Consider the following 55,099-nt stretch of genomic DNA (forward strand, 5'->3'; position numbering starts at 1 on the left):
TACCGACCGATTTTTAGGCCGAACCGATCACCGTTTGACTCGGTTCGGCCGAAAAACCGAACAACCCTAATTCGGCCTGGTTTGGCCTCGACTTCAGTTTCTAGAAACCGCCCAAACCGAACCGACCGAACCTAAGGAAAAATGAAATAATAATTTTTTAAAGTTAGAAAGTGCTAAACTAAAAAGTAAAAAAATTAGAAAACCCCTAATCGAATCTTCCATACTACTATCCGTCCTCCTCCCTAGTTGTTGTTGTCGGCTTCATCAACCACCTATTCAACTTGATTGAAAAGTTTTGAAGGTAAGTCTTCACTGATTTTACCACAACTTATTCTTAGTTAATAACTTACAATTATAGATTTTCTATTCGTACTTCTATTTATTTATTTATTTTTGTAATCGTGGAAAAGTACGATGAATTTTTAATTTTTATTTTCAGCATATGTAATGGTGGAAAAGTATGATAAGTTCTTAATTTTTATTTTCGGTGTATGCAATGAAATGAATGACATTAGTTTACAATTTTCTCTAAATTGTGATCGGTTAAACCGATCAATCGAACTCAACCGAGCCGAACCAAACCGAGTCGAACCATGTCGACCGGCCGAATGTTCGGCTCGACTTCGGCCGACGATTTAGTCAAACCGTCACTTATTGGTTCGGCTTCGGCTCGAGCCAAAACCGAAAAAAACCGACCGTTGCTCACCCCTAGTTCTGAGTTTTTCTTCTCATGCTCTCTTGTAACAATTAGATCCAATTCTGTTTTAACGCAGCGGAAAATTTTGAAAAGAATTAGTTCTTCGTCTAAAACTAAAATAACACAGAAAAAACCTTAAAATCTTTCTCATAAGACTTGTAGAACTAAAATTAACAAAATTAAATTAAAATACTCACTTTTTATTGATCAAATTTCCTCAATTAAACACCTACTAAACCTCTTTTATATAGCATTAGGAGTTTTCTAAACCTAAACAGATTCTAGTTAACAATTTCTAATAAATAAAATACTAGTTTCCTAAACTTAATCAAAGTCTAATAAAAACTTCTAAATAAATAAAATACTATAATCTAAAATCTAGAAGGTTTCCCAAAAATATAAAACTGTCAAAACTAACAATTCTCTGTTAGAAAATTAAATTCTAATTAAATGCGGAAGTTACATACCTTCAGCCATTGTTGATTAAGTGATAAACTGGAAACCCAAAGATAATTACAGAATACTGAAGTTCTTCTAACCCCAATCCTCTCCGTAAGTTTGTTGTTGTGTTTTGATGGAGAGACACAAGCATTAATATAGGAGGGGTTAGGGACCTTCAGTTATGAAACTACTCCCACTTCTTTTCCATCGAAGAAGGGGGTAGTGGGTTGGTTATTGTAACCAACTTTATCTCTCAAATATTCCTAATACCCACGTAAGCAAGCATTTACTGAATTCAAATCAGTAAATTGGTCAAAGCCAAGATAGAGGGAAATTAGGAATGTGAGCCACCCTTAGTCTCTAACAAGAGACATGTCCAACATTCTCCCACTTGGCCCACATGTTATATTTCATAAGTACATGGGTGATGGACTGTATGGCCAAACAAACACTTAGATTGGGACATCACTCATTCTTAATTAAAGAACATATCACACGAATCATAGCGGTCACATTCTAATAAGTGAATGCTTCCTTCCATGTATTACAATGCATTATGCTCTCTAACTAAGCACTTGATGAGCATAACTTCCGAATGAGTAATTTCTGACAAAATTACTCAGGTCCTCCTTTAATATCACAATGGATATAAGATGGTTATTCTTTATGTGCACGAATAAAACTATTTATTCAAAATAACCGAACACCTTAAGTAGTCAAAGAAAGTACATGTCAAGCATTACATAAGTTAACAAAGACCCATACGCTCCACATGATCTAAGAACACTTGTGCCGGCAACGCCTTAGTCATGGGATCCGCAATCATTAACTTAGTACTGATATGCTCAATGGCCACCACATGTTCCTTAACTTTATCTCTGACAAGAAGGTACTTTATGTCGATATGCTTACTTCTGCTTCCACTCTTATTGTTTTTAGAGAAGAAAACCGCAGCAGAATTATCACAAAGGATCTTTAATGGTCTCTCTATAGTATCGACAATTTTGAAACCTGAAACAAAGTTTCTCAACCATATTGCTTGTGTCGTTGCTTCATAGCATGCAATGAACTCTGCCTCCATAGTAGATGTTGCGAGGATGGTCTGTTTGGTACTTCTCCAAGATATAGCTCCTCCAGCAAGAAGAAAGATATATCCCGAGGTAGATTTTCTTGAATCCACGCATCCCGCAAAATCTGAATCCGAATATCCAACCAGCTCCAGATGGTCAGTATATCCGTAGGTCAGTCTGTAGTCCTTAGTTCCTTGCAGATATCTCATAACTCTTTTCACAGCCTTCCAATGTTCTTTCCCGGGATTGCTTTGGTATCTTCCTAGCAGTCCCACCACGAAAGCAAGATCAGGTCTTGTGCAGACCTGTGCATATAAAAGGCTGCCTACTGCTGATGCATATGGAATGTCTTTCATCTCCCCCTGTTCCAATGCATTCTGTGGACATTGACTTAAAGTCAATTTTTCCCCTTTAGCGATTGGCGCTACAAGTGATGCACAGTTATGCATCCTGAATCTTTCCAAAATTCTTTCGATGTAGGCTTTCTGAGATAATCCTAAGGATCTTTTAGATCTATCTCTGTGAATCTCTATGCCTATGACATAAGAGGCTTCACCTAAATCCTTCATCTCAAAATTCTGAGAAAGAAATTCCTTAGTCTCATGTAGCAATCCCAAATCACTAGTTGCAAGTAAAATATCATCTACATATAGGACTAAAAATATGTATTTGCTCCCACTGACCTTAAGGTATATACATTGATCGACAATGTTTTCTGTAAAACCAAAAGAGGTTATAACATTGTGAAACTTTAAATACCATTGGCGGGATGCCTGTTTTAGTCCATAAATAGATTTCCTGAGCTTGCAAACTAAATGGTGATCGTTTTCGTCACGAAAACCCTCGGGTTGAACCATGTATACCTCCTCTCCCAAATGACCATTAAGGAATGCTGTCTTAACGTCCATTTGGTGTAGCTCTAGATCGAAATGAGCTACTAAAGCCATAATAATCCGCAATGAATCCTTCTTAGAAACCGGAGAGAAGGTTTCATGGTAGTCTATGCCTTCCTTTTGAGTGTAACCTTTAGCTACAAGTCTAGCTTTATATCGTTCGACGTTTCCGGAAGAGTCTCTTTTGGTTTTATAAACCCATCTACAGCCAATGGCCTTAGACCCTTTCGGTAACTCAACGAGATCCCAGACTTGATTTTTAGCCATAGATTCCATCTCTTCCTTCATGGCATCATACCAAAGTGCAGATTTTTCTCCATTTATGGCTTCTGAAAATGAATTCGGGTCACGTTTAGGCCCAATGTCAAAATCAGACTCTTGGAGATATACCAGATAATCGCTAGAAATAGCTGGTTTTCTTGTTCTTGAGGATCTCCTTAGAACAACATCTTCATGCTCAATTTGTGGAACAGGTTCTTGTGGGATTTGTTCTTCATGAACCGGTTGCTCTAAAGTTGGTTGTTGTGCAATTATGTCAGGTTGACTTCTTTGCACAATGACCAAATCTCTAGTATCTACAGGCAACTCAGGTTCCTCTCGTGTTTCCTCAAATTCTATCAGTCGAGGAATATCACTCCCACTTGAATCAAAATCCTCAAAGAACTTAGCATTTCTAGCCTCAACTATTCTTTGGGAATGTGAAGGACAATAAAACCTAAATCCCTTAGAGTTAACTGCATAGCCAATGAAATACCCACTGGTTGTCCTTGGATCTAACTTCTTTATGTGAGGATTGTAAATTCTCACTTCTGCAGGACAACCCCATATGTGCAAATGACTTAAACTCGGTTTCCATCCGTTCCATAATTCAAATGGTGTCTTAGGAACGGCCTTAGATGGAACTCTGTTTAAGATGTACACTGCGGTTTTCAAGGCTTCACTCCATAAGGATAAAGGAAGATTAGTGTTACTAATCATGCTCCTCACCATGTCCATAAGAGTTCGGTTCCTCCTTTCGGCTACACCATTTTGTTGAGGTGTGCCAGGCATTGTATATTGAGCAACAATGCCCTCTTCCTCAAAGAACTTAGCAAATAGACCAGGCATCTGACCCTTTTCTGTGTACCTTCCATAGTACTCCCCGCCTCTATCAGACCTTACAATCTTTATTTTCATGTCCTTTTGTTTCTCTACTTCTGCTTTAAAGCTTTTGAAGGCATCAAAAGTTTCAGCCTTATCAAACAGAAGATAAAGATACATGAATCTTGTATGGTCGTCAATGAAGGAGATAAAATATCTCTGACCATTGAGGCATGGGGTAGGAAATAGTCCACATATGTCAGTGTGTATGATCTCTAAGATCTGAGAGCTCCTTTTGGCACCCTTAGAGGTCTTGTTTGTCTGCTTTCCCTTTATGCAGTCCACACAAGTACCAAAATCAGTAAAATCAAGAGATTTTAAAACTCCATCTTTCACTAATCTCTTTACACGCTCAATGGAGATATGACCTAATCTCCTGTGCCATAAAGTAGAGGAGTTCTCATCAATCCTATTACGTTTAATACCAATATCTGCATGCATATTTAAATAATTATGCTCGAAAGTGGGGTCTAGATCAATTTTGTACAAACCATCAATTAAAGTTCCACCACCAACAGAAAAATTATTTTTCAAAATACGAAAACATGGTTTCTTAAATAAAAATTCATAATCAACATCCGCAAGTTTTGAAACAGAAATCAAGTTTCTAGAAAAAGATGGAACATAGAAAACATTGTTTAAATCTAAAACAAAGCCAGTTTTCAAAATTAATCTAAAAGTCCCCACAGCTTCGACTTGAGACCGCATCCGGTTTCCGGAATAGATGCCAACCTCATTTCCTTTCGGCTTCCTTAGGTCCAGAAAGCCCTGCATGGTATTAACAATATGAATCGTAGAACCGGAGTCAATCCACCAAGTATTAGTTGGGGCATCAACAAAAAACGATTCATGACATACACAAGATATGAGATTACCTTTCTTTTCGAGCCAGTTCTTATACTTGAGGCAATCTTTCTTTTCATGTCCAGCCTTTCTGTAGAAGAAACATTTCACCCGTTTGCCATGATGCTTTAATGGCATAGTTTCTTTGTTCTGCACATTCTTGACACGTTTGCCCTTCTTGGTACTTCCTTTAGCATGAGAAACAAAATGGGCACTTTCAAGTTTCTCATGTTTCATCCTCTCTTCCTCTTGAACACACATGGTCAGAAGTTCATTGATTGACCAATTTTCCTTATGTGTGTTGTAGGAGATTTTGAAAGGCCCATATTCCTTAGGAAGAGAGTTAAGTACCAAATGAACAAAAAATGACTCAGGAATCTCAACTTTAAGGGGTTTTAGCTGAGCAGCAATGTCCCTCATCCCCATAATGTGCTCACGCACTCCTTTAGAATAGTCAAAGGTTTTGTCTGAAAGTCTCTTCATTAGGGTGCTGACTTGTGCCTTATCTGAGCGAACAAATTGTTCCTCAACCGCTTTGAGAAAGTCTTTTGCGTGAGGGCAATCAGGTATTGAACCCCGAATACTCTTATTCACGCGGGACTTAATGAGCATCAAACTTAGGCGATTAGATCGCTCCCACCGCTCATAGTCCAACTTTTCCTGAGGCGTACTTGATTCCGTGGGGACGGGTGGTGCATCCACACGAAGCGCCAAATCCAAGTCCATACACCCCAAAGTGAAGAGAACACTGTCTTTCCAATCCGAGAAATTATCACCACATAAAATAGGAATACGAGAAGTATCATTCATAAAAGCAGTAGAAATAGTTGCAAAAGAAACATTTAAGCTATGAAATATTTATCTTTATTCTAAATCAACCAATGTCAATTTAGTAGTAAATTCTAACCTTCCTGTGGGCAGAGGTTACAACCGCATAAGAATTTACTATATTTTATTAATAAGACTAGTACAAATAAAATATCAAACCGTAAAATTTTCATACCTGTGGGCATAGAAAATTCACTTTTAATATTTTATTGTACTATCCTATTCCAATATAATTTTACAAAATAATTATCTCGCTGTGGGGCAAAATAATTATTTATCAAAAATTACATTGCAATTGGAATGTCATTTTATACTTGATGCGATAAAACAAATAACATTTTATTATCGCACATCTACATATTTCTAGATGCTATGGCTACTCTAGAAAAAAATGCAATGTTCAAAATAAATGACTTCTTCCATATTCGGTTATATATGAACGATTCCTTTATGTTCATGTAATTTGACAAACATTATTTTATGCCTTCAGCCATTGTTGATTAAGTGATAAACTGGAAACCCAAAGATAATTACAGAATACTGAAGTTCTTCTAACCCCAATCCTCTCCGTAAGTTTGTTGTTGTGTTTTGATGGAGAGACACAAGCATTAATATAGGAGGGGTTAGGGACCTTCCGTTATGAAACTACTCCCACTTCTTTTCCATCGAAGAAGGGGGTAGTGGGTTGGTTATTGTAACCAACTTTATCTCCCAAATATTCATAATACCCACGTAAGCAAGTATTTACTGAATTCAAATCAGTAAATTGGTCAAAGCCAAGATAGAGGGAAATTAGGAATGTGGGCCACCCTTAGTCTCTAACAAGAGACATGTCCAACATTCTCTACTAAAAAATAGGAAACTACTAAAATAACTTGATTTGATGATATCTAAGATTTTCAAAAAATCTTCAAAGTCTCCTTCACTTCAAAGAAACTTGCCTCGAGTTTACTAATTGATTGGAATGTTATCTGAATGGTACACCCTTGAGGTATCTTTTTCGTCAATTGTGCATCACCAAACTTTCAGATTGGACTAGAGATTTTATTAGGTCACAGAAAATTTTCTGGCTATAATTGTGATGCGATTCAAACTTTCTTTTCACCCCAAAAATAAACTTGTGAAGGTCATGAATACGGAGATTGAAAATTACCAACTTTGATGAAGAGCTTCCGATAAAATCCCAAACCACTCCATGTGAAACAACTTGAGATTCACTAAGCACTGAAAACGGATCTTCATATGAAGGAACTTCAATTGGACTAATCTCTAACTTGCTAAGTTTCTCACCTGTTGATTCAACTTCCTTTGACTCAATTTTCTGAACCACTTCAATTTCTTGAACAACTTCTTTAGAAACAAATCCCTCATCATGTAAATTGATATTATGACACTTTTCCGTGAACACAATGACGTCGAATTTTGCTTCATGAATAATATTATATGGATTATCTATCGTCGCAATTAGTGGTGGTTCAACATTCTTTAAGGGAATTGTTTTTACCTTTTTATAGTCAAGCGAGGTTGTTCTTCCTTTCGAAATCCAAAGTTTTTAGGGCCAAGTTGTATGCAGCTTGAATAGTCCATATTGCCACAATCCCTACTTTTTCTCGCAGACTAAATATTAATCCGCTTAGAAATCGTTTTGCTGCAACATCTTCATATTCTGTAATGTTTCCCCTATTTTTTCTTTCAACCAATCTTGAAAACTCCTCGTAGTACTCACCCACCGAACGCAATCCTTGTCTACAGTTCTGGTAGGTCCTGAACAAATGTTGTTGATAATTAGGAGGTAAGAACCTCTCCTTCAGGCTTTCTTTCATTGACGGTCAATTCTGGATTGGAGCCCTTCCTTGCCCCACTCTTTGACGTTGTAACTGATCCCACTGAACAACAACACTTTCTTCGAGTCTACAAGCAATAATTTTTTATAATTTGTTCGCCAAGAACATTATATGACATATCCACTTGTCGCTCAACCTCATGTAGCCAATCAAGGAACTCTTCGATCGGCAAATAGCCATTGGAGAGTGGTATTTCTGCCTTGATTTTGTAGTCATCATAATCTCTACGCGGGTATACTCGGTTAGGATAATAGTTACCTTCGTTTTCTTGGTTGCCAACATTTTGTTGAAGTGGTTGTGTTCTGCCTTCGTTTCCATTAACAACTTGGTTGTGGGCAAATTCCTCAACACGTTCTCTGTTAATAGGTTGCCTAGGGTTTGTATTGACATTTAGGTTGTTAATCATCTCCATCACTTGGACTGATGGCTCAAACTGTCAATTTTTTGCCACATAGCATTGTTACCTCGCTCACCATCGAGGTTTGTGCTTTTAGTTACGTCTTTTGCCATTAAGCCAGAAAAAACCTTGCTCTGATACCAACTAACGCAGCGAAAAATTCTGAAAAGAATTAAATCTTCGTCTAAAACTTATAAAACCTAGAAAAAACCTTTAGATATCCGTCTTAAGACTTGTAGAACTAAAACTAACAAGATTAAACTAAAATACTCAATTTTTTATTAATCAAATCTCCTCAATTAAACAACTACTGAACCTCTTATATATAGCATTAGAAGTTTTCTAAACCTAAACAGACTCTAATTAACAATTTCTAATAAATAAAATAATAGTTTCCTAAACCTAATCAAACTCTAATAATAACTTCTAAATAAATAAAATACTGAAATCTAAAACCTTGAAGGTTTCCCAAAAATATAAAACTGCCCAAACTAAAAACTCTCTACTAGAAAAAAAATAGAAAACTACTAAAATAACTTGATTTGATGATATCTAAGATTTTCAAAAAATCTTCTGAAAATCTTCCTGCATCATTTTTCCTCTCGTTTCTCTTTCTACCATGAAACATTCATTTTTCATAAGACCCTCTCGAATACAGCTCTCAATCTTATAAATTCTGAGTGATACAAATGAATATGGAGTTTTTTTCTTAAAAGTCATCTCTAATGCAAAACTCAATTTGGATCTTTAAAATGATCTGGGGTAGTATAGAGCATCTCATTGCAAAACTCAAAAAAACTTTATTGGTATTATGCGTCAAGTTTATTTGAGATACTCACTCTTAGATGACAAAAATATAAAAATCCTCTATTCTTTTGTCTCTATAAAGCAAAACTCTAGAATTATTTTATTTACTTATATGTCATGGTTATGTTGTAAAAAAATAATTATTATTGTTAAAATATGTAAAGACATATTCATTTCTATTAGTTTAGCTATTAAACTTGATTAGTTGGACAATCAAATATATTTCAAGTAGGGGTGTTCGTTGGTTCGGTATCCGGTATTTTGGTGTCATCCATTACCAAATCGCTCATGGTTTGGTTAGTGATTTTTCAAACCGTTACCAAACCGCTCAGGGTTTGGTTCGGTTAATAACCAAACCATCATAAGCGGTTTAGATACCACTGGATACCAAACCATCCATAAAAACAACATGTTCTCCATGAAAATCGACAAATCGAGTTACTTTCTTCATACATTGACGTATAAAATCAAGACAACACTCCTTAAAAATCTGGAGAAACAATTAAATTAACATAATACCTCGAAAAACATTTAAAACATTAAAGACATGTGCAGACCACCGACCGAAATATTTTATAGCAGCTAGTAACATTAATGATACATGAATTGTTTTTAATCTAATACTAGCTAGTAACATTATATTGTAGTAGTGTTGTTGTTTTGTATGGGTAGTAGTTATTCTTGTTTCTAGCAAGAACTTGATGAAAGATATGTATTTGTATGAAATTATAGAGATATGGTAGATATATTCTAGAAAAAATTAAGTAAACATGTAATTATATATATATTAATTTAACTTGACTGGTTCGGTTTGGTTTTAATGGTTCCTAAAAATTACATCCGCTTACCGAACCAAGCCAGTTGGTTTTTGAAAATGTACAACCATACCAAACCACTCGTTGTTTGGTTTGGTTTGAAAACCGAATGGACCGGTTTGGATCGGTTTGGTTTGATTGGTTCGGTCTACTTTTGCACACCCCTAATTTCAAGAGGACACTATGGAAATAAATAGTATTTTTGAGACATTTCTATTTAACTACCGTCACATCAATTTAGAGATCTAAATAGAGAAACCACAATAGGAAATTTTAAAGTATTCCTAGGACTATTATAATGCTCCAGGCGTTAGTAGATATCATTATTGTCTTGTTTTTTAAATCAGACTACATACTTAAACAAGTTTTAGGTTGTAGCAAAGGCCACACAAGGCCATTCATAAGGTTTTTCAACAAAAAAAAAAGGCCATTCATAAGGTTTGTACAATTACTAAGTTTGAGCTCACGTATAGCCCAGACTCTTGACCCTCTGCCAAGGGATGTGAGACTGTTATAAATAATGTTATCCTTATTTTCAAGATCATATAATTGAATCTTTATCTAACGCGTACAAATGTTTAAGTGGTCCTTGTGATTTTAAGTTTGAATTTTGGGTATAATAATCCAAATTCATAGGCAAAATTCGTTCTCACACAAAAAGACTGACAAACATGTGGAAGAATAATTTAATGATGTTTGATGTAAAATTTCTAACTAGGATTCTTACAAAAAAAAAAAAATTTAAAAAGAATCAAAATTCCTTTATTTAATTTGGCAACAAAAAAATCCTCACACTCTTGAATTCTAAAAAATTCTAATTCTTACATTTACAGTGGACCAAAATCTCACCCTATATATACCTAATATTAGCTCCTATTATTGTACCCAAATTTCAAACTTAAAATCAATTGGAGAAAATAATTCTTTAAAATAAATTTTTTTTTTTTTGATGAAATAGCCTTTTGCATTTTATTCATTCAATAGAATTTGGCATCAGATGATTATCTTTTTGGATAACATCCTTAATACAATCAGGTGGGGTTAGTCACATCCATAATTTGCTTACATTGTTCTCAAAAGCATATTTTGCTAAAGAATGAGCTGCACTGTTGCCTTCTCTAGGTATAAATTTGAAGACGATGGATTCAAAAATTTTCTTCATATCATGGATATCGGCAATTAGTGCTCTGATTTTCCAAGGGGAGTGATCCAAGTGTGTCGAACAAGCTTGTAACGCCGTTTTTGCATCACCTTCAATTTCACAACATGTTAAGCTTAAATGAATTGCTAGCTCTATCCCAAGTATTATTGATCTATACTCTGATTCCATAGATGTGTTTGCTAGAAAAGTCTTTGTTTCACATGCTAATATTTCTCCTTGATGGTTTCTCGCTATACATGCTGTTGCTCCCTGATTTGCCGAGAAAGCGCCATCAACATTAATCTTCACTACATTCGCATTTGGTGTTTCCCATGTTTCTGAGATGAAAGGTTGTTCAATGGGATTTAATGACTCACCTTCCTTTTCCCGGTGTTCCTCATACTCAAGATACATTTTCGTTGTGGTTGTTAATATCCACGACTCGTCTAGTTTTGCTCCTTCAGAAACAATTTTGTTTCTGGATTTCCACATCTGCCATAACAAATACATGCCCAATTTAATCCCTTCAATGTTCCATTTTTTATTCAACCAATCTTTTATCATTTCTTGAACTGAAAGATATTCCTCTGTCCGTAGTCCCAACGGGGATTTAAACCAGATTTCTTTACTGAATTTACACCTTAAGAAGAGGTGGTCAATTGTTTCCTCATGCTCGAAACAAAATGCACAAAGCTTGGGTTCTGATGTGTTGAATTTCATTGCTATGGTCTTCACTGGAATTGCATTGTGTAAAACTCTCCATATGAAATACAGTACCCTTGGAACTAAGCTCTGGATTTCCCAAAATTTACACCATGGGAAGTCTACAATGATGCTTTGTTGGTTGGAAGACGATGCTTGCTCGACCGTGATTGTTCTATAGAGTGATTTTGATGAAAATTCTCCCTTCTCTGTTAAAGTCCAAATGACTTTATCTTTTTGTTGTATTCTAGATGTAGGGATCTTGAGTATTTCCCGCGCCGAAATATTATCAAACACCCTTCTAACTAAATTGTGGTTCCAACTATGACTGTCTTGATCAATAAGGTCTGAGACCCATAATACTTGTGGGGCTTCCTCATCAATTAAGTTCCTTCCTGGCTTGAAGTTTAAAATGGTGGGAACCCATGGGTCACTCCACACTTTTATATCTTTACCATCACCCACAGCAAAGCATCTTCCTTTCTCAATGTAGCTTCTCATACTCATCATGCTTTTCCATGTGTTAGTGGCTAATGATGGACTCTTATGCTCCCAAAAGTTGTCATGTTTTAGATACTTAGCCTTTTTTAATGTGTTTTCAAAAACTATTTTTCCCAAAACCACTTTTTTCAAATTTTATCTGCTTTTTTAATGTTCTTTTGTATCCCTTTTTTTTGAAAAAACGATTTTTTAACAAAATTGTCTTAAAAAGTTCAAATAATTATAAATCTTAAGATTCTTATAAGTTACCAAACAAACAAAGAGAAAATTATCTAGACTCGTGAATATGTGGAATCATGAGTCTTTGAATTCATGATTCGTTCGTCCAAACAAACCATAGGTTTCTCTCTTTTTACTGTCTAAAGAGCTCTTTATGATGTTAGTGCTCATCTTGGTAGGGAATATTGCGTGCAACTCTGAATCCCATCCAAGTCTCTCATGAAACTAACTGTTCTTGAAGCTAGCATACAACATCTTTCTCCTCACTTGAACTTGGATTATAACATTAATACGAACAACATACATACCTATACATTTTTCTTTTCTTAACTGAACAATGATTAAATATGGTCAAGATTCTAATTAAGTAGCACTTTCTGCCAAAGCTTCGAATTCCCCACAATCTTCGTTTCAAACCTCTAATTTAGCTAGAAACTTTATAAGTCTGGTTCATTGAGAGGGTTCTAGTCCACAGCCTTATCTCGTGGACTATGTAAAGTCAACGACGAAGTCTTCACTAGAATTGTCATGATAGAATATGTAAGTCAGTCAAGTCTTTAGTAGATCTCTTTCGTGTTTTTAAACTCGATGATCAAATGAATAAATGGAGCAAGCTAACTTACATATATGAAAACTAGTCTCCACTAGTCTTGTCATAACCAGTAACTACTAGCTCTCATCTATCTATATGTATATATACATATATGAACACTTCACTTATTGAATTATGGAATTTATTAGATTGATAATGGCTATTTCCTTTCTTGGAGTATTTGTGTCTTCATCAAACATGATCAAGTTTAATGTTGCTTGCAATCCAAGAGACAGAGAAGCTGTTATAAATTTCAAGCATAATCTGAAAGATCCTTCAGAAAAACTTCGGTCTTGGGTTGGTAACGATTGCTGCAAATGGAAAGGAGTAATATGCAAAAACAAAACTAAAGGTGATGTTGTTCAACTTAAACTTAGCCGTTTTTGGTTGAGTGGTGAACTGGATTCTTCTTCTCTGTTGGAGTTGAAATATTTGTATTACTTAGACTTAAGTTGGAACAAATTCTTCGGGATTCCGATACCAGCTTTCTTGAGTTCACTTCAGAATTTACGGTATCTTGATCTACATCGTAACGGTTTTACTGGCAATGTTCCTCCTCAGCTAGGTAACCTTTCAAGTCTTTATTATCTTGATTTGAGTTTGAATAAGTTGGAAGGGGAGATACCAAGAACCTTGGGAAATCTTTGCAACTTGGAGGTATTAGATTTGTCTTCTAACAATCTTCAAGGAGAGATATCATCAAGATTATTTGGAAATTCATCGAGATGTTCTGCGAACAAATTGAAATCGTTAAACTTGGAATATAATCTACTTTCGGGACGATTACCTGATGAATTCGGAACCCTTAAGAATCTGGAAAAACTGTCTCTTAGAGTTAACTCATTTTCAGGTTCAATTCCTATGTCAATAGGAAGATTGTCATTGTTGAGGATACTCGATCTTGGTGAGAATAGATTCACAGGTGTGATACCAACATGGATAGGAGAACGCCTTAAGGATAAACTCGTTGTTCTCCGACTACGTTCTAATAAGTTTCGTGGTGAAATTCCTCGAAAACTTTGTCACCTTATTAGGCTTCAAATATTGGATTTGGGGCATAACAATCTGTCTGGATCAATTCCAAAATGCTTTGGCAATTTTAGTACAATGGCTTCAAACCGGTACCCTAATTCTGGTGTATATTTCAATTATACTCGACTTAGTGACAAGAACATAGTAGATTTTGTGGCCAAAGGTAAGGAAATTGCATATGTAAAAAGTTTGATTGAACTTGTTGCTGGTATCGACCTTTCAAATAACAAATTATATGGCGAGATCCCCGAAGAACTAACGTACCTCTTCGGATTGCAAGCGTTGAACTTAGCGAATAATAGTTTTACTGGAAGAATTCCAAAGAGAATTGGTCATTTAAACTCACTTGAATCGCTTGATTTGTCAAACAACAAATTATCGGGTTCAATTCCTCGAAGCCTTACGAACTTAACTTTCATAAGTTACTTGAACTTGTCATATAACAACTTGTCAGGGAGAATTCCATCGAGAACTCTACTGCAAAGTTTTTCCGAGTTGAGTTATACAGGAAACCATGATCTCTGTGGGTTTTCACTCAAGAAATGCGGCCAAAATAAACAACTTCAAGAGGAACCAAATGGTGACAGTGAAGGATCAATGGAGGATGATGAAGATGAAGTGGAGGACGATGAAGATGAAGGCTGGAATGAGATACAATATTTTTATATGGGGCTACCATTTGGATTTGTGGTAGGTTTTTGGTGTTTGTGGGGTGTTTTATTGGTGAAAAGATCTTGGGGGTATGCTTATTTTAGGTTTTTGGATGATATAGCATACAAACTCTCTACTCGTCTGAGCCGAAGAAGAAATAGTAGTCTTTCACTTATGAGTATATCTTTAATGTAATAATAAACTTTGCTTTTCTGTAACTAAATAAGAAGAGTTAGTGTCTATTGTTATACTATTTTCTCATGAACTCTGTCATCTCAATTCACTTCAACTGTTAGACCTTTCTTATAACAATTTGTTCGGATCGATTCCGAGATGTTTCAGCAATTTTACAACAACTTATCTGGAGGACTCCATGAAGAACTTATCTCACAACCATTTTACAGGAAATATCCCCAACAAAATTGGCGAGATGAATTTACTATAATCTCTTGACTTATCAAGAAACAAACTTTCAGGCTTAATTCCTCAGAGCATGGTGAACTTAAGTTTTTTTGAGTCACTTGTCATATAATAATCTATCAGGGAGAATTCCATCAAGTACCCAACTACGATGTTTAAACGAGTAAAGTTACATGGGTAACCAACAAGGACTCTGTGGTCCTCCCTAAAAAACTGCACCAATGGAGAACGATGCAACGAAAGAGGAAGAAGAAGATGAGGAAGGATTTTCTTATGGGGGTTTTGTATTGTATTTATAGGGTATCATACATGGAGATTTGAAGCTTTGTGTGGGAAACCAGAGTTAGAAGTTTTGAAGTGTTGAAATCCCTACGAGTAATGTAATGCCCATGCGTCAGCAAATATCGATATTGTCCTACTTTTAACACCTAGACCTAGACCCAAACCCAATGGCTACCGTTTTTAGGTTTTAGCAAATGCTCCACTACCCCTTCCATAAGGTCTCCACAAGTACTAAGTTTGAGCTCGCACATATAACCTCGGCTCTTGACACTTTACCGAGCAATGTCAGACTATTACAAGTACTGCTATCCTTATTTTCAAGCAGAATTGAATCTTTAAACGTAAAAAAAAAACGCGAACGGATGTTTAGGTGGTCCCTTGTGTGTATGTAAAGTCAATAATCAAGTCTTTAGGAGACCCCCTTATGTCTCTATATATATAGAGTCAATTGTCGAAGTCTTTAGTAGGTCCCTTGCGTCTATGTGAGGCAAAAAATCAAATAGCTCTATGTGAAGTCTTATAACAAATCTCTATATAGCACTATCTAGAAATTTAATTTGGTTTTGGTCCAATTTGGTTTATGGTCAAATATGTCCCTCATTCACCCTCAAGACACTAGACAAATCTTTCTTTAAGTTCCTTTCACTTAATCATGGAGCTTAGATTAATGCGCATCAAATTTCGTGAGAGGCACCTCGGTTGGCTGAGTCTTAACAATCCAGTTTACTTCGATGGAGTTTTCTATTGCTTAGATACGGATGGATTTTTACATATTTTTCGTTTGAAGTAAGCTTTCGGATGGAAATGTTTTATCGATATTTATGGGATTTCCATGACAGGGGATTGAGCTGTTTAGGTTGTATTCCTCTTTGAAGAAGAAATGCGTTGAAGCTAAAAGTTCGGAAACACATATAGTGTTCATTAGTTCTTTTGCTAATCTTGCTCTGTTTTTTCTTTCCCTATGACTTGGTATGAGAATAATCCCATATGGGAGAAGGGGTAACTAGCAACCAAGAATATAATGTATAGGTACTCTCCACTCTTAGCCAACTGGTTTTGAGTTGGATGACCACAAATTTAACACTTGGGAACGATCCCTATAACCTGGGCAGCTACCCTCCTCTTAGCAGTATTGGTTGCAGGTTTTCATGCCATTCAATCTATGTAAGTTGAGATTTCTTCACCAGTTTTCTTTCAATTTATTTGTACAGGTTATGTGGAGTTAATATACTTTAATTTGTTTTAGAATTTGTGTTTTAGAGATAAAGCTTTGGATGATAGGTTTGGGAGTTCATATACCAAAGGATTTACAGTGTTCCATCATATAAAGATCTTGAGCCAAGTAGTTGGATTCCTGGAAGTGCAAAGTCACAACTCCAAATGAAAGTTTTTCTTTTCAACTCCTGTAAGTTTTTAGTCACTTCATGGCAAGACAGAAAAACTTATTGTGTAACTCTTTGCAGATTGTATCTTATTCATCGATGTATGTGGCGTGTTGCTACTACTTTTTTTTTTATGAGAAATGTTGCTACTAAATTTAACGTGTTTGTTGTCTGGGTCACGTGTCTTTCATGTTTTGGTTCGTGTTGTATTCATTTTCTTTTTGTAACACTAGAACACTAAAGGGTTTTGTAAGTCTATTGGATAGTGATATGGTGGGGTTTCGATATCAGCAACTTAGCCACTAAGTTTGTACTATTCCTTGGTCCATATTCAGTTAAAAATTCATGTATGTTTGATCTTTTATAAGTCAGGTCAACCTATATAAATGAGGTCATCTTAAAGTGGAAATCATCCCATTCAAACAGAATTAATGAGTGAAAAACCCAATATTCTAGACCCTAATAGAAAAAAAACCCACTCAAAAATAATAATGCCAAAAAAACCCACTCAAAAATAATAATGCCAAAAAAACCCATTTTTTAAACATTTTTCAAAATGTTGACAACATATGTAAATATGTTGTTAACAAGACAACAGATTTTTTTCATAATTCCATTTTTACCCTTATATGTTGACAACATATATCATTGTGTTGTTATAAAATGTTGACAATATCTATAATAATGTATCGACTTATTATAAAATGTTGGCGACATATATAATTATGTTCTTATCAACATATATAATGTATTAGTCAAAATATTATTTGTTCGTTAACGGATTTGTTAAATACAAAGGATAATATGCATAACATTTTAATTTTTGTAAAGGACAAATAAAAAATGCTTTAGTCTTAATATATATGTCGAAAGCAAAACAAAAAATGCGAAAACCATTTAGTTTTTCACAAGACAAATCGAAAAATGTTGTAACCAAAATGTTTGTGTCAGTTTGCCTATGTGAAATGCAAAAGAGAAAAATGCGAAATATTTTGGCAAAACAATGTTTAAGCAAAAAAGAATTTGTTTAGAAATTTACAAATTGTTGAGACAAACTAAGATTTGTTCAGAAATTTAAAAAATTGTTGAGAACAAACCAAGAATTGTTCAGAAATGTTCAAAATTGTTTTGACGTTGATTTGAGCGGAAAATTTCATTTTGGAGGGTAAAATTGTATTTTTACCTACTGGGTTTTTTCCTCATTATTATTTAGTATTGGGCCTGATTCTCTTTAACTTCCCTATATTGGGCATTGTGGGTACTTATATGTCTCGAAGTTTCTGATCCATGGGTGTTTTTGTTTTCGTGTGTGACTTGCTAATTTGGTGTCTAGAAAAACAAAAATTCGTGTTTATTTTAAATATATCTTTATTTATTACCTTGCATATTATATTGACAAACATCATTATATTTTGAGACTTTTATAATACTCTTTTTCATACACGATCTTTTATATTTTCTTTCTTGTTTAATTACATAGTGTGGACTCATGTCATAAAATCCTATATATTACATATAGTCATATAAGTATTTTGTTTTTTTCATCAAAAATAAAAATAAATAATTTGTTTTTGTAAGAAAAGAGAAATGTATTGATTGAATTGATATTCTTAGCTATTACATAAGTTCTTTATAAAGAATAGTACATGAGAGAAGTTTAAACATTTGGGCAATGTGGGACTATAACTATCTAATATTCCCCATCAAACGAATGACTTTTGCTAGTGAGAAATTCATGAGTTTGTTAAAAACAAATGGTAGATTTGACTTGTTATTGATATGGAGACATCATTGTGAGGTTGTTATATCGTTGTTGACGTTGTTGTTGTTGCCTTTTCTATATTTGAAGAAAATTGGCACCACATTGCCTAGGTATGTTGTTCTTTGTTGTTGTTGTTATTCTCTATTTGAAGAGAAGTTGGCACCATTGCCTAGGTATGTTCTCTATTTAAAGAGAATGGTTGTATACTTTATTGAAAGAGGAATTTGACAATTATAACCCATTGTCAAGGTTTTGTTTGGAGTTTTTCCTCCATTGATTTTTTAAAGCTCTCACACATGATTATTACTCCATCATCAATACTATAAAATGCAAACCCTTGATCTTATGATTTTATACTTTTTCAAACACTAGCAATCACTTTTCTTGATCTTTCCCACTTGAATTCCTCTTTATGCTCTTTGAACTTGTCTCCTCTTCATTTGATCTTATGGAAACTAAGAAACAATAGTTTGAGAGTTCTCAACTTGGATATAAGAAGTATGAGCAAATCAATTAAGAGAATAAACTCATCTGCCATTAAAAAAACTTACGAACATGTTTTTAAAAACATCAAAAGAAAACCATCTTTGAGAATAAGCATGATTTCTTTGATACATTCTGTCGAACACTTAATGTGCATCATTTAGTAAAGCAAGATTCTGGACAATTATAAGTATAGTTTCAAGATAAACATGGGGTATATATAATTATTCTATTAAAGAAATCCATGAATTATTTTCCCCCTCTCTAATAGCTTTTCAATTTCTCTTGATTTGAGCATCTCAAATAAAACTTCATGTAAATGACCATTGAAACACATAGATTTCATGTTGTGGAGAACTTAAGACATATGAAATGCTTGAGATCATTTAAGAGCTTATCATTTGATTTCTTCAACAAATCACTCTTGTTTGGATCTTTCTTCTTCTTGGTAATCATCATCATTTTCAAATACTATTGAGAAAAGTATTGAATAATGACTAGATTTGAACAGTAGAAGAGAACTACTCATATTGGAAAAAAAAAAAACTAAATTATAACATAAGCTAAATTCCGTTGAAAGTCCGGCGGACGGTAGCCATTAATTGGACTACCGCCGCCGGCTAATTGGAAGACTCAATTGACTAATTACTCCCAAGAAAGAAAACCTAAGGCTATTATACCATATTAAGTTTGTGGTCATCCAACTCAAAATCAATTGGCTATGAGTAGAAACGACCTAGATATTATATTCTTGGTTGCTAGTTACCCCTTCTCCCTTGTGGGACTATTCTCACAACCTATACCTCAAGAAACCCATCATAATTCTTATTCATGTACTTTAAATCTTCTCCCACATGCTAAAACTGTTACTTTATATATTCTCTCATTTCTATAGTTCTCTTTCTATCTCCTATTGATGATTGAAATCAGAAGTTGTGTTTATAAAAGTATTAGTTTTTATAATCTCCTATTTTTCTAGTTTTATTTTTATCTCGTGTTGATGATCGAATTGTATTTATAAAAAAAAATTGTTAATGAATGTGAAAATGACATTTAGTTGCCATCATATTCACACGTTACCTTTAAATTTTTGTATATTATATCAAGGACAACATACATTAATATTAACATTATTATGTCTTGAACTTTAATAAGTTTACAGTGACATTTGTAATAAAAAAAAAGTTATATATGTCTTTAGTTTTCTTATTTGTAAAACGAGGTTGACCGGTCCATGGGTTTTAGACCCAAAATAAAATTCAGAAAGGAATTAGGGTCCAATTTTCTCAGAATAAGGGATTTTAGTCTTTTTTCTCTTTTGAAAAAAACACTGTTAATACATAATGTGTAATGTATGACACATATAAAAAAAATGAAATAAAATATGGAAATTTTAGCAATAAACAACACGTTAGTTATTTATGAAACAAAACAAGAATCAATAAACAGAAAAACATTGTAACCTTGACATCTAGACATACCTTAATTATACTAAATGTGTTTTGTTGTATGAAATATACGTAAGTGATACTAAATAACGTGTATATTGCGAAACATATAGTAAGTTTGAAATCAATCGAAAAAAATTTGAGAAAAAATGGAAATGAAATTTTGGGTATGGTTTTCAAAAGTGGATTTTTTTTTTCTTATATGAAATGTTATAACGGGTTTTATGATTAAATAGATCTCATAGAGATCTGTTTTTTTTTTAATAAAGATGGGTCTTGGACTAATATCTATTATAATTATTATTTTAGCTTAAAACCCTATATTAATATCGTGGTGGACTAAATGTGTATTTAGGTGTAGATTTTTTTACCAGGAATCTAAATATCCTTTATAAAATTTATCTTATACGTATTCATTTCAAGTTCTATTGTTATTGTTGCATTTGATGTTATATTTACGTGTCACTCTCACATGATTTTATTAATATGTTTAATTAAATTATCGACGACTTCAATCTTAGTTGTTATTTTGAAGGTTGCCCATTCTGTTTCATCTTTCGGGATTTTCTTCACAAATTTTTCAAGCTCGGCTTCAAGATCATATCAATTAATATCAAAAAAAAATTCTTAAAATTTATAATACATTATTTCACTTGTTTTAGTAACTATATGTTGATAACATTTATTAACTATTATATGTGTTAATAGTATTTATTAACTTTATAAACATAACAAATTATTGATCATTATTTACTAACTTCATTTTATTGATTATGTGTTTGTTAATATCATTTACTAACCTTATCAACTAACCGTTTTTTGTTTTATTAACTTTTGTAAGTGACTTTTGATATGCTTCTTTTCTAATTTAATTAATTTAAAATATGTTCAACCCAACTATTTTGTTTGTTAACTTTATAAACATAGGGTTAATAAATTGTTATTATTAAGTATTAACTTTATACTTTCAGTATTATTGGGAAATGACTTGCACAGGCAAATCTATCCATATTTAAAACCAAACTATAAAAGCAAAATTATACAACACAAAATTACACATCTATGTGACAGCAACAATTCATGTGACAGCAACAATCCTTCACCCACACTCATACTTTGGGATCATACCCACCATTCTCCCACACTCATTCTATTCAACCAAGTTCCTGGGAGTTACAAATACTTAGCTAAGTTCATGAGAGTTACAATTTTCACTTATTTGTCATTATTATTATTATTATTATTTAGATTTATATATAATATTAATAATATTTTATAAATTAATATATTTAAAATTTTAATATATATATATATATATATATATATATATTTAATATTTAAGTTTTTAATATATATTTAATATTTTTAATATTTCTTTAAAAATATTAGAGTTTTGTAGATTTCAAAGATGTCAAGGACTTGGTACAATATTATTTTGTTCAAATAAGTATAAAGAAGCTACTGATTTCGTGTAGAGATTTGGGTAGTTTTCATTTTATTTAATTTTTTCTCTTTGTCAATTTAATATATAATCTCAATTTTTTCTATAAATGAGGTTTGGAAAACATTATCTACTGTTTCACGAAATAGAAATAGCATTTTATTAAAGATGCCATTTGGCTTTTGAGATGTTATAAGAAAGGCCAGCGCTTTGGGGAAAGCTAAATAGTTTCTGGGGTGTGAAGACTTGATAAAAAATTGGTCAATTTTGTTTGACAATTTTATTTAGGGGGAAAGCAAAATAGCTTCTCCACCTCAGCTCTATCTCTCTCCACCTCATCTTCTCTCTCCACTCCGATAGGTCGCCGGCCGGAAAATTTTCCGGCCGGCGACTATGGGAAAAAAAATTCACTCACTCTCTCTCTCTCTAGAAACTCCGGTGAAGGGGTTTCCCTTCGCCGGAGTTCCGGTCTGTTGAAGAACAGACCAGTCCGGTCTGTTCTTCAACAGATTTGGTACTCAACAAACTGGATATGTTGAAGAACAGACCGGAACTCCAGCGAAGGGAAACCCCTTCGCCGGAGTTTCTAGAGAGAGAGAGTGAGTGAAAAAAATAATTATTTTTTTTTTCATGGTCGCCGGCCGGAAAATTTTCCGGCCGGCGAAGAGAGAGAGAAGATGAGGTGGAGAGAGAAGATGAGGTGGAGGGAGGTGAGGGGGAGAGTTTTTTATTTTGAACCATATTCCCCATAAAATATGTTTCCCCGGAAACTTTTCAAAATTTTGCATATTCCCTTTAAAATTTCACACCCCGAAAACTATTTAGCTTTCCCCAAAGCGCTGGCCTTTAAGAAAGTATAACCAGCAATCACTGGTCATTCATTTTTTTTATCTTTGTCAATTCAATATATAATCTCAATTTTTTTTTTATAAATGAGGTTTGGAAAACATTATCTACTGTTTCACGAAATAGAAAGAGCATTTTATTAAAGATGTCATTTGACTTTTGAGATGTTTTAAAAAAGTATGACCAGCAATCACTGACCATTCATTTTCTTCAAGAGTTTGATAGAGATTACATACTCATAAAATCTTTTTGTAATTCAACTCAAAATAGAGGTTCAGTAGTGTCAATAATTATGTTTTGTAAATACGAAAATCTGTTAAGATATCCCTAAACTAACTACTTCTCACGTTTCTTTTCATTCTATCCATCAACCATATACGATTGTAATTTTGTCCTCTTTGTTCTCCACAACTCTCCCTTCTCTAAAATTGTTAGAGTTGTTAATTTGTAGGAAGTTTAAAATAGGAAAGTATTAATGTCAACTCAATCGTATTCTAATGGGAGTTTGGTAAAGTTTAAAATAGAAAGGTATCAATGTCAATAATATTAGTTTAACAAAAAAAAATGTCAATAATATTTAAACCTACCAAAATCGATTACGATATCCCTAAAGTAATCGTCCCCTCCTTTAATTATTTGCACACATATTCTTCTCCGCAACTCTCTCTTCTCTATGAATCTTGGGATCTAATATATGAATATTACTGAAACTATTAAAGTTATTTATTTTCAAAGAAAACTTAGAGAATATTACAGCGTCTATAGGACGCGGCGGAAACCAGGTAGTGTTAAAATCGCTTCCTTTCTTCTATCACGACTTCTCGATTATTGGTGCCCCTAGACCTAGAGGTGTCAAATGGGTCAGAGTGTCCGGCCACTGGGTTGACCTGGGCCAGGAATTGGCTTACCCAACCAGTGTAAGTAAGTACTCTACAGGCCCAAGTCCAATTTAAGGTGTTGAAGCCTTGAAAAAGACCTTCTTCTTTCTTCTCCTTCCATCTGAGATAAAGAAGTGCGAGAGAGATAAACACTACTGATTCATTTCTTGCTTGAGATTTCAAAATTCTTTGATCAAAATCTAAAAGGTAAAAGTTACCAGTTTCTTCAACTAAACCCTTTCTCTCTGTCCATGGATACATCTGATCTTCAAGTTTGATGTCTTTACCTTATAATTGGTCTCTTTTGCGTCTTCTTTTCCTTCATTTCTTGACATGGGCTACCCTGATTATTTATTCTGTTTCCAAATAATCTCTGATAGTAGTTTTGCTTATGCTGTAATTTTGATATGCCATGTTGATTTGTTTGAATAAGTGTCATACTAAGGTTTATCATGTTGATTTTGATATGCCATGGTAGACAAGCTTCTTCCATGATTGGTTTGTATTCATGGGGTTATGATTAACCATAAAATAATGGGTTTTGATTATAATTGGGAATTATAGCTTATATTGCAATATATATTTGTCATCTTGCTCAAAGTAGTTGCTTTATCTAAGATGGTCATGTATTTTCTGTATCTTACTCTGATTAATCCTGTTTTTAATCAACACTGAATATGTATCAACTCTTTGAAATCAAATTGATATAGGATGTCTTTTAGAGCAACTTCAACCCCAACCTGTCTTAGGCCGAAAAAAACACTTTTTCACCCAAAATTTTCAGCCTCAGCTCCAACCCCAGCCTCTCTTCAGGCCGAAAATTTGAATTTCTCTCTTTTCTACCCATCCAACAACCATATTAAATTTCTCATTATCTATCTATAAATACAACTCTCTTTCTCTACAAACTCATCAAACTCTATCTTCTTCTTTCTCTACAAACTCATCAAACTTCATCTTCCATATTCGTTTTATGGACCCTCTATCTTTCTCTATAATGAATCCCGATTTTACTTTATTGAACTTGATGCTTGATGAAGATGAATGGGCTCGACAAAGGGAGGATGATGATCTCAGAATGTTAGAAGAAATGGAAATGAAAGTTACACGAAAACGTTCTCGTCATGTTGGCGAACTTAAAAAAAAAGCTTGATAAGAAAGTAAAGAATTTGCAATTTTTAGTTTTTGATGGTATTTGTAATTTTAAGAAAGCGGTAGAGTATAGTTTTGAATGAAGTTGGGGAAATTTTCTTTCATACAAATTCATAAAAGTATTATGCTTCTATAGGCCTATTATGATTACAAAACCATTCAATGTGGTTATTGTTTTTTTCTGTTTTGGTATAAGATCATTTTGTGATTTGATATTTCTGGTTATAAGGTTATGGGAAAGGATGGAAAGTCTGCCGGGGGTAAAGGCAAGGGGAAGCAAGCTGGAGGTGGAAGTGATGAGCCTGCATCAAAGGGTAAAGGCAAAGGTGGAAAGGGTGCAGATGGGCTTGGAACGTGCACATACGTCAAAGGTATTTTCTTGCCCTTTAAAACCAATATATCTCTTTCACTCTTTGCCCATATTGGGTCTAATTGTTTTTTCACATTTTCCATGTCTTACTCATTTATCCTATCTTAGTCTTGAATATCTCTTTGGGTTTTAGTTGGGTTCTATAAATTAACAAACCACTCAAAGAAATAATGGCGAATGAGACTGTTGATATTTATCTAATTTGTCTTTAGTTAAAAATTATACGGGAATTACTGGAGCTATGGTATCATATATTCTAGCATCATCTTAAGTATTTGAAAGAAAACCTTGTCAAACCATAGTGGTTTCTTACTTTTGATCTATCTGACAATGAAGAATATATACTTGAGCATGCTCAGAAATCAGTTTTCAAATTTCCGCTAGAAAATGTTTTGCAAACTCTTTCTGAGTTTAACCGATATACCACCTTGTAGGTCAGAAATGAACACCGTGGATTTCCACGAGTCGGTTCTTACATATAGTAGCTGATTTTGGGTTGCGTATTTTGGCCATTCTGTTTTTGTTTCCAGCAAGGCATATCTTATGTGAGAAGCAAGGGAAGATAAATGAAGCCTACAAGAAGCTAGAAGAAGGCTGGATAAGCAATGGAGATAAAGTTCCTCCAGCAGAATTTGCAAAGGTATATCATCCTACCCTTTTGAAGAGTTAAACTTTCTTATTTTTATTCAAGAGGATATTATCTTCAACTTATGGCATTCGGTCACACTTTTGACTTTTCTATCTAAAATTTAGGTGGCTGCCGAATATTCGGAGTGCCCATCAGGAAAGAAGGGAGGGGACCTTGGATGGTTTCCTCGAGGAAAGATGGCAGGTCCATTTCAGGAAGTTGCTTTCAACACTCCTGTTGGAGTTACCAGTGCCCCGTTCAAATCAACGTAAGTATATGCTTTTCCTGATTCAATGTCTTTCCTAATTTCATATATTTGTCTGAAGTCTTCTATTTTATATTGTGGTTGTTGAGGTTCATTGATGGTATAAAGATCACTTTGCAGTATAAAAGTGTGTAGCACTGTAGCTAACAACCTAATATTTTTGCAGGCACGGTTACCACATTATCTTGTCTGAGGGAAGAAAGAATTGATGCAACCAGCAGTCCTAATCGACCGATTCTGAAAATCCAGACCACGAATTATTTTAGAAAACTTGAACTGAGTGTCCCAGCAATGGGCAGATTTCGTTTTTCTTTTGTGTAGGACTTGCCTGTGCTAATGGCATGACATTAAGGAATATAGTGATGCCGAGGGCCGAGGGCAGACTTTGGCTCGCTTAATATAAATTTTACTGGCTAATGTTATATCTCAGTCTACTATTACTTGCTCGGCGAAGAAGATTACGTGGATTCTTCATTAAATAGCCAATGGTTGACATCCTCGAGAGAGCCTGCTATACTGAACTGTTTGTTCGCACTAAAAAGATTTATTCATAATGGTGCTCTGTACAGGCGATCAACAATGGCTCAGAGCTCCTCTTGAGACTGGAAAATAAGATGGACTTCCAAATGAAAAATAAAGGAACAGCTCACGGCTTACCCTTACTATGATCTTTCATAACAGGAGATTTAAATTGAATCAAAATTTTGTTACATCAATAAAAAAATTTTCCCTTTCTATGATCTTTCATAACAGGAGATTTAAATTGAATCAAAACTTGGTTACATCAATAAAAAAATTATGAGCACAGGGCATAAACCTTGTGAATGTTCAAAATGCTTCAAATTCAAAACATTCCATTCATACAACTCGCCTTTTGAAAGAATTTGATTAATGCATCGATGGTATCATTAGGAAGGAGAAACCACTTATTTCTTAGAATTGTCAAGCATCTTTGGAGACGAGAGGAGTTACCAATCACATCATTAGGAAGGAGAACCCACTTATTTCTTAGAATTGTCAAGCATCTTTGGAGACGAGAGGAGTTACCAACCACCGGCTTTCCGTCTTTCTGCCATGTTAGCCGCCTTCTCCTCTTTCAACTTCTGCACAATTTCGAGAATCTTGGGATTATTGAAACGTTCACGCACAAACTTCCTTTCCTCGGCCTGTATCTCCTTAATAGCACTTGGATATGGGTTTGGTGGAGGCTTTGTCCCTTGAAGCTGTGCAATTTGCTTCAGCCTTTTGTATGCCTGCTTCTTGGCTTTCTTTTCTTGTCGATATTCCATCTGCACAAGCCAGAACACGAGAAAGTTAGTCTTCGTAGAAGACTGAAAACCAATAAGTATAACTTTTTAGAGGGATGGGGTATTTACATCAGCTACAGCCATGGCTTCCTCTTCGCTCACTCCCTGATCTTTCAGTTCAAGCACTCTCCAACCAAAGACACGAGCTGGAGGAGGATCAAACCCACTAAACCTGTTAAACCATAACGCTCAAGAAGTTACAATGAGGATCATACAACTTCAATACTTCAAGACGGTTCTAGCACATGGGGACTTCCTGAGAAGAATTTCAGCAAATGGTTAAATTTGGCCCTGAACTATGAATTCTTCTCAGTCTTAGATCTTTTAACAAAAAAAAAAGTCTTAGATCTTAGAAATTTACTGCTATGAGTTTCAAGCCTATACATTCAAGAAGCTGAGCCTTTGAAAAAGTAGATCAAACGTACCTGATAGCATCTTCGTATTTCGAGTCCGGGTGCTTCTGGAAGAATTTCTTTACATATACATCCTCTGGTAGAGTAATCTTTTCAAAATTTCCATCAGTTCGAGGAAATGTCACAGGTGGAGCCCTGCATGATGCAATCAGATACATGGATAGGTAAAGTGGTCTTATAGTAATGTATCAAGATTCCATTGCTCAGGCTATTGAAAGAAGTTCTCTCAGTCATTTATAAACAACTTTATAATTTGGGCCAAACGCCTCAAATTAAGTAGAAACTACTACCGATTACAACTTAACCTAGTTTAGTACAACTCTTGTGTAATTTCCTCCCCTTTAGGGGAAGACTTGAGTTTCATAGTGCTCATGTGTTCTTGATACTTGAAACCCATCAAAATATAGATGAGAGTACTAGTTTGCAAATAGATAAAGCATACCAAAATGCTATTAAAATATTTTAGACATTGGACTCCAAGAGTCATTACATCAAAATAAGAGTCATTACATCAAAATATAAAGACTCTTAAGGTCATCCTGCATTCTTACATTTGACTTTATTTATGCCTTAATTACATGGGACAGATCCTAGGGCAAACTACTTCCACCAGGATTTGATCCCAGTTGATCCGAGGACCTCGTGGGCTTAAAAGGGGGTGTCCAACCACTGCACCAAAGGGTGGCGAACGAATGCAATCAAATAAGTCTCCCCTTTCCAATATTTCGTATTAGTTAACACAACAATACCCATTTTTATCTAAACGTTAGAAAACGTTTGCCAAAACCTTATCAGTTGGGCTTGGCTGAGTTAGTCGGGACTCGGGAATCAACTCTGGCTCGAGGAGAGCCCTAGTGCATCTAAGGATAAACCCTAAAGTAAGGGGTTTAGCGAGTAACTTGGATGACTCGATCCCAACTTGGATATGCAGGCAAAACCGAAAGAAACTTCAGAGTTTTTATTGCTTCTCTTACTCTTTTTTCTAATTTATCCAGTATCTTCTGAATTGTTTGCCACAGATAACATAAATGCTTACCTCCATTCTAACTGTTCTTACTGAGAGATGAGAAAGCAACAATCTTTTGTAATCCAACTGAAACATAAAAAGTTTTGTAATTTCCATGTTTTTCTTATCCTTTTAACTAAGGGATACAAACCCATTAACATGAAAAACAATTATTCAATTAGAAGGGGTTCCCATGGCTCAATTCCAATGTATGATATACAAAACTTGAATTCCTTAATAACCCAAGTGCATTTCCAACAATAAGAAGAAAACCCAAATAAACTTATCATGTTAAAACACATTGTTGAGTAGTTCAATGAGCCTAATTAGGTTTTTGATTAATGAAATGAATACCAAATCCATCATCTTCTTCATAAATAAGAGAGTAAAAGGAGACAAAAAATGGAGGGAAGACTTACTCTTCCATGGCTTTGAGCCATACTGGTTGTGCTTTAGCCAGACCCTTGACGAGCTTCCTCGTTTTTGTAAGGAGATCACCTTTCATGAACGACATTTTTCTTCTCTTTCTTGTTTCTCAGTTTAGCAGGGACAGGGACCTATACTAGGTTTAGAAAATGACTATTTAGGTTTACAAAGTTATCATAATAACAAAAAAAATCATTATCTTTTCCTATTAACTAGAAGTTAGCAAAATATTATAGGTAATGATAAATAAGGTTTAAAATAATATAGATTATTACTGATCAGGTCATTTTCTATTTTTTTAATCCCAAAATACCCTTGTACAATAAAAATCACTTTCTCTCTAAAGCCTTCTCGGTTCTCCTTCTTCGCTGTTCCCTTCGTCTTTGTCAGATCTCCTAGACAGCTTCAATGGTGGTATTTTACCCTTTTCTCTGTTTCAACAATGACATTTTTTCTTACAAAATCCATCTTCTAATTTCTATTGATTCAAGCTTTACAGGAACCCATTAATGGTTGCCGAAAAGATTTATTCATGTGCAGTTATGGCTGCCGCAGCTGCGTATGTATCTGATTTTACTGAACGTCGTGTCTACGCCGACGACCCTTTTCGTTTCCCCCCGTCTTCTACTTCTTCTTCTTCTTCTTTCTTCTACTCAATCAACTCAGAATACCCAACCAGATAACCCTAAATCAGAAGTGAGGCAAGTAGCTGAACAACCCAAAGGTTGTTCTTCCTCTGGTTTTGATCCAGAATCATTAGAGAGATGTGCTAAAGCTCTTCGAGAAATCAACAGTAACCCTTACTCAAAACAGGTATTTTTTTTTTCCTTAGTTTTCATGATATTGATTCATGGGGTATTTTTTTATGGTTTAGATCTTCACTCTAAACTACTTACTAGTTTATCTCTCTCCTCTCTATAAGCTTACGTGAACAAGATTGGTTAGTGATTACTCTTCTACTTGTTTCACTATTGCCCAAGTTTATTAGGGGTTTTTCTTCATCATCCTCAAGATCTTTGTAGTGGGTAACTGGGATGAGGTTGTTTGGTGATCAATTAACTGGTGCTTTAATTGCAAATTTGGTACTTCTTCTCCCTGTTTTATTCCCTCATCTTTTCACTCCTTTAGGCCATGCTTCTCCTTCTATGCTCTCGGTTTGTTTCTCTCTCTCTCTCTACCTCTCTCTCTATTCACTTTGATTTTGGTTCTTAAGAACGTTTACCTATTTTGGTTCATTAGTTGATTTGGCACATAATTGTGTGAAAGGGTAAGAATTGATTGAGCTCACAAGAGTCTGTAAGTTCAATTGAATCACTGTCTCAATGCAAATTCCTATTACAATCAACAGTTTGATTTTCTAGGATCATAATACTTAGTTACTTACACATGACTATTGTCTTTGAAGATTATTAACTGCCCTCTCTTATCTCGTCGTTGCAACTTCAGTCGATTTTAATTAAATTTGTCATTTTTCCTTTCATTCGTAGGCGTCAAACTTAAAGGTTGTATAGAATACAGCCTATACTTTTGTATTGGGGGTTCTTATTCTTTCCTTTGTTCATGTACCTCATTGCCATTTACCTTACTTCCTGCTCGTGTTCACATTTTCGCTGAGGTATCGCTGATCCAATTACACAACATTTCACGAAATTGTTATCTACTTCGGATATGAGCAGTCAAATGATCTTTACATTATATTCATAAACAGATATAATCTTGCAAGGTTATAAAGTGATTTCGCCATCGAAAGATATGAGCTGATCCAAAGAAAATCTAGTTGTTTTAAGTAGGAGACTTCGATCCAGAATCATTAGAGAGAGGTGTTAGAAGCTGAGAAAGTTTTTACTTATAATTGGTCTTCAATTTCAGGATTTTGTAGATTAGGAAATGTTTAATTCTTAAGGAGAGCTTATTGTTGGTATGACGCTCTTTTGTTATTGCAGGGTATTCGAAGAATGCACCTCCGAAGGATTACTCTTTCGATCTTTCGGGATCTGTTACAGTTTTTGATGCTTTCTCATCCATCTCCATCTTAGCTGCGATTTTCGGCAATGGCATTCTTCCAGAGATACAAGTACTCATTGACACATTTGTTAACACTTATAATAACATTTGTCGGTGAAATATGTTGTCATATTAGTTGTTTCACGATGTTAACAAAATTAGTTTGGGGAAGATAAGCTTTTGAGTTTGTAATATTACAAATGTATGGGAAATGTAAGTTTATTCAAGGTGGACAGAAGGTGTTTGATGAATTTCCTATTAGAGATGTGATGAGACATGAAAATGTCCCATCTGAATCTCTTAACTCGGGTTAGTTAGTCCAGTTCGAGCGGTTACTCTGATGATTTGTTTCTTTTTCTACTCAGGTACCTTTTTCAGAGTTATGTGTGCAAAACGGATAAAAGTCGGAGAAATGCAGACTAGGGGTATTTTGGTCATTTTGTGATTCTGATCTCATGATCAGTATTAGTGCTCGGATGGAAAGTAGAGTCCAAGACGAACCCGTAGGCGAAAACGGAAGTCAAATCGGAGTCCGGATGAATAAATTAGAGCAAGTCAAAGTTCGGGTCAAATTTGGTATACTAAAAGTCAAGAGGGACACGTGGCATGCATCCGGCAAGAAATCGAATGGACCAGGGAATGCGCGGGCTACTTTCTGTCACGTCCAGAGGTACACCAAGATATACGCGTGACCCGGACAGCCCAAACCGACTCGATGACGTCAGCTGACGTCATCATCTTCTTCTTCCTTTTATTATAACCGAGAGCTGTCTAAACTTCTTAAACGAGACTTCACCAAGATTCCGACCGACTGAAACAGAAATAGAAAGAAGGACAGAAAAGGAAAGTGAGAATTTCGAATTCACATAGAAATGGAAAGAAGAAGATAGATGGAAGGAGGGAGAGAGATCTTTGTGGATTCGGTTTTTCTTCTTCTCTGGGTTTAAAGACAGAGAGGAGAAGAGGGAAGGAGGCATCTCGACTGGAGGGTCTTCCTCTGGTAGCTCAACCAAAACCGACTATATTAGAGAGAGAAAGGGGAGTGGCAGGAACCAGACGATCATCTCTTCGCTCAACATCATCATCCATCTTTCATCTTCATCTTCTGAATTTCTTTTAGTGACAAAGAGAAATTAAGAGAGGTTGAAGAGAGATTAGACAGAAATCACGGGTTTAGCAGAGAAAAACAGAGAAGGAGAGGTTAGAGAGAAAAAATCGATCATCATCATCATCTTCTATCTTTCTTATTCTTCTTTTGATTGTAACTTTTTAGTGAGAGAAGAGATTACAGAGAAGAGATTACAGAGAAAGAGAGAAAGTTAGAGAGAGAGACAGAGGGATATTGTAGAGAGAGAGAGAAACAGATTCTCGGTTTTTAAGAAAGTAATTTGATTTTTCGTGATCTTTTGATTTCTCTTGTTAATTTATACTTCTTAGTGAGAGAGAGGAAGATTACAGAGAAAGAGAGAGAGAGATTACAGAAAGATTGAAAAAGAAACAGAAAGAAAGAAGACGAGAAAATAATTTTCTCTCAGAGAATTCATTTCCGGGAAGACGAGAAAATCGTTTTCCCGGAGGTGCGTTTGTCAGAATCTCGGAAAATCAGAAGGAAATCACTTCCTTAGGCTCTGTTTGGCTGGAAAATTAGTAAGAAATTCAACTTTTCTACTTTTCTTTTCTTTTTCTATATAGTTAAGCTTCCATCCTTTATCATGAAGAACTAATTTTCTATCTAGGGTTTAGATGAAGTCGTAATAATCATTTTCTCGACAATTTATTAAAGTTTTTACCATTTTAACGATAAAATCTTCCGGGTTTTTAGACCGTTCATGGACTGAAAACCTGAGTTATATAAAGAACTATCTAATCAGACCAAAATAAATTGTCGTTAGAATTGTTAGGAGAACGGATTCAGAAAACCCTAGGCTCTCCCCCATTTGAGTTCCTTGTATCATTTGTAATTATTTTATTTCCATAATTTTATTTTAATATTTTATTCAAAACCAAAATCGAATCATTACAAAAACCGTCTTACTTCCAAGTCTTAGAATAGGTTTCACTTAGTCTCTGAGGAACGAACCGGACTTACCGGAATTATCACTTGACGCCCGTATACTTGCGGGTGGTGACCTATTTAGGAAACTTTCTAGGCCCATCAAGATGTGATTTCGTAGACTTTAATTTTGGCTTGTTATATTAACTGTGGGTATCCAAGAGAAGCTCTTATGATTTTTTGTCAAATGTGTTTGAAGGATCACACTCATCCAGTGGAGGTGGTGGCAGTGGTGGTAGAGTACCACTACTCCAGATTGAGGAAGAAAGAATGAAATTTGTCCAGATATGTAGCATTACCATAGTTTTTGTTTTTAGTTACAAGTGGGGTTAGTGGGTATGGTGATGGAGATGATTGTAATGGTGCAGAACTACAATTGTGCATTGATGATGGGCCCAATAGACCGACTGTAATAAATTGTTTATTATAAATAGGAGTTTGAATTTTCTTCACGAAATCGAGTTTGCAAGATCTCCAACCCGAAATCACATATGCAATGTTTGCAATCTATCCAAACATAGTTTGCAGTTTACATTATGCAAACACACGTTTGCAGTTTACATTGTTGCAAACACGTTTGCATAACAGATTGTTGCAAACACGTTTGCATAACAGATTGTTGCAAACACGTTTGCATAACATATTGTTGCAAACACGTTTGCATAACATATTGTTGCAAACACGTTTGCTGAAAAACGTAAAGGAAAAAAACACCGTTTTTTTCCAGGTTTTTTTTTTTGAAAAAAAGTATTGAAAGTGGATCTTGTTAGAAAGCTAATGAAAAATCATTTCTAAATATATAATTTTTATAGAAATCCGACATCTCAAACAAAAGTTATATCGATTTAAAAATTAAAGAAAAATAAAAGAATTTAGTTACACAAAGTGACAAAAAAGGGTATTATAGTATTTGCACACTTTTTGACCTGAATAATAATTTTCAAACGTTTTGTGCTTTTCTACTCATTTTCAATATTATTTTGACCTTTCTAGTAATTACCTCTACTAGGTTTTCTCTAACGTTTCCTACCGCTATGTCACCAAATTTTGTTATTAGTGTGTTGAATCTAGTCAAACATAATTGACCAATTAACTTTACCCAAGACTGGCGCAAGGTTCAACCGATTTGGTGAATCAGAAGACTGGAATGGAATTTGGTGGATTTGAAGTCGAATTTTGTCACCAAAATCGACATGAGTCCACCAATTTTAACTGTTTTCAGTAGTGTCGATAAATTTCAGCCGATTTTGTAAATAAAAATCAGTGGACCACTGCTTTTTATTTTGTCAATAACGGTCTTAACCTATCTTTTAATCTTGACTAGATGATTTTAAACAGAAACATAAAAACTACAGAAGAACGTCCTCTTTTAGCCTATTAAAGAATCATAAATGATTTCGACCAAAAATCCAAATAAAAACTACCGAAAATTACCCAACTTTGATTCATCTAGTGAGGAGTTCAAAGACAGAAAGGAAGGGCCTCGAAGATTATCTTGATTTCTGAGGCTTCAAGGATTTATTGCGTAGAGAATCGAAGTTCGAGAGAAATTATAACAATAGATAACTGAAAAAATGAAAAAAAAATTGCGAGCCTCTTTGAAATCGATGGACTCAACCCGCCTTTAGACCACAATCAGTCGAGTCTATCGATTTTAAGTCAAACAAAAAAAAATAGAAATGTCTCTTTTGAGATAGGACACTTTTAAGAATTTTTTTTTTTGAAACATGGGTGAGGGGGGGGGGGGGTAGGGTTTTGGTATCACCTAATGTTCTAAGCGGAATCTCATATATCAAATATCTAACACTAGGTTTTTTCAGTTCTCATGCCAAAACTAATACCTTAATTTGTTTTATCCCCTTGGACTAGTTCGGTCCCCTTTTTCCGAAGATCTAGAGCTCCACTTGTGTAGCTCCTCTGCTTGAGACACTCAAGCATCAACTTGATCTTCCGCTCTATTGGTTAGTTAGAACGGAATCGAAACACTTCGTGATAGTTCTTAATTAGCGGTGAAGATTGAAGACATTTTCTTGAAGACTAGATAGCTTGGGAATTTATTCTCTTTTCCACACTTATTTATTTACAACTATGTCCTTTTATAGAGACTTTTAAAGTCAAAATCGTAATCGAAGTAACTTCTAAAATTACCACAAAACAAAAATCAGAATCGTAACCGAATTATCTCCTCATCTGAAGAATCCCCTTTTAGAAATTGTGGTCGATCAAGAGTCTCATTGTTAAGGTTATATGAAGATACGCACATATCACCGGTTGAGATTAGGTGGTGGTAAGACACCGATTTGATGCCAGCCACATGGCATGATCGTTGGAGGATAATTTTTGATGTGTTAGTATCTTCTGACATGATTGTATCTCTTGAGAATAACGTCATCTATATAAAAAGCATATATTTGGTACTATCTGGCCCTTCGCATACATGTCATTTTCTTCGGCAGAGAAGAACTCATTGTGTCGAGCATACCTCTGCAGACTTCCTTGCTCTGTCTCTTTGGTCAGAGTATGGCTTAAGTGATAGGGCTGACTTAAACCCACTTTTCTGCAATCCTTGAGGCCAGAGCAGGTTCTTGGTGCATACTGTATAGGATACTCATGTCGACTTCACAACAATTTCTCCGTCTAGACTTGGACTTTGGTGGTAGAATTATTTTGGATTCACTCCCTTGGATGGCTCTACTAGGGTTTTGGTATGTACATACGAGGCTTTGGCACATATGACGTAGGTCAATTCTTGACTTCTTGACTTGTCAAACCTGACCAGTATTTGGTTCAGTACTAGTCTCCCCCCTAACAAAATTTGATAGCTCCCAACTGTCGGTGAATGGAAATATTGAATCGTTCATTCTTCATCCAGTGGTTCAAAATACCTAGCTTGAAACTAATAACCGTCGATCCTTCTCACAACTGAATCACCATTCTCAAACCATCAATCCAACGGCTACAGGATCCATGCTATGATAAATTAGAAGTTTAGAATTGCTCTCAGCTAGGGGTGGGAATCGGTCCGGACCGGTCGGTATCGGACTCTAACTTCATCGAACCGGTCGACTCGGACATAAACTGTTGGTGACCACCTATTTACTCGGGCGGACTCGGACGGTCACTCTCAAGAATTCTTTGTCCATTGACCGTCCAAGACCGTTTATTTTACCGGTCCAGTCGGACACCGGACGGTCTCGGTCTGGACTTTCCAATAAATTTACTTAATTCAGAACTTTATTTTTATTACCACAAACAAAATTACTTACAAATGAAGATGTTTAGCCAAGAAATCAAAAGTAAATATAAAAAAGAAAAAACACAGTGGATCATCATTTGACAAGATATAATTAAGCCATGCACTAATGTTTGGTCTTCCAAAGGACTATATGACTATAGCCAACGATCATCATATATTCATATGTCTATAAAATTCAACGGTCAACTTCTAAAAATGAGGACAGTTTAGTCGGTCAACCTATTCGGTCACTCGTACCGGTCGGTCAGCGGTCGGTCCTTCGACATAGAATTTTGACCGTGACCGTCCGCCAATTCTTTCGGGCCGGTCGGACACTGACCGTTATGACCATCGGGTGTCCATGGACACTTTTTATCTCGGTCGAACGGGTCGGATAGCGGTCTTCCGGATCTTTTTCCCACCCCTACTCTCAGCGCTGACTTCTATTACCATTAATAATATAAAATCATTTCCTCTGTTCTTACTCAGACGAAGATTCCAAATCTCCTAATCAATTTCTAATAATTAATCAGAACTTCCCATCACTACCCAAGTTAAATTTCAGTTCTATCAGTTTAATTTATACAAATTTGTTCTGATTCACAAACTTAATTTGGGGTTTTCATCAAAATTAAATGAAGATTTGATTCAAATGGAAATGAAGAGGAATAGGAAACAAGTATCTCCTCCTTCTGAGAATTCAGATCCCATAAATGGGTCAGTTTCTCGAGTTGTGGAGAAGAAATCTAGGTTTAATCAGATTAGGGTAACAGGGATCTTGGTTGTTTGTTTGATGATCTTGCCAATTTTGCTTCTAATTTCAGCTGTTTATCGACACCCATCTTCAAATGGATTCTCTGGACTTGCCGAAGCTCGGCAATTGGAAATAAAACCTCAAAAAGGTACTTAATTTATGACATTTTCAGTTTAAGTAGTTTAATTTCTCTTAATAACCTAATTAGTATAATCTTTACTTTCATGGGTTTTTATCTCTATCTTCATTAATTAGTTTGATGACAATGAGCTATAAAGATCTGTTTTTTTTTTTTTGGGTATTTGTGGTTTGTTTTCCCTTATTATAAGCATTGAATTAATGATCCTTCTTACCTGATTTATGATCATTAATCCTGATTTTGTAGTCATATTAAGTTTTGAACATAATTAGGTTTTTAGCCCTAGATATAGACTCAATGTGTTTGGTAGTGTCACTGCTTTGGTTTATATGGAGGGTTTCACAATCATTGAGTTGGAAGCTCTTAAAGTGATGAAAACTTTAGATCATACATTACTTCCAAACCCCAAGCTAAGTTTTTCGGCTTAAGTAAATTTGGTTAGAGTCTTTTGAGAGACTGGTTTTCGAGAAAATACTCATTTGATGCCTGATGACTTAAGATTGCCTATTGTTCGGTTTGGGTTGATATGAACTTCGGTTTGAAGTAATTTATGAGCGCTTCTCAATCTTGAGATGGGTTTTGATTTTTCCTTATGTTTCATTATTCATCTTATGAATGGAAGGATCGACGACACAGAAAAGTAAAAAAAGAATATCTGTTTTTGGTGATCTACATTTTGGTTTCTAGTTCATGTTTGTAGGTGTAGGTGTAGGTTTGGCTCGTCGGAATTAACTGATTTCCCTGATAATGGACATAAATGGTTGCAATTCCCATGATCAACAAAAGACATAAATGGACATAAATGGTTTCTAGTACATCATTTGCTTGGTTTATTATCTTTCTTCTTGGTTTATCACATTAAGTTGTTTTTCTTTTCCAATTTGAAGGTTCAGGGTATGATTCTTCTCAATTTCTCAACAACAAGAAAGACAAACTACTCAATGGCCTTCTCACTGCTGGATTTGATGAAAAATCTTGTCTAAGTCGATATGAGTCTTTCTTATATCGAAAATCATCACCTCATAAACCTTCTTCTTATCTTCTTTCCCGCTTACGGAATTATGAAGCTCTTCATAAACGTTGTGGTCCGCACACCGAATCGTACAACAGAACAGTCGAAAAGCTTAGGTCAGGCAGCAATGTCGAATCCACAGATTGTAACTATGTAGTGTGGGTAGCATTTAGTGGTTTAGGAAACCGGATACTAACCCTAGCTTCAGCTTTCCTATATGCTATTCTCACAAACCGGGTCCTGCTAGTTGATCGAGGAACTGACATGGCAGATCTCTTTTGTGAACCATTTCCAGAGATGTCATGGTTATTGCCCCTCGATTTCCCTCTTAATCAGTTCGATAACTTCGATCAGAAATCTCCTCAGTGTTATGGAAACATGCTGAAAAATAAGAACCAGAATGATTCAAAAACTTCATTACCGCCTTTTCTATATCTTCATCTTGTTCATGATTATGATGAACATGATAAACTTTTCTTCTGTGATCAAGATCAAGAATTTATTCAAAAATTCCCTTGGTTAATCATGAAAACAGATAACTATTTTGTTCCTTCTCTTTTCTTGATTCAGTCTTTCGAGGAAGAATTGAGTAAACTCTTCCCAGAGAGAGGAACAGTGTTTCATCACTTGGGTCGATATCTATTCCACCCATCGAATCATGTATGGGGACTGATTACTAGATATTATCAAGCTTACTTAGCCAATGCAGATGAAAGAATAGGCATCCAGATTAGAGTATTCGACACTGGAGTTGGCCCATTTCAACATGTTTTTGATCAAATTGTAGCTTGTTCTTTGAAGGAGAAACTACTTCCAGAAGTTAACGTCGAAGAGCCGATTCCCATTCCTGCAAATCGAAAATCTAAAGCTGTTCTGATGACATCTTTAAGTTCTGGTTACTTTGAGAAGCTTAGAGACATGTATTGGGAATATCCGACTGTGACAGGAGAGGTAATTGGAGTTTATCAACCAAGTCACGAAGAATATCAGCAAACCGAAAAGCAACACCATAACAGAAAGGCATGGGCAGAAATCTATCTTTTGAGTTTGACAGATAAGTTAATTACGAGTTCTTGGTCGACATTTGGGTATGTAGCTCAAAGTCTTGGTGGTTTAAGCCCATGGATTCTTACGAAGCCCGAAAACAAGACTGTCCCTGATCCTCCTTGTGTTCGTGATATGTCGATGGAACCTTGTTTTCATGCTCCTCCATTTTATGATTGTAAGGCGAAGATAGGTACCGATACTGGCGCTATCGTCCCTCATGTTAGACATTGTCAAGACATGAGTTGGGGTCTCAAGCTGGTTGACAAGAGTGAGTTTTAACGATAGCATCTTTTACTATTCTCACTTTTTTTTTTCTTGTGGTTCGAGTAAGATTTAGTACTGGTCTTTAGGGTCTAGAAGGCCTTTGTAGAAGGAAGTAGGAATTTTGGAACTTGGGGTGATTTCCTCACTATGATTTCAAAATGAGTTACACCCATGTAAGGTTATATGAAGATTTATTAATGGTTAGGGTAATTTTGTTATATAGTTCAAAATGATTGAGATTTTTTTGGTGGAATGAAATCTTGCTATACTTAAGTATCTCTATTTGGGTAAGTTTGAAACAACAACAAAATATGTACAGATCTGACGAAATCCGAACGTGTCTTTTATACAAGTAAACAACGGTGTTGGTCGTAATAGACATGCTAGTTCTTGTTCCAACATGAAAGTCCCCATTTAGGGAAGGACAACCTAGGTGTGACGTGGAAGTGCAGAGTTGAGCCATCGCAACCGGTTTACTTTTTCTTTTTTTGTTGAGAGCGCAACCAGTTTACTTGAACCTTGTTCTTGCATAACTCCTTTGAGTATACTGACATGGACCGTTTGATACTCTGTCGGAGATATAGGTTTTGGAATTTTTTTTTTTTTTTTTTTTTTTTTTTTTTTTTTTTGGAATTTGACTGGCTTAGATAGACAGACATGATTTAGAGAGAAAATCTTGGAGAGCATCATTTTTCTTTCTAAAATTGGGGTTAACAATAGAGTATCCGGATAGGAAGGTTAATGTTATCTAATATTAAGTGTTTTTCGGAAAAAAATAAATAGTTTTGTTAAAATAGAATCTTCTCAAATAAGTAATTTTTGTAAAATACAAGATTAACAATTAACAGTTGACTATCATAACTTAACAAAAAAAAAAAAACAGTTGACTATCATACATTAGACATCAATTCGTTTTCGTTTGGTTACATCGTTCAAAAAAATGAAATATGTTCGTAACTATCATAAAACGGTCTTAAAAACATACGTACACCCTACATGTCGCATAAATATTCTATATGAGTGTTGTTTGTTCTGAACTTTTATCAGATCTTCAAAAATTTTAAGACCATTACTTCTGTCTTCTTATCATAAAACTGGATGAGGGACGCTTACCTTTGCCATAGCCTATGAATCTTTTCAGTGATGCCCTACTACTTGATCAAAACCACATTGGTTTTCACACGGGTTGGGATTTGGTTTTCATATACGAGTTCATCATGCCCTTTTACCCGATTAAAGGTTATTGGAGAAATTCTTGTAGACATTTTGATGCAAAAATAAACAATAACTAAAAGCCAGTGTTTTTGAGAAATAAGCAAAGTTTCTGGGGTAATAAGTTTTGAGTGGAAACAATTTTTTTTCGTTTCCTCCAAACACTACCCACTTCTTAGGTTGTTTTTGATTTTCTGCTTCCGCCATCTTCCTTCTCACCAACATCAACTCCAGCGACCATTATTTCCAACGACAACAACTCTGGTGATCCATTTCCTCTCTCTCTCTCTTCATCCTCTCTTTTATCTTCTCTCTCTTTCCTCTCTTTTTTTTCTCAAAATTCCGGCGAAGGGGAGTCCCCTTCGCTGAAACCCTCGTCTGGTAGAACCAGGTGAAGCTCGCCTGGATTTGGACTCCAGATCCAGACGAAGGAGTTCTTCCTTCGCCTGGTTTTCTAGACGAAGGGTTCCGGCGAAGGGACGATTCCCTTCGCCACAACTTAGAGAGAGAGGGAGAAGAGAGATGCAGAGAAGGGAGAGAGAAGAAAGAGAAGAGAGAGAGACCGTCGGCCGGACGCCGGTGACCGGAGAGAAAGTTGCCCGTAGAAGAGGGAGAGTTGAGAGATTAGGTGAGTTTGGATCGTATTTTTGGTTTTCCACCGTCTTTTACGGAAATTTTTTTGCTTTTCCCAAAGTACTGGCCAAACTAAAGCTCCAATACAAAATCATCGAAACACGTGTCAATCTACAATCCGTTGTATAGACTGGTCTTCCTCAAACAAAACCCTCACAAATCAATTGAAAGAACGGTTTGATAATTCTATCAAAAAGAAGGGGAGAAAAGAAAGAACCCAAATTCTCCTCACCAATTTGAGAGAGAAAATGTCTTTAACAACTTCTTTGTGTTCAACTACTACTCTTCAATCCCATATTAATGGGTTCACTGGTGCTGGACTTACCCTTAAAAGATTATCTCTTTCTCCTCCCACTTCATTTATTAGCTTAACAAGGTAAAGTTTTTTCATCTTCCTTACCTTTTCTGACAAATTCTTATAATTTCATGTTTGATTATTTCCTTCGTTTATTAAACAATTTAGGTGATAAAATAGACTCTTTTGTTGAGATTATGGTGATCTTGATTTTGGGTATTGGTTGTTTTTGTTTCTGGGTTTGGGTTTTTAGAGTTTGAAGTAATGGTGGATATTGAATAACCCATGTTTGTATTTATAAGTAAAGAGTTCAAATTTGGTTACCCATGACTTGAATATTCGAAATCATGCCCTAATGTTTATAATTATGTATAGGTGAATTTTAAACTATTAAGAATGATGCTTTTGTTAATTGCTAACTGTTTATGGATGTCTTTCTCAATTGAATCTTTATCTAAAATTTGGAAGTTCATAGTGAAAACAGAGAACATATCAGGCCTTCTTGTATATAGGTAAGCGGGAAATGAATGATAGTCGCTGATAAATGATTGGGAATTCATCTTGTTGAGCTTGTAGATTGTTGGTTTATGATCAAATTGTATATTGATATGGTTATGGATTCATGATTGTGGGTTGAGGTTGATGTACTACGCCAGCTGATTATTTTTATCTTCTATTTTCGTTTTCTACGTCTAGGACATCACGAAGTTCAATTAGGGCATCCCGTGTGGATAAGTTCTCAAAAAGTGATATAATTGTTTCTCCATCTATTCTATCAGCCAATTTCGCAAAGTTGGGCGAGCAGGTTCTATTAAACCCTCAGTAGCTCCAAATACATCTTTCCCTTGTTTTTGAATTTCTTTCATTGAGTGTTTGAATTACAAAGTCTTAGATTGTTTCGTCAATCGTTTATCATTGCTCAATTTTACTCTTACTTTCTTTAGGTAAAAGCAGTTGAATTGGCTGGATGTGATTGGATTCATGTTGATGTCATGGATGGCCGATTTGTGCCGAATATTACAATTGGACCTCTTATAGTTGAGGCTCTTCGCCCAGTGACAGATCTACCATTGGACGTACATTTGGTATTTCTTTTTATTTTGACGGCCGATTATGGGGATCAACTTACTTGAGCTTTATAATATAGATCGCATTTACTAATGCCGAGCAAAATCTTGTAGATGATTGTGGAGCCCGACCAACGGGTGCCAGATTTTATCAAGGCTGGAGCGGACATTGTTAGTGTTCACTGTGAGCAGTCTTCTACTATCCATTTGCATCGAACTGTTAATCAAGTATGGATGATATCTAAATTTGATTCATTACCATTCTCATATAACTGAAGGTTATTTGTCTTCTAAGGAGAACTCCATATCAGATGACATTGGCAAAAAACTTGTTTTTATATTGTCATTTAGATTAAAAGTCTGGGAGCTAAAGCTGGAGTGGTCCTGAACCCTGGTACCCCATTAAGTGCCATAGAATATGTACTTGATGGTAAGTTTTTTTCTTCTATCAATTTGAAGTTCATGAATTTCCTGGTAAAAAATTTCCTCGATATTTGCCTATTTGGAGCTACTAGCCTGCTAGCTAGTTTAAACCTAGTTAAGTTATATCCCGTCACTGGTCTAAGAGGAAAACCAACTTACTAGTTTCATTCGAAGTGAAGTAGAATAAATTTCATAAAGATCACATTGGATATAAGTTTAGAAAATACAATCAAAGAACTGTGAACAAGGAGAGATGAATGAGAACAAGGACATGAAGTAAAAAACTTGTGATTCTTGTACTTGGATTTGAATGTTTATGGTCATTAATTCCTTCGACCGAGAAAAGTAAATCTTTAAGTGACAGTTTACCTTGGTTTCATGAGAACAGTGGTTGATCTTGTGTTGATTATGTCGGTGAACCCTGGATTTGGCGGACAGAGCTTCATCGAAAGCCAAGTGAAAAAAATCTCCGACTTGCGAAAACTGTGCATTAAGAAGGTAGGATAAGATAGCTTAACAAAATGTTTAGGCCTTAATTTTCTTTTCTTTACAAATTTGGGTTTTCAGGGAGTCAACCCATGGATAGAAGTGGACGGTGGAGTTGGTCCAAAAAATGCTTATAAGGTTAAACTCTTAAACTCCGCCATTTTCCTTAGTTTTCCAGATATACTTTTTTGAGATCGCTCAACTCATTTGGAATGTCAATCTCCCGCTGGAAGGTTATTGAAGCTGGTGCCAATGCCCTAGTTGCTGGATCCGCTGTCTTTGGAGCTAAAGATTATGCTGAAGGTATGACCCTTGATTTCTGACTATATTTTTGAAGTCGAAACTGTAACTGAAGCTGAAAGGTTTGATATGTTTTCATGCAGCTATAAAAGGCATAAAGACTAGTAAAAGACCAGAGGCAGTTCCAGCATGAACTGTGAACTACACAATGCAAACTGATGTGTTTGCCCCCAGGTATGTTTTTCCAAACTTCGCTCATGACGCCTGTTTTGAATTTTGTATTCCTTTTAGTAACCCAATGCATCTATCTGTTTTCATTAGGCAGCGGCATGAAATACTAGCAAACACAGATCACTAAACGGTCGCTTAACATTCATAAAAGTGTTAACGGCATTAAGATATTCAAAACTACTCCAGACTTTAGCATATCTAGGCATCATATTTGGACCCACATGAAGATGCTTCTTAAGACAAATTTTGAATGACCTATTTTCTTGTATATATCACACTAAGAGGTGAGATTTACTCATAAAATATTTGGAGATAGAATCGATTTGACAAGGTGCGGTGTCCTCGTTGGACGCATACTGGGATCAAAGGCAAAGGTAGACCATGAAATTGAAAAATATGAGTTCTTATGGTCAACGAATTTATTACAGTCTATATACGACGGTGGTGTTATTTTAGGGAGCAAAGATAGAAAAGAGAGAGAGAGACAAACCTAACCCCGATTTTAAAAACTCTATGGAAATATTAGATGATTATACTTGGTGTTTCGCCTATAGTAGTGGAGGTCTTGTTTCTAATGTAATCCAACTTAAGGTATGAACAAAAGTAAGTTTCTCTTTCTCGTACGAAGTCCAAGATGCCTATAAATGATTCTTTCGCTTACTATCTTTTACGACATTATTTGCTTTAATTTGTTCTATTCTCATAAACCTCTCTATTTTTGCAGGTAATAGTTGTTTGTTACTGGATAAAGGAAGCTTTCAACTTGATGTCAAGGTGGTACTCCCTCTGTTCAAATTTTGTGAACAGGAAAAGAAAAAAGGAAACGAAAGAAAAGGAATTTATGTGTAGTTATAGGTTGACGAGGAGCGAGATTAATGTAGTATATTATGTATAGGAAATTAGTTGCCGAATATAATTTGCTGATTCTTCTCTTAAACAGATTGTGCGTTTAATTTGTAAGAGATGTTGAGATTCAGTAGCTTCAATAATATCAATGATTCGTAGTTGCACTTTGATGCACATTTTATTACCACCGTCTTCGAAAATTAGTTATTTCTTAGATATTTCAAATTAGTGAGCTAACGAAGACACTTTTTTTATATTTTATATTCGGAATAAGGCCCTAAACTGCACAGAAATCACAAATACAGAACGTCCGGATTGAGATCCAAAGCTTGTGATTTAATGTTCAAAGTATGATCCAGATTGCCTTCCACAGATTTTATTTCTGACTCAGAAGATGACCTACATGGTGAAGATATCGCTGTGAAAAGGTAATACCTGTAAATCGAAACCACCAGAAACGTTAGTGAAATGGCTGAGTGCTATGTGCATATAGAATTTTCACAAAATTCTTGATTTGCTGACTCACTTTCACTAGAAAGACGGGTTTTCAACGTTTGACTTCTATCTGAACCGTGATCTTTGGCGGTTATTATTGGATCCGAATGTGATAATTTAATATCCGTCACACTTATCGGATTAAGATACAAATCACCCTATATCCGACCGCGTAAGCTACTATTACACCGGATTATTTTGGTCAGACATTTATCGGATTAAGATACAAGTCACTCGACCGTGTAAGCTACTATTACACCGGATTATTTTGGATCGGAAGGCGGTGGCGAAAAATGTGTCTCTGGGAGTTTTCTTTGTGGTGTGGGATACGTGCAACCGACGTGACTTCTTTTTTTTGGCCTTCCCTTCAAATTATACCAGCTTGGCCTTGCAGTGCAAGTAATATTATGACAAGTTTTCTAGGGTTTTAAGGCAAAATTTATCTGAAAAATTGATAACCCAGATCTTCAAAACCTTAATCATGTCTTTTGCAACTACTACCCCAAATAACGAGATCCCTACTTCAAAAACCCCAGAAAAGGACTCACCTTTGATCGTAAACCCTACCTCAATCTCAGAAACCCAAACCCCAGAAGACTCAAGTACTTCTCCAGAAAAAGAAACCCTAAAAGAGAAAAGTCCAGATGGAGAAGAAGAAGGAGAAGCAAAGGGGGTAGAAGAAGGTGAAGAAGAAGAAGAGGGAGAATGTGGGTTTTGCTTGTTCATGAAAGGTGGTGGATGTAAAGATAGTTTTACAGCTTGGGAAAATTGCATTCAAGAAGCAGAAAATAACAAAGAAGACATTGTTGAAAAGTGTTTTCAAGTTACTTCAATGTTAAAAAAATGTATGGATGCTCATTCAGATTATTACGAACCAATTCTTAGGGCAGAGAAAGCTGCCAATGATGAAGTTGTTAAAGAGATGGAGAAAGAAAAAGAATTGATTGATAAAGTTTCTGAAGAACAACAAGTTATGATTGAAATAGAGGAAAAAAAAGATTCCACAAAGGATTAGCTAGATTTCTTCTCAATTTTTTGATACTCTTTTGGTATTCAATTGTGAGGATTTGATTAGTTGAGAAACAAAAGTGAGATTAATTTCGATCAGGATTTGAATTCTTTCAATTTTTGAGGTAACTATTGATACCCAGTCTTTTAAATTATTGAAATTTATGCTTCTGGGTATGAATCAATTACAGTAATTCTGTTTTTTCAATAATGGAGCTTTGTGAAAACTGTTCTTACTGCTTAATTTTATTGAAATCAAATATAACTTCTTGTTTGATTTGATAATTGTTATTTTCGGCATTGAATTTGATTTGGGTATATAGGGTTCATAACAACAGTACAATGTGAATCAATGTTTCATATTTGTTGTTTTTGTTGTTGTTAAAATTTTCGATCCAATGAACTTATCTATATGTGGAACAAGGGAGTGATATTCTTCATTGTCAAATATGAATAAAGATCGTAGAGAGTGCTAAGGTTTAGGCCCTTTAGGGTTTAGGGTGGTGGTTTGGTTGAAGTCGTGAAATTTTAGTAGTAGTAAAGTTAGCAGATGAGATTTACGAATTCCCTGGTTGATTCAGTTGAACTTCAATATATCTTGATGATCTTAGTTGCTCCCCTCAAAATCAATCTAATCATATCCATAGCTGAGCTCTAGATGTTTAATGTATCTTGTTCATCTTGAATGCTTCCCTCTGAATCAATCGGCAAGTTAGCCCTCTTCAATGAACACTCGTGGATGTGCGAGTAATTTTAGAGTAGAATTGCTTGAGGAGATGGAAGTAGATCCAATGGGTGCTACTAGGAAGATTCAACTACAATACGAAACCTAAGGTTCGCATTTATTTGAGGAATCGAAACAAGTTAAGATCACCAGTAACCTCTAGTGAAGAAAGAACATCAGAGACCAGGTGTTTTTCGATTTAGTTATAGACAGGAAGACTAACTAGCAGGTACAATTACATCACCACTTCGAGGGTTTACACGCTCTGACCTTTAGGTTCCTTCATGAAGTGATTTTCCGCATGTCTGTAGTGAGTCAGCTTAGTGATATGTTTGCTGTTGTACAAGCCTACCCGATAAGGATTTTTGTTTCTGAAGTAATCTCATGCTGGTTACCAATACTGGGTGATGCTTTAAATGCTAGTTTAGGAAACTTTTTCGCATCTCTTTTGATGCTTTTGTCAGGGTTCTTTCCTTAATACTTTTATCAGTACTTCCAAAGCAATGTGGCTATTATACTCCAGACGACGCATTTGTTGGCGTCTCGGCGACCTATTAAAGGCACTTCAGTTGGCCATATGCAAACGCTGTTGGAAGTACCCGCAAGATTGTAACTGAAAGCGCTTACAGTAGGTAACAATGACACCCAAAAATCTCTCGAAGTGCCTAAGGAATTGTAGAAGAAAGTGTAGGCGAAAGGGTTGGGTCAATGCCTAAGTAAGTGTAACTAAAAGTGCATTTTTAGAGTCTGCAGTGTCGCAGAAATGTAACCCTAAAATTTCGAACACTTCGTTAATAGAGAGGCCATAGTGTGGTAACTTCGTTAATAGAGAGGCCATAGCGTGGTATTGGGATGTCGCGGTAAGTGCTTGTAGAGCGCTTAGAAAACATCTCTAAATGCCACGAGACCTTGGAAGTAGAACATATGGATATACAATTTATGTGCTAGCTTAGGTAATGTTTGGTCTTTATAAAGCGCCAAGTCCGAATCTGATTTTCATCTCCATGTTGGTTGTACTTATATAGTAAAATTAGATCTTAAAACAAGTCTTACTCTCAAATTCAGATTTATTATTATTATTTAATATTTTTGCTGAAAACATATGCATTTTTTTTTTTTTGAAGATTTTGAATTAATTTAAAGGGAAAAAGAAAGAAGGGTCTGTACAAAGAAGACAAGAAGACCAGGGGGAATATACACGATTACATGCTCAAGACGCCTCCCGAATTCGACACAAAATCTAAATACGAGTAAGCCCTAGTCCAACCTAGAGACCTACTCCAATGAAACAAAATACCCAAAACATCTTCCTCCGCCACTTTGAACGCCCGAGGGGAGTCCTTGAAAATACCATCGTTCCTAGCCTTCCAAACACACCAACAAATAGCAAAAGGGACAAGGTTCCATAAACCTCTCTTCGACTTCTTCACTGGGATCTTACTCCATTGAGACAACAGCTGAACTAGGCTATTCGGAATGCACCAGCTATCTCCAACAGACCTAATGAAATAGTTCCATAACTTTACAACCTCCGAGCAATGGATCATCAGATGAGAGACCATCTCCTCTTCCTCCTTACATCTCTCACACCTATTGGTATAACCCAACCTTGTTTCTTGAGAAAGTCTATCGTTGGAAGCTTACCCAGGGTTGTTGCCCGCACCATAAAACTCACTCTAGGTGGGATATGGCTCGACCACAAAGAGCTATAGTCGAAGTGCTCTGTCTGAGGAGCTATATTGACTTGGTCTAGAATAGCAGTTCCTAACTTATAGAATCTCATCTCCCTTGTCCACCCAAACCCTAGCATCCTCCTTGCCTTCAGTGGGCTTACTCTGGCCAAGAGTCCCCAACAGGTTGGCGAAAATGGGAATCTCCCAATCGTTAAGGCTCCTTCTCGTCCGAACTTCCCAGGCTCCCAATTGAAGTGATTATGAACCGTGTCTTTTTGAGATGTCGAGATGTGATAAATGGTTGGAAATCTATCTTTAAGGGAAATCTGAAGACACCAAGCATCTTCCCAAAAAATAATACTCCTGCCATCCCCTCAGGACCACTTGGTGATACTCAAAAAGTCTTTCCCTCTAGCAACTATCCTTTCCAAAGGCCGCACCCAAAGGAGGTTTTACAATGTAATTCCACTAAAATGATAAAAGAAAGCATCAAAAAACTAGAACTACACTAATTATATTAGGATTTTAGATTATTAAAACAACAAATGGCACCTTGATCAACAAATCTTTCCTAGCTAATAGACCTATATGTTGTTCTTTGTTTTTGTACCCTTTGAGATAAGCTAGAAGCCATGTCGCATATCCAAAGAATCTGCTGAAATGATGGTGGTGGTCCTGGCTATGTTTGCCCTGGATTCAACTCAAATGTGTCACTTCCTTCCACTTTTAGCTTTTAGGTCCCCAAACCTATTTACCATTTACAGTGCTAATTTGGGCAGTGCCCTTAGTTTTAAAACAATAATTGACAAGCCAACAGCCATAGAGTTTGGGGTCTCTATTTTATTTTACTCTTTTTGTTTGGGATTATTCCTCACATCTATATATTCCAGTAGACTGGAGTCTTTATTCCTAAAAATTTTTCATCAACTGCCTTTGGCTAATATTTTGGTCCACCGGGTATATTTTTTTTTTTTGTTGAACGGTCCACCGGGTATATGGGTAGACAAAATATAGAGAGAAAAATATTTTACTCTCTTTCTAAATTGTTTACCGCCAAATATCTTGAGTGAATGGCCCAAAAAGTGGGGTACCATTACGGGTAAGGGCCACACCAAAATAAAAATAAGGTGCAGGTCCAATTCATTAATAAGTGGGCTGCCCAATAAAAAAGTACAAAAGAGAATGTGCCAATTATTTTGAAGTACCCCTAATACCCTTCTTTCTCTATCTAAATGAAAAGTTTCCTCATCTTTCTCTCTTAGAAAATTTCTGAAGCTTTTTCTTTTTCTCTCTCTAAAATAGTTATCTGCTTCTCACTTTCTCTCTCTCTTCGATCTCTTTCTTTCCTACAAATTTCAACCTCCCAGTTTAATCTTTTTCTCTCACACAATATAAAAGAAGTCTACTCCAGATTCATTTAGGCTTGGAAGTATGGTGAAGAGTCAGATTGTTTTTTTTATTTTTGGTTTACAAGGAAGAACCGGATTGTTGGGTTCAGGAAGCAACAAATCTGGATTTTTTATTTAACAGAGATTCATGGCTTTTGGAGAAATTCATATCTGGGTTTACAAGGAAGAACTAGATTGTTGGGTTCAGGAAGCAACAAATCTGGAAATTTTTTTTGACAGAGATTAATGGCTTTTGGAGAAATCAGATCTGAAGTTATCCTTAACTTGATCTGCTTTTACTGTTTTCGAGGAATTTCATTACCAAGTTTTCGAGGAAATGTAATGTACATTCCTCAGTTCCCAGTACATTTTATCGTTCCCAATCAGTTCCCACGTTTCCTTGTTATGTGGAAGTTTACTGTACATGTTTTAGTTTCTTTCGTCTTATATTTCTATCATTTTTCTTATTTTGTGAATGTTGCAACATGAAAGTTACCTTCGAATATTGTTGAATGAAAAATCTAGTACGAAAGATTGTTGAATGAAAAATCTAGTACGAAAATCGGAAGTATCTAATACTTTTATAGAGAAAAAAATATTTTGATCTGTTCTACGGAAGGAAAGTTTAGAAAGAGAACATATAAAAGTCTTTGGTGACGTCTAAATTTGATACATTATAACAACCAGATTTACGTGCGTTTTTAGATTTTTGTTTACCGAAAATTCATTAAAAAATCTTTATAAAAATCTTCCAACATATAAGGCAAGAATGTTTGATAGAAGGAAAGTAGTTAAGATTAGAGAGAGAAGATATGCTTAAAAAAGAAAAATATGGAAAGAGAAAAATCTGAAGAGGAAATATGAAAAAGGAATCAAATTTTAGATAGAGCTAAAATAGGAAAAATCCGGAGAGAAATTTCAAATTAGAAAAGAAAGAATAATATTTGAGAGAAGAAACGTATACCACATTCTATTATATACTGTACATAACATAATGTACAATACGTAAAACATTTCCAGGTATATAAGAAAATTCCCAGTACAAAAAGTGTCTAGTACACAACCAAGTGACTGGTACATAAAACAATTCCGGGTACACAAGAAAATTCCCAGTACAAAAGTGTCTCGTACATAACTAAATGGCCAGTACATAGAATAATTCCCGGTACACAAGAAAATTCCCAGTACAAAAGTGTCTAGTACATAACCAAAAGGCTAGTACATAAAATAACTCCCGGTACACAAGAACATCCCCAGTACAAAATTGTCTAGTACCTAACCAAATGGCCAGTACATATAACAATTCCCGGTACACAAGCAAATTTCCGGTACAAAAGTGTCTAGTAAACCAAATGGCTAGTACATAATAAAATAATTCTCCGTACACAAGATAATTCCCAGTACAAAAGTGTCCAGTAAATAAAAAAATGTACAGTACAAAGAAAAATATCCTATAAATTTTTCTTGAAAACAATTTACGTTTTAGAAAGAATGTCCTATAATTGTCCATCATATAAGGAGAGAATGTTTGAGAGAAGGAAAGAAGTTAAGATTGGAGAGAGAAAAACTTGTTTAAAAAGAAGAAAAAATACAGAGAGAGAATCTAATCAATGGGGAACTACCAAAAAATATATGGAAATAAATCAATGAAAAACTACCAAAAACGAGGAAAGTAGTTAAGGTTGGAGAGAGAATATTTTAATTTTGAACAAGAACGTGTTCAAGTTTCTCCTTGTAGAGTTTTTGACCAAAACAAAATTGTTACCAAAACAGTTTCTCTTTGTACATATATTTGTCTGTACGTTAAAAAATTTACTGTCCATTGAACCTTTTAGAGTGATTTGTGTAAGAACCATTTGAAATTTTCCAATGTACCAAACAGTTAAACATGTCCAAATGACTAGTACATAAAACAACTCACGGTACACAAGAAAATTCCTAGTACAAAAGTTTCTAGTAAATAACCAAATGGCTAGTACATAAAACAATTCTCAGTACACAAGTGTCTAGTACATAACCAAATGACTAGTACATAAAATAACTCCTGGTAAACAAGAAAATTCTCAGTACAAAAGTGCCTACTACATAACCAAATGGTTAGTACATAAAACAATTCTCAGTACACAAGTGTCTAGAACATAACCAAATGACTAGTACATAAAACAATTCCTGGTACACAAGAAAATTTCTAGTACACAAGTGCCTAGTACATAAAACAATTTCTGATACACAACACAATTCCCAGTACAAAAATGTCTAGTACGTAACCACATAGCTAGTACATAAAACAATTTCCAGTACACAAGAAAATTCTTAGTACAAAAGTGTCAAGTACACAAAAAAATGTACGATAAAAACCTCCTGTTTCGTGTACAGTACAAAAAATCTAAAAAAAATTGCCCAAAATATAAGGAGATAAAGTTATAGAGAAAGAAAATAGTTAAAGAAAGAAAAAATATTTTTAGATAGAGATAGTGTAGAATAAAATGGAAATATTTGCAAAAATAAAGTATAGATTCAAAAAGTAAAAATGCTAAAGAGAAAAATTATAATGAAGGAAAGAAATCTGGAGATAAATCTAAAACTTAAAAAGAGGAATATAAATGGAATGAAAGATGAAAATCCAATAAGATTTTACGAAAAAAAAACTAACGGGAAAGAGAGAAATTAAAGGGAAAGATAAATCTGGAGAGATAAATCTGGAAAGATAAATTAGTTAAAGAAAGTCTTAGTTTATGAGAGAGAAATTAAGGAGAGAGAGAGAAAAGTTAGAGAGAGAAAAAAAGTGAATGTGCAGTAGAGAGAGAAATAACGTGATTTACACGGGATTTGTGTAAAGGGTATTTCTTGTAATTTCGTAAAACCTAAAGACTAAAATCGTAATTTTACCTCACCTCCTGACCATTGGACCTGCCTTTTGTTTTTATCCTGCAGTGGACCTGCATCTCTTTTCGGGTCAAGGATTGGGCCTTTTGCCCAATCCCTCAGCAAAATATTGGTCACGTAGAAAGAAATTTTATTCTTAATTAATTTTTTAGTGTCCCTTCCATTACTCCTGTCCATAAGTGGTCCATGTCATTTTGATGTATACTCAGCATGGTCCTACATGTCATTTTGATGTATACTCAGCATGGTCCTACATGTCATTTTGATGTATACTCAGCATGGTCCTACCACTACAATTGGTCCTTTTCATTTTCTATGAAAAATTTAGTTAAGGTCAGGTCGTTCTTCAATTTGCTCATGAATCCACTTGTGCATTATTTGATACATTCCTTTTTACAAGAGTTCATTCAAACTCCTAGTTAGAAGAATCATAACAAGAACCACGATTTAGGAGGTTTTAAGTTTAAGTCCTTAAACTTGCTTCTCTAACTAAATGTACAAAAAAATGCTATCTGTCCGAGAAATGAAACCGACCACATGATGGACACTGCTCTCATTGGACAGATTGTTTCTCTCTCCACAAGACTTGTCGAATAGCAGTTGACCCACACCAACGTTCGACCTACAATCCGTTCCGTTTTTCCGATCATGTAGCATTTTCAAACTCTGATTTTGGATCATAACAAGAACCGAAATGGTTTGAGTTTCATTGATATTTGAGGTTTGTCTATATGTTACATGATTTTTGACCACTTTACTGAAACAATAGAATGAGCGTGGTGAGGTAGTAATTAAACAACCATGAAAAGGCATGAAGATTGGCATTAATAAAACAAAAACAGTGATTATCTAATCTGAATCCCATTTGAATACTAATCATATCTTTTTTGGTTTGGTAGGGTGCAATGTCAGTGCCATCTGTTAAAATTTGGCATAATCCAAAATTATATACTATATATAAGTGAGAGAATTTTTTATGTTGGTATCTGTTAATTTTAAAACAAATATAAATCAAAGTTCCTACGTGGCTATGTGGATGCTTTTCAGAAACCAACTTCTAAAAGATTATGTTAAACTGTAATTTTTAAAAGATGTTTTCATTACCTAAAATATCAAATTTGTTTGTAGATGAAGTCCACTTAAAATAATGATTGTTAGCATCTAATGTAAATTGGGATTATTTATTGGTTCAAATTAAAGTTCTGGCCAAAAACATTTTTGACAATTTACTATAGAATTTTTGGGTTTATAGTCCAAAAAACGGGTCCTAATAGTAGATATAATCCTCTGTAATCCTATAAAGGGTTTTAAAACCAAAAAAATAATATAAACGGATATCTAGTCCATTTGGTCTCATCTAGAGAGAAAACACAAATCTCTAGAATAAATATTATTTCATAATCCCTAATCTAACCTTTCCATATTTTATAACTGATTTATCTTCGAAATCTATGCATATCTTTTTCCATATTTATCTCCCATATTTCTCCCCAATCATGTTTCTATTCAAAGTAAGGATATCTTCATTATTATCTCCCATATTTCTCTCCAATCATGTTTCTATTCAAAGTAAGGATATCTTCATTATTTTCAGTAACGGAAACTCTTTATTTGATCTCTCTAAAACCGATTTAGTTGACAAACCTCCATTAAACTCAGAAAATCTTCTTCTTCTACATTATATTGTTGTCCAAATTCATCATTTATCAGGTTTAATACTTTCGAAATCTTTATAAACACCATTGTTAATATCTAATATTTCTTCTTATAACTAAAACCCTAATTATTTCGCTCTATTATAAAACGTATCAGATTTATGATACATATCTATAAGATCTGTTTACTAATTTATTAACTTCGAA

General features: G+C 35.1%; 5 protein-coding genes and 3 long non-coding RNA genes across 9 annotated transcripts; 7 read left to right on the forward strand and 1 right to left on the reverse strand.

The window, feature by feature from the left end:
- Window positions 1-12,991: 12,991 nt before the first annotated feature.
- LOC147543110 (uncharacterized) lies at window positions 12,992-14,873 on the forward strand. Its single transcript, XM_086636433.1, has one exon. It carries the CDS (start codon window positions 13,066-13,068, stop codon window positions 14,806-14,808), a length of 1,743 nt encoding a protein of 580 aa, XP_086492559.1. The 5' UTR covers window positions 12,992-13,065; the 3' UTR covers window positions 14,809-14,873.
- An 8,643-nt stretch (window positions 14,874-23,516) lies between these two features.
- On the forward strand, window positions 23,517-26,392 carry LOC147543111 (FKBP-like peptidyl-prolyl cis-trans isomerase family protein). The gene is made up of 5 exons (XM_086634123.1): window positions 23,517-23,762; window positions 24,937-25,078; window positions 25,608-25,717; window positions 25,831-25,973; window positions 26,137-26,392. The coding sequence occupies exons 2-5, from the start codon at window positions 24,940-24,942 to the stop codon at window positions 26,177-26,179; spliced, it is 435 nt and encodes a 144-aa protein (XP_086490249.1). The 5' UTR covers window positions 23,517-23,762; window positions 24,937-24,939; the 3' UTR covers window positions 26,180-26,392.
- A 243-nt stretch (window positions 26,393-26,635) lies between these two features.
- LOC147543112 (uncharacterized) lies at window positions 26,636-34,369 on the reverse strand. 2 transcript variants are annotated; one of them, XM_086634122.1, is made up of 6 exons: window positions 34,180-34,369; window positions 29,116-29,253; window positions 27,703-27,825; window positions 27,347-27,449; window positions 26,972-27,259; window positions 26,636-26,895 (listed from the first exon to the last, which is right to left on the reverse strand). In XM_086634122.1, the coding sequence occupies exons 2-5, from the start codon at window positions 29,208-29,210 to the stop codon at window positions 27,014-27,016; spliced, it is 567 nt and encodes a 188-aa protein (XP_086490248.1). In that variant the 5' UTR covers window positions 29,211-29,253; window positions 34,180-34,369; the 3' UTR covers window positions 26,636-26,895; window positions 26,972-27,013. The 2 variants fall into 2 exon arrangements, with proteins under 2 accessions (XP_086490248.1, XP_086490247.1); XM_086634121.1 differs by having other exon boundaries at window positions 26,636-27,259; window positions 34,180-34,207.
- On the forward strand, window positions 29,458-33,636 carry LOC147543113 (uncharacterized). Its single transcript, XR_015223329.1, has 4 exons — window positions 29,458-29,533; window positions 29,622-29,935; window positions 31,066-31,392; window positions 33,287-33,636. It is a non-coding gene; the product is annotated as an uncharacterized LOC147543113 (long non-coding RNA).
- On the forward strand, window positions 32,255-32,534 carry LOC147543114 (uncharacterized). Its single transcript, XR_015223330.1, has 2 exons — window positions 32,255-32,326; window positions 32,442-32,534. It is a non-coding gene; the product is annotated as an uncharacterized LOC147543114 (long non-coding RNA).
- A 1,615-nt stretch (window positions 34,370-35,984) lies between the features above and the next one.
- On the forward strand, window positions 35,985-39,845 carry LOC147543115 (galactoside 2-alpha-L-fucosyltransferase-like). Its single transcript, XM_086636441.1, has 3 exons — window positions 35,985-36,189; window positions 36,849-37,316; window positions 38,195-39,845. The coding sequence occupies exons 2-3, from the start codon at window positions 37,067-37,069 to the stop codon at window positions 39,643-39,645; spliced, it is 1,701 nt and encodes a 566-aa protein (XP_086492567.1). The 5' UTR covers window positions 35,985-36,189; window positions 36,849-37,066; the 3' UTR covers window positions 39,646-39,845.
- Window positions 39,846-41,518: 1,673 nt separating this feature from the next.
- LOC147543116 (ribulose-phosphate 3-epimerase, chloroplastic-like) lies at window positions 41,519-45,247 on the forward strand. The gene is made up of 10 exons (XM_086634540.1): window positions 41,519-41,851; window positions 42,467-42,575; window positions 42,715-42,855; window positions 42,952-43,065; window positions 43,189-43,267; window positions 43,649-43,758; window positions 43,828-43,884; window positions 43,980-44,049; window positions 44,130-44,220; window positions 44,942-45,247. The coding sequence occupies exons 1-9, from the start codon at window positions 41,724-41,726 to the stop codon at window positions 44,177-44,179; spliced, it is 858 nt and encodes a 285-aa protein (XP_086490666.1). The 5' UTR covers window positions 41,519-41,723; the 3' UTR covers window positions 44,180-44,220; window positions 44,942-45,247.
- A 596-nt stretch (window positions 45,248-45,843) lies between these two features.
- On the forward strand, window positions 45,844-48,444 carry LOC147543117 (uncharacterized). The gene is made up of 2 exons (XR_015224207.1): window positions 45,844-48,296; window positions 48,356-48,444. It is a non-coding gene; the product is annotated as an uncharacterized LOC147543117 (long non-coding RNA).
- The last annotated feature ends 6,655 nt before the right edge of the window (window positions 48,445-55,099 follow it).

The sequence above is a fragment of the Eschscholzia californica genome, unplaced genomic scaffold, assembly GCF_041429995.1.
Source record: "Eschscholzia californica isolate CP2 unplaced genomic scaffold, dmEscCali1.0.p SCAF_4, whole genome shotgun sequence".
Taxonomy (NCBI): domain Eukaryota; kingdom Viridiplantae; phylum Streptophyta; class Magnoliopsida; order Ranunculales; family Papaveraceae; genus Eschscholzia; species Eschscholzia californica.

Excerpts from the sequence above, each read along its gene's own strand:
- LOC147543112 (XM_086634122.1), bottom strand. The coding sequence starts at position 29,210 with ATGTCGTTCATGAAAGGTGATCTCCTTACAAAAACGAGGAAGCTCGTC. Across the intron at positions 27,826-29,115 it reads TGGCTCAAAGCCATGGAAGA|GGCTCCACCTGTGACATTTC; the intron begins GTAAGTCTTCCC and ends TGCATCATGCAG. Across the intron at positions 27,450-27,702 it reads AAATACGAAGATGCTATCAG|GTTTAGTGGGTTTGATCCTC; the intron begins GTACGTTTGATC and ends ATGGTTTAACAG.
- LOC147543111 (XM_086634123.1), top strand. The coding sequence starts at position 24,940 with ATGGGAAAGGATGGAAAGTCTGCCGGGGGTAAAGGCAAGGGGAAGCAA. Across the intron at positions 25,718-25,830 it reads CTCCAGCAGAATTTGCAAAG|GTGGCTGCCGAATATTCGGA; the intron begins GTATATCATCCT and ends TCTAAAATTTAG. Across the intron at positions 25,974-26,136 it reads AGTGCCCCGTTCAAATCAAC|GCACGGTTACCACATTATCT; the intron begins GTAAGTATATGC and ends ATATTTTTGCAG.
- LOC147543110 (XM_086636433.1), top strand. The coding sequence starts at position 13,066 with ATGGAATTTATTAGATTGATAATGGCTATTTCCTTTCTTGGAGTATTT.
- LOC147543115 (XM_086636441.1), top strand. The coding sequence starts at position 37,067 with ATGGAAATGAAGAGGAATAGGAAACAAGTATCTCCTCCTTCTGAGAAT. Across the intron at positions 37,317-38,194 it reads GGAAATAAAACCTCAAAAAG|GTTCAGGGTATGATTCTTCT; the intron begins GTACTTAATTTA and ends TCCAATTTGAAG.
- LOC147543116 (XM_086634540.1), top strand. The coding sequence starts at position 41,724 with ATGTCTTTAACAACTTCTTTGTGTTCAACTACTACTCTTCAATCCCAT. Across the intron at positions 41,852-42,466 it reads TCATTTATTAGCTTAACAAG|GACATCACGAAGTTCAATTA; the intron begins GTAAAGTTTTTT and ends TTCTACGTCTAG. Across the intron at positions 42,576-42,714 it reads TCGCAAAGTTGGGCGAGCAG|GTAAAAGCAGTTGAATTGGC; the intron begins GTTCTATTAAAC and ends TACTTTCTTTAG.